The following is a 60948-nucleotide window of genomic DNA, read 5'->3' as shown; positions in this document are numbered from 1 at the left end:
CTAGGAGTTAGGGACATGAAACTCATTCCTTTCCCAGGAGGGAGTGAGAAGAGTACAGACCATTGTGTGCCTTGTTGAACATCTGCTGCACCAGCCAATTTAATACATGCCAAAGCCTGAAAAATAAAGGAAGCTGCTACACCATTAGCCACGAGGCCAGTCCACAGAGGATACCCCTCATGTACATGTTTGTAAAATATGTTCAGGAAACAAAGACAAAAGAGTCTTGTTAGAGAACATGTAGCTGGTAGTCTGAATGTCCTTGGTCCAATAGTTATGCCGTGCATCATAGGGTACACATCTAAAGCTCATTATTTGATTGATTGGTAATCTTCAAAATTGCAGTAAAATATTTTAGTTCAGAAGTTCAAAAGCATCCAGGTGGTGGCACACACACCTTTAATCCGAGCACTCGGGAGGCAGAGGCAGGTGGATCTCTGTGAGTTTGAGGCCAATCTGGTCTACAGAGTGAGTTCTAGGACAGCTAGGGCTATACAGAGAAACCCTGTCTCAAAAAACAAACAGAAAGGAAGGAAGGAAGGAAGGGAGGGAGGGAGGAAGGAAGGAAGAAAGAAAGGAAGGAAGAAAGGAAGAAAGAGAAAAGAAAATGAAAAAGAAAAAGAAGACAAGAAGACACAGGAAAGCAGTTAAAAAAGAGAAAGAAAAAGAAAAATTTGTTAGCAGCCTGGGTGGTGGTGGTGGTGGTGGTGGTGGTGGTGGTGGTGCACACCTTTAATCCAAGCCCTTGGGAGGCAGATGCAGAGAAACCCTATCTTGAAAAAAAAAATAAAAGAAGTTGAAAAGCACCTAATGATGAAAGGTTAACCACTGAAACTTTCTCATCAAAGTTGATGACTGTGTAGCACTCATATAACATTTGTCAATATTTATCATCTACCTTTTGGACACAATGGAGCCGACCACATACACGCCAGAAAGAGCAACTCTTAAGAGAAAAGGGAATGCATCAGCAAATGCCTCAAGCCCTGAAGTTGTTCGTGCCTGAGGACCTGTGGTTTTTGCAGATGGGCATACTGAAAGACAATGATTGACAAAAGTGCTACTGCCCTTAAGAGGATGGCTACACACCACCCTGCGAATCACGTTCCTGCTCAGTTTCCAAATCAAGTTTCCTTGACACAGAATGAAAAGTGAGGCTATACTTTTTTTTTTTTTTTTTTTTTTTTTGGTTTTTCGAGACAGGGTTTTTTCTCTGTGTAGCTTTGCGCCTTTCCTGGAACTCACTTGGTAGCCCAGGTTGGCCTCAAACTCACAGAGATCCGCCTGGCTCTGCCTCCCGAGTGCTGGGATTAAAGGCGTGCGCCACCACCGCCCGGCGAGGCTATACTTTTTAATGAGTACTATTAGTTAGTCACTGAACTTCCCAGGCATCTCAGGAATGCAGGGTAGCTACTGGACATTTCAACTAGAAAATCACTTCTATTAAGTTGAGGTCTTCCACAGGAACAGCCCATCTATGTATCTATATCTCTCCAGATATTTATTTGGAGACAGAGGAGGTGGGGTTAGAGAATTTTTTAAATTTGACTTACGTGACTGTGAAGGCCTGGTGAGTCCCACTTTTATGGGGGTAGTCCAGTAGGTTGGAGACAAACTGACATTCTAATCCAAAGGCAGGCTGCTGGGAGAATTCCTTCTCACTCAAGGGAGGGCAGGCTTTACTCTTCAATAGTCATCAGCTGAGGAGGCCTGCCCACACTGTGGAGCGTAATCTGCTTTAGTAAAAATCCACTGATTTAAACATTCATCTCATGCAAAAACACCTTCACATAAACACCCAGAATGAGGTTTGACCAAATATCTAGGGACCAACGGCTGGCCCAGTTGACTCACAAAATTCATCATCCCTTTCTTTTATGCCAATAATGATTCAATTTAGCATCCAATTCTTGTAGCCAAAGTTGTATGTGTGTATCCATGTAAAATTGCATCAATGTATTCTGATGAAGGTCACTTTAATCATTTCAGCATCGTAGGTTGGAGCACTTGCTAAGCAGGTGTGAGGACCAGAGTTCAGATCCGTGTGATCTCCTGTGTGTCTGTAACCCCAGGGCTTCTGGGGGAAGGAAGAAGGGGGAGCATGGGGGATGGGACAACATGGAACTGGCTAGGACTGGATGGAGACAGAATTGTGAGGCTGTATGGCTGCCAGCCTAGCTCTAGGATCAGTGAGAGCTCCTATTTTAAGAGAATAAGGTAAAGCGTGATAGAGCCTCTTCTAGCCTCCCTGCTCACAGGCACAGATATTGAACATGCACATGTACACTACACTACACACACACACACACACTATTTTTAAAAAATCAATGTTAATGATAAGTGTTTTGTATAATATTTCTCATGAAAATACATACGTACATAAATCCTTCTTTGAAATCCTTTCTTGAAATAGCGTCTTCTGCAGCTCAGACTACCCTAAATTGTGCTATAGCCAAGACCGGCCTTGAATTCTTTATCCTCTTTCTTCAGCCTCCCAAGTGCTATCACAGCCAACTCTAGAAATTTGAAGGATTGTAACACTAAGGTTACAAAAATAAGGTCCTTGAGAATTGGGGGGCATGGCTTAGCGTGTAAAACACTTGCTCCACCAGCATGAAGAGCAGCATTTATCTCCCCAGTACCCAGATAAACATTGGTAGAAGAGTAGTAGCCGGCTAGAATTCCACATCACATTCGGAAGAAACGGGAAATCCCTGGAGCAAGCTAGCTAGCTAGACTATCCAAATAGGAGAGCTCTGTGTTCGAGTGAGAGACCCTACCTCAGTATATAAGGAGGAGTGTGATTGAGACAGATGCCAATATCAACCTCTGACCTCCACATGCACACACGTGCACATATCCCTCTCAACACATGTACATACATACAGGCACACACCAAAAAGCAGTAACAAAAAAGCCAAGGCTCTTGCTTGACATGGTGACTCATTTCTATAATCCTAGCACTTCAGAGTGCAAAAGCAGGAGCTCATGCTAAGTTCAAGTCCAATCTACAGAGGGAGTTAGAAAACAGAGAGAGAGATCTGAGCTAAGAGAGAAGTCTTGTCTCAAAAAGGAAAAGAAAAAAGAAATCAAAGAAAAAGAAAACAAATCAAGAAACTTGCGGGGCAGAAACACATACACTTGGAGTTGTTTATGGTGAACAGATAGTTCATAATTGTGTCCAAACAAAGGCAGAAGTGAGGCAGTGATTTCTTCTTTTTGCAGTGCTTGGCATCAGTCCCAAGCCTGGCACTTGTCGGAGAAGTGCTCTACTACTGAGCACAGCAGAGAAATTTTGGTATCCATTGACTCTATGTGACAACATGATTTCCAGTAGTTTCATTCAAGAAATGTTAATATTCACTTTCCTGATTTCATATTAAATTCTGGAAAACAGAATTTTGAATGAACACACTTAAAATTTCAATTATAAATGTAACATCTGATTTCAGTAAAGCACTTTATATATAAAGCAGATTGCTCACTTTCCAAAAGATCATTACTTCTTTCAGTTTGCATTCTGTGGGTTGTTTTCCACTGTACACTGAGGCAGGAAGGTTGCAAATTCCAGGTCTACAGGGACTACATAGCGAGACTCTGACTCAAAACAAACAAAACCCCATAATCCATTATTAAAATATAAGAAGAAAAACCAGGTGTCTTTAATACCAGCACTCAGGAGGCAGGGGCAGGCAGATGCCTTGAGTTTTGAGGCCAGCCTGGTCTCCATAGTGAGTTCCAGGCCAGCCAGAGCTATAAAGTGAGACGTTGTCTCAAAAAACAAACAACAACAACAAAGAAGAGTAAGGGGCACTGATGGGAAGGCTCAGCAGTTAACAGCAATTGCTGCTTTTTCAGAGGACCCACAAGGACGCTCACAAGCATCTATAACTCCAGTTCCAGGGACTGCAACTCTCTCTTCTGGTCTCTATAGCCACCAGGAGGATTTACAACAGTTCAATCTTAGCCTTGACCTACATATTGATACTCCACCTTAATTTTAAAAGAGAAGAAAAATTTAAAAATTAAAAAAAAATTTAAAAAGCAAGATATGCCTAGTGGAACAAATTTGGGAAGCAATAGGATGAGAAGTTCAAGTCCAACTTCAGCTACACAATGTTTGAGGCTACATGGGACCCTGTCTCAACCCTCCCTCTCTATATAGGAATATTTGGTATGCATGATTTAGGGAAAGAAACCGTAAGTCAGAAACAATCTGGAGAAATCTGAGTTGTTCAATATGAATTATTTAGAAACAAATGTGAGGGCTGGGGCTGGGGCTCCATGATAGAGTGTTTGTTAGCATGCAGGAGGTCCTGGGTTTTATCCCATGCATCTTCAAACAAGGAAAGAAAGAGAGGCAGGAGAAAAAGGAAGGGGAAGAAGGGAGGGAGAGAGGGAGGCAGAAGAAGTGAAGGTCTTGGTAGGGAAGGAATGGAAAAGTGGGTAACTGAGTCCACATGTGTTATGTGCCAAATATATAACTAGAAGGTCCCAGAATTAACTCTCAGGTGGATCCCATTTCTTAAAAGGGTAAGAATTAAAAAAAAATAAAAAAATATTATATAAAAATAAATAAAAATAAAGTAAAAATATAAAAAATATATAAAAATATATAAAAGGGTAAGAATAAAATGTACTAATATGAACTTCAATGTCTATACCAAATGGACATGCACTCAAAAATATTTATATACTCGAACATATATAAAAATGTTCATAGTAGCCCTATTTGTAATAGCCCCCAATTTGGAAACTACCAACACATTTATCAATAGGATCATGAAGAAGTCTTAGAGGCCAAAGGGATGAACTGTGTGAAGAAATGTTTAAGGCAAAATTATGGAACATGTGACATTACCATGACCATACATTGAGCCAAGTACTCTGCTAGGAACTGTTACATATATTGTTTCATTTAATCGTTTGTTTTAAGACAGGGTTTCATACAGCCCAGATTGTCCAGCAACTCCTGAGCCTCCTCCTGCCTCTACCTCCTAAATGTTGACATTACAGACATGTGCAACCATGCTGTTTGTTTTGTTTAATCTTTACCACATCCTGTAACAGAGACTCATTTGACTATGAAGAAGCTGAGGCACACAGCTATGAAAAATATTGCCCAAAGTCACAGTGGTAGTTAGGGATGAATGAAGTACTTCAACATAGATCTTTCTCAGACCAAGTCCCACTGTGTCTTTTCAATCATAGCCTCCTGACTCACCATGATAGATAGGGAAGGCAGGAAAAGTTGGGAAGTATGGAGTACACACACACACACACACACACACACACACACACACACACACACACTCACACACACTAAAATTCTAACAGTGTTTCATTTTTTTAATTTGATTGTTTCTTTTTTTATTCCATTTTCTCTTTTTTTATTAAGAAAGTTTTTATTCATTTTACATACCAACCACAGATCTCCCTTTTACCTCCTCCTGCCCCTCCAGCCTCCACCCCCCATTCCCTCCTACAAGAAGGTGAGGCCTCCCATGGACAGTCAGCAGAACCTGGTCCATTCAGTAGAGGCAGGTCTAAGCCCTTCCCCCTGCATCAAGGCTGTGCAAGGTGTCCCACCATAGGTAGTGGGCTTCAAAAAGCCAGCTCGTGCACCAGGGATGGATCCTGATCTCATTGCCAGGGGGACCCTCAAGCAGATCAAGCTACACAACTGTCTCACTTATGTATAGGACCTAGTCCAGGCTCTACAACTGTTGGCCCAAAGTTCATGAGTTCCCACTAGTTTGGTTTGGGTGTCTCTGTAGATTTCCCCATCATGATCTTTTTTTTTTTTTGGTTTTTCGAGACAGGGTTTCTCTGCGTAGCTTTGCGCCTTTCCTGGAGCTCACTTGGTAGCCCAGGCTGGCCTCGAACTCACAGAGATCCGCCTGGCTCTGCCTCCCGAGTGCTGGGATTAAAGGCGTGCGCCACCACCGCCCGGCTGTAACACGAATCTTAAACGGGCTTATTAATAAAAAAAATGGGAGCCAGGTATTGGGGTAAATGCTAAAAGATCAGAGAGACAGAACAAGCCACAGCTACCTCACCTTGCCAAATTCTCAGCCGATCCTGTTTCCTCAGACTGGAAGCCTCCGAGTCCTCCCCCGAATGGATCTCCGCTGACTGCTGCTAAAAGCCTAAAAGCTTAAAAGCTTCTAGTTTCTGGTTTTCACACCTTTATATACCTTTCTGCTTCCTGCCATCATTTCCTGGAATTAAAGGCATGAGTCACCATGCCTGGCTGTTTCCAGCGTGGCTTTGAACTCACAGAGATCCAGATGTATCTCTGCCTCCCAAGTGATAGGATTAAAGGTGTGTGTGTGCCACCATTTCCTGGCCTCTATCTAGTGGCTGTTCTGTCCTCTGACCCCAGTCTATTTGGTGTTCTATAGGCTTCCTGTGTCTTCATTGTTACTTCTTTCTTTAAGTTGGATAAGTTTTCTTCTATGATTTTATTGAATATTTTTTCTGTGCCTTTGAGTTGGTATTCTTTTTTTTAAAGATTTATGTATTTATTATGTATACAACATTCTGCTACCATGTAACTTTGCACACCAGAAAAGGGCACCAGATCTCATTACAGATGGCTGTGAACCACCATGTGGGTGCTGGGAATTGAACTCAGGACCTCTGGAAGAACAGTCAGTGCTCTTAACCTCTGAGCCATCTCTCCAGCCCAATAATTTTTTTTTTTAGAGCTGAGGACCGAACCCAGGGCCTTGTGCTCTACCACTGAGCTAAATCCCCAACCTGAGTTGGTATTCTTTTTCTTCTATCCCTATTATTCTTAGGCTTGGCCTTTTCATGGTGTCCCAGATTTCCTGGACATTTTGTGTCGTGATTTTTTTGGCTTTAGTGTTTTCTTTGACTGACCAATCTCAGCTAGTGTATCCTGAGCACCTACTATGTGGAAAGTCTTTTTTTTTTTTTTTTTGTGGAAAGTCTTATACCAAGTACTTTATTAAATACTTTTTACACTTTTCATACTAACCTTTCAGAGCAGAAATTATTGTTCTAGTTTTAATTTCATTGCTTCATCATTTAGTTTGGAGATGCACTCTCACCGAGGCTGGCCTAAAGCTCCTGGGCTGATCTTCCTACCTCCACCTGAGAGTAGCTAGGACTATAGACACAGTCAGCATGCACAGCTTATTTACATTTTGACAACCTGAAATGTTCATTTGTGTGTATGTATTGTATATGCATGGGGGAGGGTGCCCTCACCGGTGCATGTGTGTAGGAATGAGGTGAGGCCGGAGATTGATGACTGGCATCTTCCTCTATTGCCCTCCACATTAGTTTTTTCAGAGAGAATCTCTCACTGAATCAAAAGCTCGCCATTTCAGCTAGACTGGCTGGCCAGCAAGCCTGTAGATCTGCCCGCCTCCGTCCCACCAGGGCTGGGCTTATAGGCAGACCCCGTGCCAGGCTTTTACATGGGTGTTGGTGACTAACGTAGACCCTTGTGCTTGCATAACAAACTGCACACCCCCGGAGCCATCCTGTCAGCCATTTAGTTTTAGAAGAAACAGACTTCGGTTCTGAGAAGTGCAATGACTTGCCCACTTTCACAAATCGCCCTTCGCATCTCTCCTTCCGGTGTCCTTACTAACAGGGAGGCCCCTGACTATATGTAGAGCACTGTGATCGGTCCTAGAAAGATGAAAACGGGGCTACCCGGAGTAGCCTTAAGGGACGCAACTGCTGGCTGCCCTTGAAAGTAAATAGAGGCAGATTTTGTTGTCTGATTCCACACCGGAAAGCCAGCTGCCTATAATCCCAGTACTTGGGAGATGGAGACAAGACGAATAGGGACTCCAGGCCATACTCTGCTACATAGTAAGTTTGTGGCCAGCCTGGGCTACTAGGACGGCCTGTCTCAAACACAAACTACTTAATAAACAAACAAAATATAAAACAAATTCCATGTAAGAAACTAGGGAGACAAAAACAAATGTCTGTAACAGCCACAGTTCCCATACATCATCGTCTGTTCTATGTATGCCCACACAAATGGATGTGTAACCCTTTCATTCCCCCAAAGATTCTGATTATGTACTGTTAATAGGCTCCTTTTACTCATTTACTTGTTCATTCCTTCTTTATTGTGGTATAGAAGATTGAATGTAGAGCCTCCCACATGCTGCTGCTGCACTATATTCCGGACTCTGATTTGTTTCAACCAGGAGTTAGTTGTTTTTGTAGTCAGGAGCTAGCTCACTTTGTAACCCAGGCCGGTCTAGAAGACACAGCTGCAATTCTCCTACCCCTGCCTCCACAGTGCTGGAATCACAAGCATGTCACCACACCTGGCTAAAATTCAGTAGGGAAGGAACGACAACACCTTACTTGGTCACCTATGAGCCTCTATCAGCATTTCTTGCCTCTGTGTGTCCGTATTGCAGTCATGTGCAGGTGAGCTCGCCTGTTCAGGAGCTGGAGGAGGTCAGACGTTGAGGGCAAGATATCTTTCTCAATCTCTATTCCACCTTATCGAATTTTATTTTGAAACAATTTCTTACTAAATTGCCCAGGTGGGTCGAATATATGATCCTCCTTTCTTGGTAGCCGGGCATATAACCCTTTGTACCATACCCAGCTTAAAATGCTCATTTCATGTAAAGGTAAAAAGCAGTTTGGGGTCGACTTTACAAGGTTACAAAGCAGTTTTTTTCCTCTTGGATTTGTACCTTGATCTGGCTCTTCTGGGGCTGTAGGTCTCAACTCTTAAAACTAAGGTAAGATTTTTGAAAGAACCGGTCCTAGATGAGGAAAATGGAAGCCAGCCACCATGTAGGTCTTGGGAAGGGGGACACCTGGCTTGAGGAACCACGTAGCGAAGGGAACCTGAGGGGCTGTCCATCAGCTTAAGCGTCCTGAGGGGGAAAAATTGCGGACTGCGGTAGGTCTGATTACTCGGGAGGCCTCTGGGATACTGAAAACGGGCTGGAGGTTGCGGTAGGAGCAGCCCCGGATTTTCCCAGCAGAAAATTCCCACGGCCACCTGGCCTGAAAGAGGAACCAGCCGCGGCTGGTGGAGGCGCGCCAAAGACCACGCAGCGCCGCCGCTGGGGGCGGGGCCTGGGCGGGGCCTGGGCGGGCTGAGGGGGCGGGCCGGGGGCGGGGCTTGGCCGGCGGCGGCGGCTGGGAGCGGTTGCTGGGGCGGCGGCGAAGAGCGTTGGGCTTACCTCACGGCTTTTCCCGTGTCGTAACGCCTCCTCTGCCGGCTTCCTCCTCGAAGCCCTGTCCGCTCGCGAGCCCACCGATTCCGACATGGCGACCTGCGATCCTAGCGTTACGGCGGCCCGCAGTCCCAGCATCATGGCGACCCGCAGTCCCAGCGTCGTGGTGAGCCCCGGGACTCTTGAGCAGAGCCGGACCGCCGGGCCCACGAGGCCGGCTGCCTAATGACGCCGGTCGGGGCCCTGAGGCGCAGAGGCCGGCTCTGGGCGGGCAGGGGGGAGGGCGCGGAAGCCCGGGGCCGGGGCCCGTCACAGGTTCCTGGAATCTGGCCGGCTGACCCTAGGGGGCGGCGGGCGGGATGGAACGGCGGGGTTCGGGGTGAGCTGCCCCTCCAGTGAGCCCCGAGAGGGCTGACTGCGTGTGGGCCAGGGAAGTGGAAATGGCGTTGGGCTTGACATGTGCGGCCAGAGGGCATGAGGTGGGGAGAGGCGGGGGAGCGACTTCCAGAATGATCCGGCACGGGGAGGGCAGGGGAGCTCTCTTGGGAAAGACGCAGCTCTGGAAGTTTGGGGCTTGGCGGCCAGGGAGAGCTTCGGAGCATCTCTGGAAGGAGCTCCCGGCATCCATAGAGGGCAGCATGGGAGGGCACGTTCAGGACTGGGCTTTGCCTCTAATTCTGCGGATGTCATAATTCATATTTGTGGAATGCGCAATTGCTCCATTGGATCTGCGCTGCGGCCCTGCTAGTGAAAAATCACGCCTAGTTTCCACCTGAGGAGACTAGTGAAAAGGCAGCCCGTTTTCCCCAAGGCCCAGAATAATGAGTTTTGGATGTTGATACGTTTGACTCGATAGCCCATGCCCTTGATGCTGCTAGGAATTTAAAAAAAAAAAAAAATACGGCTTTAGTCGTTAGGCAAAAGGACTTTTTCCCCACAGTCAGCCCCTGATATTTTGTCTCTTCTCCCATTGGCTCTATTCTTTGTAACCTGCCAGACTGCTCCCCGACCCTACCCCACTCCACAACCTTGCTTGCTAAAATAACTTAAAGCTCCTGCCTCTGATTAAATGCTTTAGCCTGCTGTATTGTGGTTATTGCCCCTGCTACTCATTAAATGTCATATCATGCTTTATTAATATCATTGTTGTAAATTTAGCAGTTACCTGGTTACTTGTTGATTGTCTCCCCCACTTATACAAACTTTATTTATTTTGATATTTTCAGGAAAGGTCTTACTATGTAGCTCTGGCTGGTCTGGAATTGGCAGTGTGAACCACCAGGCTAGTGTTGAACTTGTGACAGTCCCCCTGACTCTTGCCTCCCAAGTGCTGCACCACCATGCCCTGCTGGTTTTTTTTTTTCTCCCATGTTAGGAATTGAACCCAGAGCTTTGTTCCTGCTAGGTGATCTCTCTACCACTGGGTCAACAGCTTTGACCCTTAAACAAGCCTTATAAGGGCAGGAGTAACCACTAGCTTTTAGCATATAGCACAATGCCTGGTTTGTGGGGAGCTTTCATAAATAGCTTGTTGAGTGAATTAATAACCATTTGAGCCCTAAAAATGCTGTCTCATAATCATATTAGACACTGTGGCTTAAGGCAGAAACACTGTGTTCTTGATGACCTGGGATCCTGCTTGTTTAGAATATGTTCTGTGTGGTCTTCAGTGTCTTCACCTAGGCTCAAGCGTTTTTGTAGACAATTTCTTGCTGTGTAGCCCTTGATGCCTTAAGTAGACCAGGCCTTTAACTTACAGCCATCTTCTTGCTTCCACCTCGGTGTGGGGATTACAGACAAGCTTGTGCCATCATCTGGCTTTAAATTTCTTACAGCTAAGGTCCTGGCTGCTGGTGGTGTGGAAAGGACTACACGATAGTTTATGCAAATAAGCAACCATTTTACAGTCCCTGGGTAGGAATAGTAATAATAGCCATCATTGTGTTTACATAGCTAGTTCTAATTAGTTTTCAAAATAACCCTGTAACAATGGTGTGTATGTTCACATTATCAGACATAAGTCACACAGTTATTAAGGGGAGAGAGCCCCCCCCCAGTTAATTGCTAAGCCATAGTTTTAGATCAACATCAGAAGAAAGGATAAATTTTAGAAGGTAGAACTCTGCCTCAAACCTAGGTCTGTCTCTGGAGCCTGTGCAAGTAAATACTACCATAAGAAACAGTAGATGCTCAACAAATGACTGTTATTTTTATTCAGTTACTGACTTCTACAGATGCTTTTAAGTTTTGAGATATGGTACTTCTTCAATGTAGAGTTAATTAGTTCTTACTGTTAGAAGTGGCTATTCTTAGTTTTGTTTGAACATCAAGAAATTCACTGTATTTTTAGTTTGCAAATTCCTGTTCCTTTTTTTTTTTTTAAGTTTCCTTCCCCTTAATTGTCTGCATGTTAGGAATAACAAACACTTAAATAGTGCTTACTATGTGCTAGTTGCTATTCTAAGCCCCTTAACTGGCTTGATTTTTTTTTAAATTTCTATTTTTTTTCTGTGTATGGCTGTTTGGCCTGCATGTATGTATGTGTACCACATGCTTACCCTGTGCCTGTGAGTCTAGAAGAATTCATCGGATCCTCAAGAACTGGTGTTACAGGTGACTGTGAGCTGTCATAGGGGTGCTGGGAATTGAACCTGGATCTTCTGGAAGAGCAGCAAGCGCTCTTAACCTCTGAGCCATCATCTAGCCCCTGCCTGACTTAATCTTAAAAAAAAAAATCATAGAGGAGTGAGTTAAGTAACTTGGCCTAAATCATTCAGTGCTACTACATTTGAACCTGTTATCTGGCCCCAGATTCTACCCTTAACCAGTAAATTTAAGTTAGGAGCTATAGCAGATGTTTATAAGCTGTTTTCTCTGTCTTAGGCATTGACAAATGTTTTTGCAGACTTTATTTATGTCAGTATCCTAAAGTTACATAATATGTACCGTGTTGTGTAGATGAATACTGACATGACTGTGGTGACACAGGGACACAGTATAACCGTATGCTAGATCACCTTCATGAAATTGGCCCCTAGATGTGCCTGATAGGTAGAAAATATGCTGCTTGTAACTATCCTTTAAGATAAAGCTTCTGGCTCTTTGCAAATTAGTGCGAAACATTAGGTATGTTTCATATAGCATATCCTTGAATATCAAAATGACCCAGATAAAAGTATAATATACTGAGCTTTTACCTTGCTAAATGATTTTTTAATTTACGTTTTTTGAGACAAAAGCTCACTCTGTAGCTTACAGTGACCTGAAATTCACTATGTAGCCCAGGCTGGCCTTAAAGCCCTCCTGCTTTAGCCTTCTACATTCTAGGGTTACAATCATGAACCACCACACTTGTCTTAAAGGTTTTTTTGAGAGAGACTTTCTATGTAATTACAGGCTGGTCTGTCAACTCCCAGTCCTCCTACCTTATCTGCCAGAGTGTGGGTATTAGAGATAGACATATTTCACCATGCCTGGTATGCACCTTATCCTCCGGAGTGTGGGTATTAGAGATAGACATATTTCACCATGCCTGGTATGCACCTTATCCTTCCGAGTGTGGGTGTTAGAGATAGACATATTTCACCATGCCTGGTATGCAAGGGAGAAGGAGAGTGAGTGAGTGAGTGAGTGAGTGAGAGAGAGAGAGAGAGAGAGAGAGAGAATTTTGGTGATCTAACTCAGGGTCTTACATGTGGTAAGCATATGTTTTATGACTGAGATATACGTCTGTCCATCTGCTACTTTTTTCATTTGTTATGATTTATTTATTTCTATTTTATGTGTATAAGTGTTGTGCCTGCATGTATGTATGTATGTATGTATGCACGATTAGCATGCCTGTGAAGGTCAGAAGAGCGCATTTGATCACCTAGAACTGGAGTTACAGCCTCTGTGTGGGTGCTGGGAACCAAATCCAGGTCCTCTGCAAGAGCAACAATTACACTTAAACACTGGGCCATCTCTCCAGCCCACTTACCCACAGAATTGGTTAAAATATGGTGGGTTCCTTTTTTGCCTATCACTACTTTATTTATTTATTTATTTATTTATTTGTTTGTTTGTTTGTTTGTTTGTTTTTTGAGACAGGGTTTCTCTGTGTAGTTTTGCGCCTTTCCTGGAATTCACTTTGTAGACCAGGCTGGCCTCGAACTCAGAGAGATCCACCTGCTTCTGCCTCCCAAGTGCTGGGATTAAAGGCGTGTGCCACCACTGCCTGGACCCTATCACTATTTTATTGTTATTAACAGTGTTTAAAATAACATCCATTTATAAGTAAGACCAAAATTAACTATTTATGATCACCAATGGGAACAGTTCCTCTTAGAGGTTTCTTTCTGTAATTTTTGTACTGTGTTACCTATATATCCATCTTAATTAGTTTGTATCCTTGTTATTATAGCAGGTGGGAAGAGAACTAATCATATCAGAAAAAAGATGCCTTACAGTTTTATTATTGTTGTTTTGGGCGGGGTTCTTTATTGGGGCACTGGTTTATCTTAGTTTGAGACAGATTTTGTTTATATAGGCCAGGCTGATCTCAAACTTGGAATTCTTCAGTCTGTAAGTGTTGGGGTTATAGGCAAGTACTGCCATGCCCAGCTCTTGTGGGTTTTATTTATTTTATTTTTTTATTTTGAACTCTTGGGTGTAAGGGGGAAAAAGCCAGCTAAGTTATTTTATTATTACAATTACTGATTGTCATGAATTGAATTTTCATTTTCTTTATTTTTTTACAGAGTTGATAAATAGACACATTTACAGGTTTTTAAAATTCCATCCATTTTCTTTTTTAAAATTTTCACTTTCAGCCAGGCAGTGGTGGTGCGCACCTTTAATCCCAGCACTCAGGAGGCAGAGGCAGTCGGATCTCTGAGTTCAAGACTAGTCTAGTCTACATAGTGAGTTCCAGGACAGCCAGGGCTATGTAGAAAGACCTTGTCTCAAAACAAAACAAAACAAAAATAGAATGACAGTGAAAAAAATTTTGGTTTTTTTTGTTTGTTTGTTTTTGTTTTTGTTTTTTGCTTTTGTTTTCCAAGACAGGGTTTTTCTGTGTAGCTTTGTCCTTCCAAGTGCTGGGATTAAAGTGTGCCATGTGTCACTACACTTGTCAAATTTCCACTTTTTAAAAATTGAAATAAGGGCTGGAGAGATGGCTCAGCAGTTAAGAGCACTGGCTGCTCATCCAGAGGTCCTCAGTTCAATTCCCAGCAGCCATATGATGGCTCACAACCATCTGTAATGAGATCTGGTGCCCTCTTCTGGCCTGCAGGCATACATGTAGGCAGAACATTGTATACATAATAAATAAATCTTAAAAAATTGAAATAAAGTTGTATCACTTTCCTCTTCGCTTTTCTCCCTCTAGTCCCTCCCATTTGCCCTCCCTAAAATCCCTCCAATGCTCCCACTCTCAAGTTGATGGCCTCTTTTTATTATTGTTACATACATATATGTATGTATCTCTGCGTACACATACATATTCTTGTTCGTGTGTAAATGGTTTCAAGGTTGATTGCTTGGCACTGACCAACCAATAAGGGGGCTCTTTGCTGGGAGCAGCTAATTCTTGTCCCAGCAGTTATTAGTTACCTGTAGTTCTTTTCTGGGGTGGGACCCAGAGACATTTCTCAAACTTGGAATCCTCCCACCTTAGTCTCCTGAATGCTGGGATTATAGGCATGTACTACCATGCCTAGCTCTTATAGTTTGTATTTGATTTTTGAGACAGCATCTCATTATATAGCCCCGGTTGTCCAGGAACTCTCTATGTAGACCAGGTTGGCCTCGGCCTCAATGGAAATTCACCTTCCTCTGCCTTCCAAGTGCTGAGATTAAAGGCATGTAGTACCACACCTGTTATCTTGTAGTTTTTAAAGATAATTTTAATTTTTATTTATTTACGTGTGTGTGTCTGTCTCTATGTATGTATGTATGTGTGTGCGCAAGCATGCACACTTGTGCTTTTGCCACTGTGTATGTGGAAGTCAGAGGACAGCTTGCCATAGTTGATTCTTTATCTCCATCATGTGAATCCTGAGGATCAAACTCAGATCAGGTTTGGCAGAAATTGCTTTTATCCAACATGCTATCTCAGCAGCCCTTAAATACTCTCTTTTAAGAGATGGGATCTGCCTGTGTTGCCCAGGCTAGCCCTACCTTTACTTCCCATGTAGGTAGGACTATAGGCACATCACCCCATACCCAGTGGAATGTTTTTTATTCTTCCATATTTAATTAGTCAATGATCCATGTCATTTTTCTCCCCCATAGTAAAGGAATGATAAAAATGTGTTTGTAAAGTCTTTCTGTAATTTTGTGTTATGTGGATTCACTAACATTGATAGATCACATAAAAGTGTTAATTACTACCAGTAATAGTAATATTGAGACTCAGTTGTTATTTTCCTGTTTGGGACTTTCAAATTACTAGTATTAAAATAATTGCTGCTAATTCAGACACTTTAAATTGCTGTGAAACTACCTTCTGTTTTTTTTTTTTTTGTCCAGAGTGAACATACCTATTATTCTAGTATGTACATTAGTAAAAAAAAATTATGGTGTTAACTTATGTCCTTATAGATATGGTAATTACAGGACCTGTTTGCCTAGAGTGGTTATAATATATTCCTGGACTGAGCCGGAGGTGGTGGCGCATGCCTTTAACCTCAGCACTCAGGAGGCAGAGCCAGGTGGATCTCTGTGAGTTCAAGGCCAGCCTGGGCTACCAAGTGAGTTCTAAGAAAGGCACAAAGCTACACAGAGAAACCCTGTCTCGAATAAATATATATATTCCTGGGCTGAATAGTCTATCTTATAGCTTTAACTCTTGGAAGGGAAATAAACAATATATGTATTTGTAGGACTGATAAAAAATTGGAAGATGAACATAGTACTAGTTTAAGTTGTTTTCACATGTAGGAATATCTATCAATAAATTATTATTGTGGTTTAATCACATCTAGAGGTAATATAAATTATCTCAAGATAGCATATCATCTGCTTTAATGTGTTTGATAACCACAGCACTTGGGAAGCAAAGGCAGGAGGATGGGTTCAGTCATTCGCAGCTGTATAATGAGTTCAAAGCCAGCCTGGGCTGTGCACCTGCCTCCAAAAAGAAAACTATTGCTAATTAAGTCTTGTATAATAATAAGCTAGGTGTAGTGGAACACGTTTATAATCCCAGAGTTTGGAAGGCAAGGGCAGGAAGATTGCCAAGAATTCCAAGCCAGTCTAGGCTACATAGTAATGAGACAGGAAAGAGGGAGGTGAGAATAATAGATAAATAGAAAAATCATTTAATTTTTTAACTAGTAATCAACATGTCCAAACTCTAGAATGGACAGAAATTGCTAGATGTGGCCTCTACATATGTGCACCTGTGTTCACAGAAGCATACACGCACATGAATACAAACACATGAGTGTCTCAAATGATAGGCATCGTAAGAATTTTTGTTTTTGTCTTTTGGGAAGCAATTGTATCAAATGGTCTCAGTAAACTGGATATGATGGCTCATACCTGTAAACTTCATCATTTCGGAAGCTAAGGAAGATTGCCCTAGGATTGTGGATAGCTTGGGCTGTGTCATGAGATTCAGACACCCTGGACTACAGAGCCGAGACCATCTAAAATCATCAAAAACAAAATTTTTACTCTTAAAATAACAAAATATAAATATTATCAAAAGAACAAAATAAAAATTCTCTGACATATAAATCTGTTTTTATTAGAAATCAAAACTTTTGTATTAGAAACCAGTTTGGTGTGTTGACAGAAATAGGAATCCTATTTTGGAGTAATTCCTGCTGATCTGTTTGAATTCTTAGAATACATGACTGGGAATAGGATGTGTTGGTGTACACCTGTAATCTCAGCACTCAAGGAGCAGAGGCAGGAGGATCATAGCAAGTTTGAGGCAGCCTGATCTATATATCTAGTTCCAGGACAGCTGGATATATAGCAAGACCCTGTCGCAAACACATAAAAAGACTGGGATGCTTGTCAGAGTTCACATTGAATTTGTCTTTGAAACAAACAATCCTTGAAGTTCTTAGATTACCTGTAAAACCTGTAACCAGGCACGGAGCCAGTAGTCTGATAAATCCTGGGTGTGATATGGTTTAAATTTATGCCAGAAACAGAGTAAGTGGGTGGAGGGGGTGATTATGGAAGCCTCAAGGAAGTCATTGTGGTATTCTAATCTTGATTCTAAGGTACTTTAAAAATTACCCAACTTCATTTTTGTCAAATTACAGTGCATGCATTCTGATGAGCCTGGTAGAAATGTTTATTGTATTATTGATAAAATTGAGCAGTCTATTATCCTTTCCCAAAACATGAACTAAATTTTGCTTTATAAAACTTACAAAAATATTTTCTTGTAAAATACTCTTTGAATGGTCCTTTTTTTTTCCTTTTTTTGGTTTTTTGAGACAGGGTTTCTCTGTAGTTTTGGTGCCTGTCCTAGAACTCATTCTGTAGACCAGGCTGGCCTTGAACTCACAGAGATCCACCTGGGTTTGACATAAAACCACATAAACTGAGTGATAGCACATGCTTCTTGTAGTCTGAACACTAAGGAGGGAGAAGCAGAAGGTTCAGAAGTTGAAGGTCAGCTGCATAGTGAGTTTGAGGTTAGCCCTGGGATCCATGAGACCACCATCTCACTGTACGACTCATTGTGATTTTGGAGTTTGGGGATACTTTTAAAAACAAGGTCTTGCCTTGTAGACCCTAGCTGACTTGGAACTCACTTAGTAACCCATACTGGCCTCAAACTCCAAAACTTCTACCTCAGCTTCCCAACAACAAATGTGTCTGGCAGATTTACCCTGCTTTTATGATTCTGCTGTACTTTTTTTCTGTGTATAGGTACATGCATATTTATAAAACTGTCATAATATTTTGCCACCAAAGGTACCATATCATTAACATTAAATGTTTTGTATGCTGAATTCTGGGCATACTAATATAACCAATATGATACAACTCAAAACAATTTTGGAGTATCTACTGTAAAATGACCTTATTAGTGGATTGTAACCATCACATACTTGTGGGAATTTGGGTTTTTAAAGGATCTGTTGGTTTCTTGGTGACACCCCTGTTGCACGAATCCTAAATTGTCTTATAATAAAAACCCAGGGCCAGATATCAGGGTGAAAGCTGAAAGATCAGAGAAACAGAGCAAGCCACCTCTTAACTCACCAGCTCCTTAGCCTGCAAGAGCCTGAAAAGACCTGAGTTCCTGTCTCCTCCCACCTTATATTCATTTCTCTGCCCAGCCAAATTATTTCCTGTCTCAATCTTCCCAGTGCTGGGATTAAAGGTGCGTGATCCCAAGTGCTGGAGTTGTGTAGCTCAGCATGACCTTGAACTTACAGAGATCCAGACCTTTGCCTCTGCCTCCCTAGTGCTTGGATTAAAGGGGTGTGCCACCACTGCCTGACCTCTATGGCTAACCCTGTGACTAGCTCTGTCTCTGATCTTCAGGAAAGCTTTTACTTCTTAGATTACAAACAGTATATCACCACACACACACACACACACACACACACACACACACACACACACACACAGACACAGACACACACACACTAAGATAAGTACTCTTAGGAGTTGGATGGTTAACACCAGTTTTCATTTTCTGTATGAGATTTTTATTTAATTTACTAGAATATACTATGTTAAATTTAAAAATATTTTAGGGTATTGGGGAGATGGCTCAGTCTATAAAGTGCATGCCATGTCATCTTCAGGACCTGAGTTTGGAATCCCAGCACCTGGATAAAAAGCAGCACATCCCTGTAATCCCAGCACCAAGGAGGCAGAGACAGGGGAATCCCTGGGACTTCCGGACCAGCTAGACTAGCCAATTTGGTTAAACAAGTTCAATGAGAGACCCGGTCTCAAAACAAATGAATGTTTTAGACCCAGTTTCAATCTCTGGACTCCACACACATATTCACATGCACCTGCATATAAATATGCACCCCCACACACAGTGTTCAAATATATTCCAAAATGTATAGAGTAGAAACTGAATATACTAATCTTTCATGTTTAAAATATTTTTGCCATATTTGTCATACCTCTGTAAATTTTTATCTTTTTCTATTTGTGATCTGAAGAAAATTCTGTGTCATGTTTTGCTTCCCATTCTTGACCCTGAATAAGCAATAAGACACATGGTTTTCTTAGAGAAGTATGATTTATTACAAAAGTATAAAATTAACTCCACTTTATACCCTCTCTTACCTAAATTCTGTGAACTAAGGCTTATTTTCTAAATTTAATTAAATGTGGGTATCGTGTAAGGCTCTGATTTGAAACAGTTATCTTTCTTTTTCAGATTAGTGATGATGAACCAGGCTATGACCTAGATTTATTTTGTATTCCTAATCACTATGTCGAGGATTTGGAAAAGGTGTTTATTCCTCATGGACTGATTATGGACAGGTTAGTAAGATCTCAATTGAAGTTTTCTGGGGGTTTTTAGGTCTGTGTGTATGTATGATATGTGTGTAGTGATGTATATGTATAGTATATGTATTTATATGACAGCCAGAGAAGGATATTGGGTGTCCTATTCTGTTGCTCTCTGTCTTATTCTCTTAAGTCAGTGTCTCTCACTGAACCTGGGGCATGCCGATGTGGTTAGGCTGCCTGGCTAGCAAGACCCAGAGATCTGTCTGTCTCTGTCCCCTAGTGCTGACGTTAAAAGCAGATATAGCCACCCCTGGTTTTTATATGGGTCTTGATGCTTGCACAAGTGTTCTTACCCACCAAGCCACCCCTCCAGCCTAAACTGAAGAGTTTTTTCTTGTATTAATTCTAACTTAGCAACTATTGAGTAGTTGATATTTGAATATAATCTAGGGCAACTTATTAATGAACAAAGGTTTTCTATTTTAAAAAGTATTTGTTGTTATTTTATTTGTATGTACGAGTGCCTTCATGCATGTATGTGTAGCACATGCATTTCAGGAGGCCAGAAAAGTGTAATGGATCCCCTGGAACTGGAGTTACTGACCATTGTGAGTCACTATGTGGGTGCTGGGAACTGAACTTAGGTCCTCTGCAAAAACAGCAAGTTCACTTAGCTGCTGAACTATCTCTCCAGCCCCAATGTTTTTTATTTTTAATGTTCTTTTTACAAAAAGAAAAGCATCAGGAAATTTTACTAATTAATTTCCCAGTTTGAGACATAAATAGGGGATCCATACTGAGTACAATAAACATTGAAGAGAGGTTGGAAGAGCCTCTAGTCTGTCTGTAAATGGGATTATAATTTTGTTCTGTCAGCTTGCTACACACATTTCTTTCCTAGACCCTATCTGTACATGTACACTGTATCACTGTATGTGAAGTGTATACACACACACACACACACACACACACACATGTTACATATTATCATATAGTACTAATTTTTTTGAACTTTTTAATAGTAGTACATCTAGAGCTCTCACATGTTTTTATCTGTTTTTCTTTTCTTTTCTTTTTTTTTTTTTTTTTTTGAGACAGGGTTTCTCTGTGTAGCTTTGGAGCCTGTCCTGGATCTCACTTTGTAGACCAGGCTGGACTTGAACTCACAGAGATCCTCCTGGCTCTGCCTCCTGAGTGCTGGGATTAAAGGCATGTGCTACCACCGCCTGACTTTGTGTGTGTGTGTGTGTGTGTGTGTGTGTGTGTGTGTGTGTATCTTTTAAAAATTACTTTATAATCGTGTATGTGTGTGTATACTATTTTCTCTTTGAGATAGGGACTCACTGTTTAACTCAGTCTGGCTTGGAACTTTCTGTATATCCCAGACTGGCCTCAACTCAGCAGTCCTCCATGGCAGCCTCCCATGTGTGAAGATTACAGGTATGTGCCACCATGCCCAGCCCTACATGTTACATTGTTTTTGAAATATGGTCTGAAATAGCTGTGTAACTGAGGGTGATTCTACTGCTTCAACTCCTGATATGGCATTATGCCCAGTTTGCACAGTTCTGAGAATAGAACCTAGGACTTCCTGTGTGTACTAAGCATGGACTCTACCAGCTAAGCTACATTCCTGGCTCCCCCACATTTATTTTAAAGGTGATATCTAGACAGAAGTTTTCCTTTGTCCTGCCCAGTCCCACAGCTCCTCTGTCCCAAGTAAACACACAGAGGCTTATATTAATTGCAATCTATATGGCCTATGGCTCAGGCTTCTTGCTAACTAACTCTTTCATCTTAAATTAACCCATTTCTTTTTTTTAAAGATTGATTTGTTTATTATGTATACAACATTCTGCCTGCATACATGCCCACATGCCAGAAGAAGGCACTAGATCTCATTATAGATGGCTGTGAGCCACCATGTGGTTGCTGGGAATTGAACTCAGGACCTCTGGAAGAGCAGCCAGTGCTCTTAACCTCTGAACCATCTCTTCAGCCCCCCAACTTAACCCATTTCTATTAATCTATATGTTGCCACGTGGCCATGGCATTACTGGTCTGCTGGCATCTTGTTGCTCCTTGGACAGCAGGCTGGCATCTCTCCTGACTCCACCCTTCTTCATCTGTCTTCAGTTTGATTGTACCACCTAACCTTATTCTGCCTTGCCATTGGCCAAACAGCTTTATTTATCAACCAGTGAGAGCAACACATATTCACAGTATACAGAAAGACATCCCATAGCAGTGATATGCTATTGTATTCATGGATGTACCATAACTGATTTAACTCTACTGTTGGTGAACACTTTAAGATCTTCATTATTTTGCATTTAGCAGAGTATATTAGAGGAATATCTCATAAACACATTTTGGCACTGAACTCAGCTTTAGGCAAGTAGAAATTCTGGGTCAAGGAAAAGATGTTTATTGAATGTTCTCATACTGCCAAATTAACCTCTAAAAAGTTACATCATTTTATACTTCCAGTGGTGAGTTCATTTTTCCTCACAATCTCTTCTAATACTTTATATTAGAGGAATACAATTTAAACAAGATTCGCCATCAAGTAAGCTTTGAAAATTATATCTTGTTTTTATTTGTATTTTTTAATTTTATGATAGATGTTATAGTGTACCTGTTTTTTTTTCTTTTCCTTTCTTTGAGACAGGATCTTATTATGTAGCCCTAAGTGTCCTAGTACTTACTCTACAGTTTAGGATGTCCTTCAACTCATAGCAATCCTCCTGCCTCAGCCTCCAGAGTGCTGGAATTATAGGCATGTACATCATGCCTAGCATGTACTTGGTTTTTAAAAGTATCATGTTTTGGGTTTGGGGAGGGATTTAGCTCAGTGGTAGAGCGCCTGCCTAGCAAGCACAGGCCCTGGGTTCGGTCCTCAGTTCCAGGGGGAAAAAAAAGTATCAAGTTTTAATTTTGGTTGAGCTGTGTGTGTTGGTGTATTTCAATAGTCTCAGCATAGGGAGGTAGAGACAAGGACTATGAGTTACAATCCATTCTGGGCTACATAAAGAGATCCTATGTCACCTTCTCCCCAAAATAATCTTACCTTTGGCATGTGGGGAAAAAATTAAAAAAAAAACCCTTTACCCTTTTTGGGTAAAAAGGATGTGTCTTATGGAGGTTTAATGCTTAAGAGGTGTTTATTATAAAATATACATATTTGGAATCTTTTTCAATTCCTGATTTTATTTTTGTAGGACTGAAAGACTTGCTCGAGATGTCATGAAAGAGATGGGAGGCCATCACATTGTGGCTCTCTGTGTGCTGAAGGGGGGCTATAAATTCTTTGCTGACCTGCTGGATTATATTAAAGCACTGAATAGAAATAGTGATAGATCCATTCCTATGACTGTAGATTTTATCAGACTGAAGAGCTACTGCGTAAGTATAATTAATTTATAATTTTAAAAAATATGGCAGTTATAGATTTGTCTGTGTTTCTTTGAAGTTCTACAAGCTATACTATATAATTGTCTCACTTATAGTAGAATTACTATTATTTATTTGTCTATCTATCTATCTATCTGTATCTGTCTATCAACTAATTTATTTTTCTATGCTGGGGATGGAATCCAGGGTCTGAGTAAGTATGCTACAACTGAGCCTCATCCCAGTTGTTTTTTAGAATTTTAGTTTGAGACTCTTTCTCACTAACTTGCTCAGACTGTCTTTGAACTCATGACATAGGCTGGTCTAGAAATTTCAGTCATCTTGCCTCAGCTTCTCAAGTAGCTGGGATTACAGGCAGGTGCTACCACTTCTGGCTATGATTGTTGTTGTTATTATTAATTCATTGGTACTTTCTATCACAACACAGAATACTAACCAGTGTATTTCATGACCAACATTGAAGTGAAGATTGTCTGTTATATAGTCACCCCAGAAGGATATGTGCTTATTTTGCACGGTTTTTCTTTTCTCTTCTTTTGACCTGGATTTTGATTTGTTTTATGATACTGCTCAGGCTAGTCTCAGACTATGTAGCTCAAACAGTCCTTCTGTCTTAGCCTCTCAAGTTCTGGGAGTGTAAGTGTGCATCGCCATACCTGGCTGTGTTTTGATATTTTGTTTTTGATTTTGTTTTTGCTTTGTTTTTTTCCAGACAGGGTTTCTCTGTGTAGTTTTGGTGCATGTCCTGGATCTCGCTCTGTAGACCAGGCTGGCCTCAAACTCACAGAGATCCGCCTGGTTCTGCTCCCCCCCACCACCCCCAGTGCTGGGATTAAAGGTGTGAGCCAACCACCGCCAAGCTTCAAAAAAACTCTTGAGAATTTCTAATGAGTAGAGCTGGAGAGATGGCTCAGCAGTCACAAGCACTTGTGGAGAGGCCTGGGGTTTAGTTACTAGCACCAGAAAGATGTCTCACAACTATGTAGATCCAGTTGTAGAGGATCTGATGTCCTAGCCTCAGATAAAGAGAAATAAGTAAGTCTTAAGAGAACTTTGGGACTGGTGAGATGGCTCAGTAGTCAAAAGCACTGGCTGCTCTTCCAGAGGACCTGGGTTCAATTCCTAGCACCTACATGGTGGCTCACAGTGGTCTGTAACGCCAGTCCCAGGGATCTGATGCCCTCTTCTGGCCTCGGAGGGCACCAGGAATTCACTTGTTGCACAAGCAGACATGGTGTTGAAATACACACACACATATATTTAAAAAAAAGAATTGTTGTTGAGACTTGGTGTTTTCCTGACTCTATGTGCTGGTGGCAAATGATTTCTCTGGAGCTAAATTGCTTTGAGTGGAATCCCAAGTTATCTGAAGCAAAGTCTGATTATTAAGGTTAACAGTTATTTCTCAGAAAACAGAAACCACTTTTGACCTGGGGCCACTTTACCTTTGTCAGAGTCTGGAATGATTTAGAATATTGACACTATGATGAAAAAAATAAATGTGACCTTTACATGTAAATTCCATCATTCACAATTTTGATTGCATAGTTTATTTTTCCTCTTTTTCTCTTTTTTTGAGACTCTATGTAGCTTTTGCTGTCCTGTCACTATGTAGATCAGGGTGGCCTTGAACTGAGAGATCCACCTGCCTCTACCTCCTGAGTGCTGGGATTAAAGATGTGCACCACCACTGTCTGGCTAAAATAGGTATTTCTTTTTAAAATAAACTACAGAAAATTATAGAGAAACTAAGTCATCTCATATTCTACTTTTTGTTTGTTTGTTTGTTTGTTTTTTGAGACAGGGTTTCTCTGTGTGGCTTTGCACCTTTCCTGGATCTCGCTCTGTAGACCAGGCTGGCCTCGAACACCATATTCTCCTTTTTAAAAAGGCTTATTTTTATTTTATGTTTATGAGTGTTTTGCTTGCATGTATGTATGTGCACTATGTGAGTGCTTCATGTCGGCAGAGGCCAGCAGAAGACATCAGATCCCCTGGAACTAGAGTTTCAGTGTTTGTGAGTCACCGTGGGTACTGGGAACTAAATCTGGGTCCTCTGCAAGAACAGTACATAACACTTAACTGTTGAACCGTCTCCCCAGTTCCTGTCATCACTTTTTATTTTTTTGAGACAGGGTTTCTCTGTTTAACAGCCCTGTCTGTCCTGGAACTCACTATAGACCAGGCTGGCCTCGAACTCACAGAGATCCGCCTGCCTTTGCCTCCCGAGTGCTGGGATTAAAGGCGTGCACCACCGCCTGGCTTTGTCATCACTTTTTATTTTGAGTATTTTAAAGAGTTTTCTCTCTGTATACGTGTACACACGTGCTACTATAATTTACATAATCAGTGTTATCCCAGATGTTATTTAAGTACCTAGGTGGGAAAGAACCGGGGGATTCCAAATATCTGTTTCATTAAATGAAAGAGTCCACTAATTAAAACCACTATTTTTTTGTGCTTCTAAGAAAGAAAATGCCTTCAGTTATAGTTGTATGGTGCCATGAATTATGTTTTCAGAGGTAGTAAAATATGAATGTGTATCTTAAAACAGTGTTATATATTTGGTAACATTTTCTGTTCCAGTGCTCTCTAACCTGCAGGAAAATGAAACATTTGATAAGTACACAAATGTGTTTCTTCTAGTTTGAGTTTTGCTTCAATTTTATAAAATTCTACTAAAATAATTGAAGAAAAGATACCGAGATTTTGGGAGAAATGGTTGTTAGTAAACAAGTAATGTTTTAAGTTTTATTTTTAAATTTGTAATTATTTTGAGTGTTGGATGAATCCAAGATCTCAAATATGCCAAGCAAATATGCTCTAAAGCTGGAGCTCTTGTTGCTACTTAAAAAAGAGATTTTCAAAAATCTTAGGGGTGGAAAATGAGGAATAAAACTTCTTTCCTGTCATCTGCATTAAGAGGCAGACAAAGTAGAAACAAATGTTAAGACTGGGTTTTTAGACCCCTGAGATTCTCTGGGAATTAAAACACATATTTTTATGTACGTGAGTGTTTTGCCTACATACATGTCTGTGCACCACACATGTGCCTGACGTCTACAGAGGCTAGAAGAGAGTGTCTGACTCCCTAGAATTGGAGTTTATGGACAGTTGAGAGCCGCCATGTGGTGCTGGGAATTGAACCTGGGTCTCCTGGAAGCCAATGCTCCTAGCCACCTCTTCAGCCCCCTCTGGGGATTTTTGGTTACTGAAAGTGACACCTAAATGAAGGATGCCGTGGGCACTTCTGCTTAATGAAGCGATGAAAGGGGAAAGAAGAGAGAGAGAGAGAGAGAGAGAGAGAGAGAGAGCGAGCGAGAGAGAGAGCGAGAGCAAGTTTGCTCTAATAGTTAAAGATGAGGAGGCCTCTATAGAGGCACCGAGTTAAGGGGTACAGTGAGTTCCAGACAGAGAGGGAGGGTGCTATAGTTTTCTGGCCACTCGGGTTAGGGAATTGATACATGGATAGCATTTGTAGACAATGTAGGCATTCACATATAACAGCTATTAAATGAACCTTTTTTATTAGCCCCATTTAAAAGGAGGCTGTTGTCCTTGAAAAAAAGTTTCAAGGACACATAAGCTGAAACATTGAGGTCAGTTGGACGGTGAAAATTGGAACAGTCTTGGGTGTCATTGTTTTTGTTTGTTTGTTTGGTTTTTTGTTTTTTTCAAAACAGGGTTTCTCTGTGTAGTTTTGATGCCTGTCCTGGATCTCACTCTGTAGACCCAGGCTGGTCTCGAACTCACAGAGATAAACCTGGCTCTGCCTCCCGAGTGCTGGGATTAAAGGCGTGTGTCACCACTGTCCGGCTAGAACAGTCTTAGAGTGCCAGTGTTCTGTGTACTTTGGAGTTCTGTTGCCTTGGACCACATAGCCATAGATAGCCTTTGGACCACAGCTCCATTCTTAGGTATTTATTCCTTTTGGCCTTTCCTTGAAAAAGGAATTATTTGGTGTTAGACTGTAATACCACCTTTCTACAGAAGATGTCAGTATTTACCAAGGTTTGTTATTACTTTGTAGAACTCCTAGCATAATTCCCTCTAAACTGGTTTCAGATTTCATACAGTTCTTTTTCTTTTAGTCATTAATCAGTTTTGTGTGTTTGAAATTCTGGGTTTTAGGCTAGACTAATACGAGAAATAATATGCAAAATTACATTAAAAAGCCAAACATTTAGTTTACAGCATGTACTAGTAGTATGGTTTTATTTATTTTGTTCCCCTCTCTCCCACTTCCCCTTGCACATGCTAAGCGAACATTCTACCAACTGAGCTATCACTTATTTTGGTTTTTTTTTGAGTCATGGTTTCTCTGTGTAATCTTGGCTTTCTTGGATCTCGCTCTGTAGACCAGGTTGGCCTCAAACTCACAGAGATCCACCTACCTCTGCCTCCCCAGTGCTGAGATTAAGTTGTGTGCCACCACCACCTGGCTATCTTTTTTTAATGATATTTTGAGATAAGGTCTGTTAGGTAGCCCAGAGAGATCTCAAACTCTCAATCCTGCCTCAGCCTCCATAGAGGTATGTATTACAGGTATGTATTACCAATACCTGCCCCAACATACTTTTTAATACAGAACAAAAAATACCTGCCTCAACATACTTTTAAATACAGAACGAAAATACTTTTATAGGTAGCATATTGGTCTACTACTTGGTGTTATTAATTAGTATTGATCTATATAAGTATATATTAGATTTTGTGATTCTTTTTAATAGTTCCATAGTATTGTTGTATACATTAAATTCATTAATTTAGTTAATTCCCTGTTAAAAGACATGTTGATTCTTTTTGATGAATAATGGATACAGTGAGCATCCTTTAATGTTCTTTTGCATGTTTGTGAATGTTTTTGTGACATTGATTCTTAGAAATGGGATTGTTAAATCAAAATGGCATGCATGTTTACAATTTTAATAGGCATTACTATATTCTTTTCAAAAGAGGTTATATTGGTTTCTGTATTCTAACCAACAACTTGAGTATTTGTTTCCCCTCAATGTATTACCAGGCTTAAGTTCTATAAATGTGGATGGGTGAACACTAGAATCACATTTTTCCAGTAGCTCCTTTTTTTGGTTTGAGACAGGGTTTCTCTGTGTAACAACAGCTCTGGCTGTCCTAGAACTTGCTCTGTACATCAGGCTGGCCTCCTGTCCTCGAACTCATAGAGATCAGCCTGCTTCTGCCCCACTGAGTGTAGGGATTAAAGGTGTGCTCCACCGCTGCTGGGCTCTAATAGTTCTTTTTTTAAAAAAGGATGTATTTATCTCACTTTATGTGTATGTGTGAATGCCAGTATGTACGTATGCATGTGCACCATGTACATGCCTGATGCTTTTAATGCAAGAAGTGGGGATCAGATCACCTGAAACTAGAGTTACAGGCAATCATGAGCTGCCATGTGGGTGCTGGGAACTGAACCCAGGTCCAGTGCAAGATCAGCAGGAGTTCTTAACTGATGAGCTCTCTCTCCAGTCCCATCTGATGGGTTCTTATTTTGAAGTGTAATAAGCATTAGAAATATTGGTTGTAGATCTTTTCAATTGGGGTTCATGACTAGTTTTTTGCCCTTTCTAAGAATGCAAGGAAAAAATATCTTCCTACATTTTCTTCCAATCCACTTATAGTTTTATTTTTTACATTTAGATTTTAATCCATCTGGAATTTATTTTTGTGCATGGTGTGAGGTAGGGACCATGCTTTATTTTTTCTCAAATGGATAAGTAATTGACCAAACACCATTTGTTGAATAATTCATCTTTTAATTACTGACTCAAAATACCATCTTTGTCCTGTACTAAATTGTCATATGTTTTTGGGTCTGTTTCTGGATTTTACTTGGTTCCTTTAACTTCTGTCAATCACTGTGCTGATTGACATAAGGTAATTGCCGTAGCTTTATGATACTTGTTACTGTCCCAATAGAGCAAGTCCAGGCTCTTTTATTCATCTGTTTTCAATTCAGTTTTCTGTCTTGATTCCAGCACATCCAAATTATTGTTATTTCCACCAGCTATCCTGAGTGTTAAGTACTCTCCTTTGAAACCCCTGTAGGGATTTCGGTTAATTTCCATGAGAGCTGAAAGTGAGAACCTAAGATGTATGTGCTAACAGACTAGTAATCAGACCTGGTTTCTCAGCTCTGAAGATGACTTGGATATGGGCTGGACTTTTAGGGGGCATATCCTCGGGGTTGGATGTGACATAGACCAGCTCCTTCAACTTGTATGACTCACAGGAATGTTACAGGGCCAGAAGCAGACACCTGCCATGCTAATAAATTGTCCTTTGTGGTTGAGAAATGCCTGATTGACGATGAATAGCTATAATATGCCCACTCAGAAATGGATGTACTCTATTTTTAGGACTCTTCGGAACATCAAAAACCAGTAATGACCAATTAGGATTTTTAATTTTTACTAATCTTTATGTGAAATTTACCTAGTCATTCATTTCTAGAAACCTAATTCTTATAATTCATATAATTTACAATACCATAATGCTGTGGCCATTAGATAGCTAATGTCTTAAATGTTGTGGCTTACATCTGATAATTTGAGAAGTTTGTGTGTACACAAAAATATGCATATAAATGATGTAGTTTTTTTTTTAACTAGAATGATCAGTCAACAGGGGACATAAAAGTAATTGGTGGAGATGATCTCTCAACTTTAACTGGAAAGGTATGTATCTTGAAGCGGAAGGAAAGAATCTTTTTTATACCAAGAATCAGTTAGTAACTGTGCTTTCTTTCTTTTTTTTTTCCTGGAGCTGAGGACTGAACCCAGGGCCTTGCGCTTGCTAGGCAAGCACTCTACCACTGAGCTAAATCCCCAACCCTCAGTAACTGTGCTTTCAATCACTCACTCAGAGTACTTTATTAGTATAAATAAGCAAGTGTTGTTTAACTCTTGGGAAGTACCTTATGTAGTTTATATCATCCCCTGGACTGTATAGCCAAATGAATCTAATATAACAACAGAATCTAACATTAACCCTAAAAATCCATATTGCTAATTACTGCTTTCTGTAATACCTTTTTGAAAATCTAATTTGGGATCCTTCAGAAAATACAAATGGAGAGAAAGGCAGTCTTAAAAACGATTCACATATAGTTTCATTTTAAGATTTTTCTCTCTCTCTCTGTGTGTGTGTGTGTGTGTGTGTGTGTGCCTATGCCAGTATGCAAGCCTGTGTGTGCACACAGAAGCCAGAAGAAGGTGTTAGATTCGTCAGAGCCATAGTTACAGGCGTTTGTAGGACACCCTGCTTGTTACATGGGTGCTGGGATCTTAGCTCCAGTCATTATGATTGTGCATCAAGCGTTCTTAACATTCTTAACCACTGAGCTATTCTGTTAGCTCCCCTTACATCTTTAAAAGAATAGAAAATCAGTATTGTATGGTGGCTAAAAATGTGAGTTGTGGGATCTGATAGCATTGATCAAAAACTTGGCTCGATATCTCCCAACTCTGTGACATTGGGGAGGATATTTTAACCCCGTGTGTCTCAGAGGTAGATGCTAAATGGTAGTGGTAGCTACCTCAGAGTTAATAGGATTAAGTGATACAATTGTAGAGCTATTATAGCAGTTTCTCATAAATAAATACTGCGAATAAATTCAAATATACTACTATGAGAAATCTGTAGGATTTCCTTGCTTTATTCTGTTCCTTTTTTGTTGTTGTTGTTTTTGTTTGTTTGTTTTTTTGGTTTTTCGAGACAGGGTTTCTCTGTGTAGTCTTGGTGCCTGTCCTGGATCTTGCTCTGTTAGACCAGGCTGGCCTCGAACTCACAGAGATCCGCCTGGCTCTGCCTCCCGAGTGCTGGGATTAAAGGCGTGCGCCACCACCACCTGGCTATTGTGTTACTTTTTAACATTGGTTTATTTCCGTGTGTGTGTGTGTGTGTGTGTGTGTGTGTGTGTGTGTGTGTGTGTTTGTGTGTGTATGAGAGAGAGAGAGAGAGAGTTGGGGGGTACATGAGTGTGTGGAGGTCAGAGGACAACTTACAGGAGTCGGTTCTCTCCTTCTAGCCTGTAGGTTCAGGGGGTTATGTTCACGTTATCGGACTTGGCACCGAGTGCCTTTACCCCCAAGCCATTTCACCAGCACTTGTTTTGTTTTTTGAGACCAGAGTTTCACTTTGTAGCCCATACCATCCTGGTATCTCATTTGTAAGCCAGGCTGGCCTTGAACTCGTGGTGGTCTTCCTGCTTCAGCCTCACGAGTGCTGAGATTGCAAACGTGAGCCACTATATTGGACTGAACATGTTTTCTTTTTTTTTAAGGAATTTTTAAAAAAAATTTTTTTTTTTAAGTTTTATGTACATTGGTGTTTTGCCAGTTCCCCTGGAACTGGAATTACAGACAGTCGTGAGCTGCCATATGGGTGCTGGGAATTGAACCTGGGTCCTTTGGAAGAGCAGTCAGTGCTCTTAACTACTGAGCCATCTCTGCAGCCCCTGAACATGTTTTCTAAGCTGCTAGTGTTTGTTTACTTTCAGACGTTGTGCTACATATAAATGTATTACTCTAATAAATTTCACAGTAATCTGGTGAGGGAAGTTATATTCCCATTCCACAGATCAAAAAATTAAGCAATATAGTTATAGTTTGAAAACTACCTGGGATTATGAGACAAAAACTGTCTCACAATCTCAAAGTCACACAACCAGGAAGTAGAAGAGCTTGAATGCAGACACCAAAGCTTGCTCTTTCTCTAGCTCTTAGCGATCACTGTTTACTTAACTGAAAATCTGTAGGGAAGTTTAACATAAAACCCTTGTGAAATTCTATAGTCCTGTATTGGGGTCATGGCAGACTAATGTTACCATCAGCAGTGTTTGGGAGCTTCAGAGGAGAAGTGGTAGTCTGTTGGCTCTTTCTCTCTGCTGTCCATTTGGTGTACAACTGCCAGACCTCCTTCCCTTTCATCGCGCTTTGTCCATATTTAGAAGCCATTCGAAACCTGCACTTCTATAATCAGTTTTCAGTGCTGCAAGGGGCCTAGCCATCAAGGCCTTCTGTGATTTAGTTTGACCTTGTCTTTTTCACCTAATGGCTCTGTCCCACTGCACAGCTCTGTGATCTTAAACAGAGCTCTGCTTCTAAAATAACTTTTTATGATAGTCACAGTAGATTATGTTTATGAAAAAGTCAAGGAGTAAAAATTAAGCAGTTAAATCTTGGTGATGAGATTATGGGTTTATTTAAAACATTTTTATTTTTTCTTTTGTGGAAATGTATCTTATGTGTGTACAAGTATAGACATAAACAAATATTTTCCCATTACTACTTGAGAATATAGGCTTTGGATCCAAATCTACCTTTAATCAAATCATTCCTCTTGCATTTGTCTTTTGACTACTTGAGGTAAGTCGTTTGACTCCTGAGCCTCATTGTTTTCATTGAGTAGACATGTAGGAACTTGACATAAAAGAAACTCTCAGTGGTAGCAATTCTCAGCCTCTGTATTGGAGCAATAGTCTAATACTGTTCTGTATTCCTTGGACAAATTTTAATCTTTCTGGACTTTGTTGATTTGAATAAGCTGTCTTATGCTAAAATCTACATTTAGGGTCCGACAGGAAGACACTTGCCACTTAGCCTGATGACCCAAGTTCAGTACCTCTGACCTCCATATTTGATCTGTATTACAACCCTTCTAATGAAACAAAATAAATGTAAAGAATTAACATATATACTTATTACTTAACCAAGGTTATTTAGTGTTAGACACAAGATTAGAATTCAGTCTCTGTCCCAGAAGCCCATGCTGTTTACCAGTCTATAATTCTATAATACTGCAGTAGCTATTACTGCTGCTGTGAGCCACTTATTGATGGGACTGTTATCTTTCAAATGTTCAAGGTAAGGGACAGAAAATGTTGAGAAAACTGCATAGTGGATAGGGAAACAGTTACTGACTCATGAGCTAACTATATATTCAATTTTGCTAAAGATATACATAGTAGTATCTTATGTTTATTATTTCATGTAATACTCATAGTTGCCCTGTAAGGAAGATGTTGAAGGATGTTAAAATTTAGTCATATAACTGTTAGGTGACAGAACCACAATTTGAATAAATAAATGTCTTATTCCAGTGTCAGTGTTTTTTACACTGTGCTAGGATTTATTTGAATAGATACATTGCTTTTTTAATCAGTATATTAATGTATTTTCAGTTTACTTAGAATTTCTGTAGACCTCATAATAAAATCATAGTTATGTTATTCATTTGTTCTGTACTCTGTGCCTTTAGATTGCCCCAAATTTTTATATCTGTTTTATTTTCTATGCATATCCTAAGTGTTACATTAAAATGACCTTTTTCTTGTCTATAGAAGGAGTTGCAGCTGTGAGATGCTTTCCAGAAGTTCTGAGCTAACCTTGCATGATTCTATTCTTAGACCCATGCAAGACTGTGAGATACTGCCTTCTATGATAAATTGCTTTGAGACATGGACACATTAGAAGTTTTTCTTGGTTACAATTTACTTTTAATGCATAAGCTGCCATTCTCCAAACTTTGATTTCCATGCCCAGTCACTAAACAGTTTTTCAAGGATTTACCCACAGCATATGTATTTGTAAATTATGTATGAATCTTGGTAGTAATTTATGTTGTAAAGTGCATAAAACTGTAGGATAAACAAAATGAAGTATGTCTTTAGTTACTTTTCTATTGCTTTGAAGACACACCATAACCAAAGCAATTTATAAAAGAAAGCATTTAATTGGGAGCTTGGTTGCAGTTTCAGAGGGTGAGTTCATGACCATCCTGGAACCAACCGGGTGGCAGGCTGGCAGCATGACACTGGAGCGGTAGCTGAGAGCTTCTGTTTTATCTGCAAATTGGATGCAGAGAGTTGTAGAGACTGGGCTGGTGTGGACTTTGGAAACCTCAGGGCCCACTCCCAGTGACACACCTCTTCCAACAAGGTCACAGTGACTGATTCTTCCCAAAGCAATCCCACCAACTAGGGACCAAGCATTCAAATGTGAGAGTTTATGGTGTGGGGGGGGGAGCATTCTCATTCAAACCACCACAAGGTGAAAAAGTTGAATTTTCATGAGACTTAGTGGATGCTATATACTCTACCTTGTAACCACTAGCTTAGAATAATATAGAAGACATTACAATTCTGATGTTAATGGTTGTTTGGCAGAGTGCATTGAGAATTATAGATAAATAGTAGAGAATGGACATGTGAAATGCTGCCTTGTTCCTCTAACTAGTGTAACCATAGAAAGTGGAGGGAGTGAGGACCCAGGCATGGTAAATCACAACTGTAATCTTAACATTCAGTAGACTGAGACAGGAATGTTGCTGCCAGTTTGAGGTCAGGTTTGGCTACATGATGAGTTCTGGGCCAGTCTGGGCTACAAAGTAAAGGAAAAAAGAGTGTGTTGGCATGGGTTTAGGGGTTTATTGTAAGAAGAAGAATTGGTATTTTTCCTTAGTGTAGGCCCCCAGATATGTGCACAACCATACTAGTTTTTGAGTGATGGGAAAATAAAATTTTAATTGCATTCTCTCTTATGTTAAATACATGATTTTTGGAGGCATTTGTACAGGTTATAGTTCTTAGAATTTTAAAGTCAAGATACATAAAAGGCCAGCTGGTTCAGGTTTCTCAAACTGAGATTCAAAGACATTTCACAAGTTGTCTAAGATCTTGCATTAAGGATTAAAAGCTTTTTATAAAAAAATGAACATATGGGTCATATATTCTTTATGAAAGATTTAATATTAAGGACTTCTGAGTTCTAATAAAACACTTGTTTCAAGTAGGATTCAGTATAATCAAATACTTATAAGCAAGAGTTTGGGTAATTTCTTAGAGTTTGTTGTATGATTTCACTGATAATTGGAAAATATCTTACTTCATGTAATAATTTTCATTTCTCTTTTTTCTTCTAGAATGTCTTGATTGTTGAAGTAAGTTCTGCATTTACTTTTAATATACTATTTAAAGTTTTCTAACTTAGCGTGTATTGTAATAAAGGTAAAGCAGAGAGAGAAATCTGTTTTAATGAGGGGCTTGTGTTTCCTAAAGATTAAGAGAAGCCATGTACAGTAGGGCATGCCTGGAATCCCAGATACTCAGGAGGCTCTTGAATTCTATTTATATTAGTCTGGGTTACATAATGGGTTTGAAACCAGAGAGTCCTTGTTTTTAAAACAAAACGAAATAACAACAGCAGCAACAGCAAAACACAAACAAAAAAGGATAAGTGATGTATTTTGCTGTTCATGAAAAAATTTACATACTTTCTCTTTTGGTTTTGATTTTTTTTCCTTTAAAACCAGCTATAAGTATAGAGATATATGTATGTATGTTATTTAATGTCCTAAATTTTATTTTATGGAACATCATAAGATTCTTATTTCATCTTAAATGAGTATCAAATATTCTTATAAAAGAAGAAAAATATTTATAGTTCATGTGTTTTTTTCTATTTGCTATTATGTCCTTGAGTACTTTGTATGTAATACCAGTAAAGTTTATCCAATGCTCCCTTTGCCAGCTACTTCTGTAAATGATGTAGAAACAAGCACAGGGAGGGTAAACAGATTCCCAAGGTTACCAGGCAGTGAGTGGAGTAAAGACTCAAACCATCTCTGTCTGTAGCCCATTGCTTTTCAATGTGATCCCTAAAAACCAAAATCATCAGCCAAGAACCTACTGACTCAGAATCTTTATGATGAAAACTAGCAAGCTTTTCTTGAGCAAACCTTGAGCTGATTCTGATGCATGCTAAGCTCTAAGAACCATTGCTTTACTCAGAAGTCACTTTCCCATTAAAGTCTTCTTTGGCTATTCTACATAAAATCTTACATTTTGGCCGGGCGGTGGTGGCGCTCGCCTTTAATCCCAGCACTCGGGAGGCAGAGCCAGGCAGATCTCTGTGAGTTCAGCCAGCCTGGTTTCCAAAGCAAGTTCCAGGAAAGGTGCAAAGCTACACAGAGAAACCCTGTCTCAAAAAACAAAACAAAACAAAAACCTTACATTTCCATGTCAACTTCCTATCCCTTTCAATATTTTTCACTTATCACTGTCTAATGGCCTACATACATACCTCTTTAGTTTTTTGTGGTCTCCCTATTTCATGTCTGCCTTACTGAACTCTGTACACCTGTTTGTGATCATCCTCCTACCTTGACACTATTCCTCAATTCTTCAGTAAATGGCTTTTTTTTGTTTTTTGTTTTTTGGTTTTTCAAGACAGAGTTTCTCTGTGTAGCTTTGCACCCTTCCTGGAACTCGCTTTGGAGACCAGGCTGGCCTCGAACTCTCAGAAATCCGCCTGCCTCTGCCTCCTGAGTGCTGGGATTAAAGGCGTGCGCCACCACTGCCCAGCTAGTAAACATTTTAATAGGTTTTCCAGTGTGGCTTCAGAATACATGCCAGCCTCCTTCTCCATTTTCATCTTCTCTATACTTTGCACATTTTCAAGAACATCATTTTTCTGCTCCTAGTTGCTTATTCATTTTTGTAATCTCTTTGTTTCCTTTCTGCTTTTTGTAATATTTATTGTTTGTGCATGTGTTTTGTATGTCTGAGTGTATATGAGTGTATATGCAAGTGTGCATGCCTGTGCACAAGTACAGAGGCCAGAAGAAGATGTGTACCCTCCTTTATTGAACTGTCTATTCATTTGAGACAGGCTCTCTCTGAACCCGGAGCTCACATTTTCTTACATAGGCTGGAAGCCAGCAAACCCCAGCAGTCCTCCTGCCTCTTGCCTTCTTAGACCTGGGCCGCAGGTGGGAGCAAGATGCCTGGTTTTTATGTGAGTACTGAGATCCAAGCTCCAGTCCTTGTGGTTACATAGCCAATAGACTTAACCACTGAGCCACCTCTCCAGCCCTTATTTTGTTTTTTAACAAAGGAAATTTTACTTCTTTGTTTTTATGTGTGGTGCTAGGGATCAAACCCAGAGCATGCTAAACAAATGTTCTGCCACTAGGCTTCACCCTCAGTTTTTTGTTTTGCTTTTTGTTTATTTGTTTGGAGAATGAGGTAGCTAAATAGTCCAGGCTAGACTCTTAACTCCATCCACCTGCCTGCACCTCCCAACCCAAGTGCTGAGATTACAGGCATCTATCATCTACCTCCCTCCCTCCCTCCCTCCCTCCCTCCCTCCCTCCCTCCCTCCCTCCCTCCCTCCCTCCCTCCCTCCCTCCCTCCCTCCCTCCCTCCCTCCCTCCCTCCCTCCCACAGGATCTTGTTGTGTAGCTCAAGATGGCTTTTTTTGCTTTTATGAGACCAGGTATTAGTGTTAGCCCCATCTGGCCTGGGTCTCATAGTTTGGATCAGGATGACCTGCCTCTCCCTTTTGAATGCTACCATTTTGGTTTTGTGTCACCCCCATACCCGGCCTCCAAGCTGGCTTTGAACCCACTGTGTAACCTATGCTGACCTTGAACTCATGATCCTTTCCCCTCAGCTTCTTACAAGATGGAATTACAGGTGTGCACCACCATTGTTCAGTTAGTATTTCTTTTAAAAATTTTTCTTTCTTTCTTTTTTTTTTTTTAGTTCTTTGTATTTTGATTATGTTCACCTCCTCTCCCTACTCCTCCCAGATCTGTCCGCCCCTCCCTATCTACCCAGCTTTGGGTCGTCTTCTTTTTTTAAAATCCAACAATACAGTTAGTTCTGCCCATTATTCTTGGATGTGTGGCTTTCACTAGAGAGTGATCAACCCACCAGGAGCCACATTCTTAAAGAAAACTGACTCGTCTTGAAGCAGCTATCAGTTTCACTGGAGCAGGACCTGATGCCCACCTCCCCTCCCCATGCTGGAATTTTGTCTAGCCTGACCCTGCATATGTTTTGTGCATGCTTTCTCAACTGATGTCAATTCATAAATGTAACTGCAATACTGTGCCAGAAAACATTGTTTCCTTGAAGTTATCCTCCACTTTTGACTTTTTCTTTAATTCAAAGTTTGTTTCCAGGTGGTAATGACGCACACCTTTAATCCCACCACTTGGGAGGTAGAGGCAGGCAGATATCTGTAAGGTTGAGGCCAGCCTGGTCTACAGAGCAAATTCCAGGACAGAAACCTACACAGAGAACCCCTGTCTCAAAAAAAGTTTGTGTATGTTTGCATGGGTAAACATGCCACAGTATGCACATGGAAGTCAGAAGACAACTTTGTATAATTGGTTCTTTTCTTCTACCTTTTACATGGAATCTGAGGATTGAATTTAGGTTACTGGCTTATGTGGCAAATGGCTTTACCCACCAAGCCATCTTGGTGGCCCTTATTTATTTTTTTTTAAGTAACATTATAAAAACATCATTTTCCTACAGAAAAATCCAGTCTCCTTAGCCTTCATTTCTTATTTCTTCCTTTTCCTTCTCCACTTTCTAAGATTTGCCAATTGAGGACATACATATAAATAGAATTACATAGTAATTGTAGTTTGTGTCTGGCTTCTTTCATTGATTTTGTTTGTTTGTTTGTTTTGGTTTTTCGAGACAGGGTTTCTCTGTAGCTTTGCACTTTTCCTGGAACTCACTCTGTAGCCCAGGTGGGCCTATGATCCGCCTGCCTCTGCCTCCTGAGTGCTGGGATTAAAGGCGTGCGCCATCACTGCCCGGCTTCACTGATTTATTTATTTTTTTTAAGATAGTGTCTCACTATGTAGCTCTAGCTGTCTTGGAACTAGTTATGTAGACCATGCTGGCTTTGAACCATGGCAGGTGTATGTACACCCCCCACACACAAATAAATAAAAGTTCATTCAGGATGATAGCACCGTATAATTCCTTGTGTGATTGTCCAAATGAGGGACAGTTTTCTCCCTGACTAATGGCTGGGAGTGGCTCTCTTCTACAAAGATCATCCCTCATGTCCTACTACACAGCCCTCTCATAGCATGGCAGCTCACTTCTTCAAAATCAGCAGGAAAATTCTCTTTCTAGTCTGCTAAAATGATTGTGTATAAGGTGTTCATGGATTGTGATCATCTCTAAGAGGTAGAAGTTCTTCCAGTGTGGACTCTAGGGGGCAGTAATATTGGCGCCCATCCTGCCTGCCACATGCTAGAATCTTCATTTTTCACAAGTCTCTAGCCTGATATTTCTTGTGGTCCACGCTGCTTTATGGATTTTTATTTGTTTTCTGATACTGTTTTTGGTAGTACTGGAGATATGGGGCCCAGTGGATCTTACACAGGTGCTTTATCCTTGATAAAGTTGTATACAGTAAAATATAGTAATTTGGATGTCTTCAAACCTAATAAAAAGCATTGTTGCTCACATGATCAGAATTTAGGATGAAAGAGTCCCTATCTTGAAATTACAAAGAAAAATCTAATATACGTTTACAGAATTAAACCTGGTGGTTTATGCCTGCCATCCTAACTGTCGGGAGTCTAAAGCAGTAGGATCTTTTATATATATATATATAAATAGTTTAATGTATTTTATATATATATATATATATATATATATAATATATAGTTTAATGTATTTTAATAGCAGACTTACAGGAACAGCACAGAAGACAGACAACATTAAAAACATGTACTTGCATGTATGATAACTCAGTTAGAAAAGTATAGTGAATGGATGGAATCTACTGTATGATAAAAATGCTACAAACACCATTTAGTTGCCGTCAATAAGAAATTTACTTATTTTAAAAAAATCCAAATGCTGGCATTGTCCAGAAAATTTTAACAGGTTTATTTATAATTGTTATAAAGTTGAACTGTTGAAATGTGTTCACTGAAACATTTTGCTTGCATTAATGCTTTACATCTTGCATTTATATTAAAAATTCACACACAAATGAAAATGGAAAAACTGCCAATACCTGATTTCTGTCCCCTATTTTTCCACTCGCAATCATATACTTAGGTACCTTTTGACCCCTTGGAAAAAATATCTAACATTCAGAACTACTGATAACAGGAAGAAGAGGAAAAAATTTTTTGAGAATGAAATGTTTCCCCTCATAGTTTTCCCTCTTAAGCACGTTCTCCGCGTATGCGGCGTGCTAGCTGGGTATCTTTTGGCATAATTGTTTCATGTTTGGCATGGATAGCACACAGGTTGGTACCTTCAAAAAGGCCAACCAGATAGATAGGCCTCACTTGCCTCCTGCAAAGCACCAATAGCTGCACTCTGGAAGTGCAGATCTGTTTTGAAGTCCTGAGCAATTTCTTGCACCAGACGCTGGAAGGGGAGCTTGTGAATCAGAAGTTCAGTGGACTTGTGATAACGTCTGATTTCACGGAGTGCCACAGTACCAGGCCTGTAATGATGAGGTTTCTTCACCCCTCCAGTAGAGGGCGCACTCTTGCGAGCGGCTTTAGTAGCCAGTTGTTTCCTGGGTGCTTTACCACCGGTGGATTTGCGGGCAGTCTGCTTTGTACGAGCCATGGTATGGGCACCTCCTTACTTACCCCCCTTCTCCTTTGGCTGGAGCTCTGCAAGCGAGAGGCAGCGCTGGCGTTAGGGAGCGGCGTTAGGGTGGTGACGGCTGTGAACACCTAAAGCAATAGGATCTTGAGCTTAAGGCTACCAGCCTGAGCTCTATAGCTAGACCCTGAGTGAAAACAAGCAGAAGAATTGCATGTCTGTCCAGTGATTACACGTACCCATTTCAGTTCATTGGTTTTTACTTCGCCACACCTGTGCAGTCTAGTTCTGGGGACTGACATTCCCACTGCTTGCTGAGAGCCAGATGGGTTACAAGTTACAGACTATCTCTGTGTGTGAATTATGGTGAGATTTCTTTTTTTGTATGTGCTGAAAAAATAATGACATTGTGCCATGCAATACCAGAACATTGAGGTTCTGGTATTCTGTGTTTATATAGCAACTCTGATTTTAAAACGATGCTGGTTTTATTTAACACTTACCATTAAACATCTCTTTTCTTTTTAAAAGGATATAATTGACACTGGCAAAACAATGCAAACTTTGCTTTCCTTGGTCAGGCGGTACAACCCCAAAATGGTTAAGGTCGCAAGGTATGTATGACATTTTAAAGTAAAATGTTTTCTTCATTTGGAGCATTAAGTAATTGCTTCTTTGTAAGGAGAAATGCTTTCAGCTCTCATTTTATCATGAAAAAGTAATGTATTCTTAATTTAGACAGTATCCTTTGTAATTTTATTATGTGTTAATAAAGCCCTTCATTATAGTCAGCTCCTTGTCTACTACAGTATATACAGAGCTTTGGATTCACAACTACCTCAGACACTAAGCTCCCTAGATGTTCAAGTCCTTCATAAAAAAATGTCAGAAGGGCTGGCAAGATGGCTCACCTGCTGCCAAGCCTGACAACCTGAGTTCAAACCCTGGACCCACATGGTGGAAGGAGAAAACTGACTCCTAAACATTTCCCCCTGGCATCCATATGTGTACCACAACACATGCCCCCAACCCACACACAAATACAATAAATGTAATTGAATTTTTTTAATGTTGAGTGTTTACAGAGAACCTAGGCATAGCCTTCCATATACTTTAATACCTATTATAATGTTAGTGCCATATAAATACTTAACTGACTCATTTAGGGAAATATGTATATTTTTAGTATAGTTTCTTAGAATATTTTTTTTTTTTTGTGTGTGTGTGTATGTGTGCGTGTTAACTTGCAATGTGCAGGTGAGCACACACATGCACATATGCAGAGGCCAGAGCAAGATTGGGTATCTTCCTCTATTGCCTGAGACAGGGTCTCTAACTGAACTATAAGTTCAAAGTTTTAGTCATGCAGGCTGTTTGGTGGGTGAGCTTTTGAATCCATCTCTAATGTCACAGTGCTAGGGTCACAAACACATACAGGCATGGCCACCTTTTTATGTGAACACTGCAGAGGCAAACTCAGGTACCTGTGCTTATAGAGCAACTTGGTATACAAGTTTTTAGATATGAAACCCACACACATATGTAGAGTCAAATAACAATTGGTTTTGCAGCATGCTGTTTATATCAGACTTGTCCTGCGTAGCATGAGAGGATCTAGAGTTCCCTTGGGAAATGGAAACCAGTGATACCAAAGGTGATACCCACAAGGGTGGGGCCCTGAACATTTGGATCGCCTGGAGTTGAGTGGTGGATAAGGCATCCTGTTTTGTGTCATCATTGAAATTTTATAAATGCCTACTTCTTTTTTCTGAAGCAGTCCCACATCTTCCTTGCTTTATCTGGGTGTTTGGCTTTTGTTTTCATAGTTCTTCCTGGTTTTATTTTTAGTTATAGTTTGATTCTCTAATGGTTGTTAACTCCACCTTACAGATGAGAATGTTGAAGCATAGGGAATTGCCCACAGAGCTAAGAAGCTCACAGGGAACATGGCTCAGTTGATGCTTCTATTATTTTAACTTGGGGTTTGTCAGTAAAAGTAACATTGTTTTTGTTTTGCTGCTGTTGAATTTTGTTTCGTTTTTACTTTTACAATTTCATTTTTATTTTAAAATCTTTGACTAATCTGTGGTTTTTGTGTAGAGGAAAGTTCAGGTCTTTTTCTTTTTTATCCCTGAACGATTAACTGGTTCTAAATTTTTTTCATTACCCTTATTTATTGTGGCAGGGATGTGGGCATGTGCCACATGTACTTGTGTGGGTCAGAGGACAGCCCAGGGGAGCCGCTTCTCTCCACCTTGTTGGTCCCAGGTGGCAGTGGAGTCCAGGTTGGCAGAGTTGGCACTAAACCGCCTCCGCTGACCAGCACTGGCTTTTTATAAACGCTTTTTAAAGGATCAAAGTACCTGTGTCAAGTCTTTGAATCGCTATAATTTTCATGAAGCCTGTTGGAGCAGTTCATCCTCGTGGGTTTTTCTGATAGATGGTATAAATGTTCCTCAGTGAGTTTTTGTATTGCTGGAGGTGAGATGTGGGTAATTTTTTGATAATGTAATTGTCCTACACAAGTGTGTTTTGGTTTTTCCCAAAATAAAAATTAAAACGCTATTATTTGATATAAATATAAGATAGTATGGCCACTTTAGAAAACAGTTTCTTTAAAAACTGCACATATAACTACCAGAAGGCCTTACAAGTTGTACTGAGTACTTATCCCTGAGAAGTGAAAATGCATGTTGATATAAAAATCTGTATAAATTGATAGCTAGGTATGGCGGTTCACTCCTGTACCACCTGTGATCTCAGCATTTGGAAAGTAGAGGCAGGAGGATCACATTGAATTTGAGACAAGCAGCCTAAGCTTTCATACCTGTCTCATACCTCCCTACTCAAATCTGTACAAGAATCTTCACAACACCATCTGTGATAGCCCAGAATTCAAAGCAACAGAATTTGAACAAAACTGGAGTACAGCTATACCATCAAGTCAGCAAGAAACAGGAGCAACTATGACACACAACAGTTCAGATGAGTCTTACTGGGACTGGACCGGTTGTGACACTTTCAGCAGTACATAAGACAGGTCTTTTGCTCTGTTTAAACTGCTTACCTGCTCCCTGTTTTGAAAATTCCCTAATTTTTTTCAAGGCTATTATAATAAGACCCATCCACATACCCCAAAAAGAAAGGCAAAGTAATAAACTGCATGATTCTACTTTTATAACCTACTTTAAAATGGTAAAGCCATACAGATGAGAACAGATTAGGATTGCCAGGGGTTAAGGGAATACAGGAGAGAGCCTTGCATGCTCAAAGTATCTCGATTGTGGTAGTGATTAGATAATTCCACTGGTGATTGAAAATTGCCTGAACTGCACAGAAAGATGAGCTTATATAAAATTGGTGAAATCTGTACATGGCCACTTAGTTCATCGGTGCCCATGTCCTGGTTTGCTAATCTGATAAAAAGGGACACTAGAGACCTCCCTTGTGTATTATTTTTTTTCTTTTGCAACTTTCTGTGAAAATAAAAAAAATTGAAAGCCATTAACTTTTTGGTGGTAGTAGGGATTCAACTCAGGTTTGTATATATACATGACAAGCATTCAGATAATTAACTAACTATATAGTTTTATATAATTATGTGTAATCAAATTACATTTGAAAATTCATGATTTCTATAACTATAACAGCAGTATAATTTTAAAAAATAAAACTGCTCAAAACTATTATGTTTTTAGCAAGAGTCAAGCAGTTGAAAATATAATAACTAAAAAAATGGAGTGGGTAGCTCAGTGGTATTATACATCTTAACATGATCAAGTCTCTGGGTACAATCTCCACTGCAAAAAAATAAAAAGTTCTTTTAACATACTTATTTTGAGCCTAAAGTTCCCATTTGTGAGCCAGTTATTAAAAGTCTTGATGAAAGAACGTTTGTTACCTACCTCCTTTACAAGTTCAGGGGTTGTATTTCAAGGATTCTGGATCTAGATCCCTTATCTATTCATCTGTGCTTATTGGCACCCCCACCCATTCATTCCCCTCAGTAGCTGTGCTTTATCAGACATACGGGTAGGTGGGATTGTGCTCTCAGAAGCATCTTACCAGGTTCCACGTGGAGATCAATCAGGGGCCTTGTCTTCTTGTGAATTCTGATTTAGTTTCTGTCTTCCCATGAGTATGCAAAGCTGACTGTATTCTAAATGCAGATAATACTTAAGAACACTGATGTTTTCTTTCGTAATGCTTTGTTGTCTTTCCATATGTCATGTGTAATATTTTGTAATTAACAGCTTGCTGGTGAAAAGGACCTCTCGAAGTGTTGGATATAGGCCAGACTGTAAGTAGATCCTCTTTGGTCAGTCATTTATCCATCATATAGCTAAAAAAGTTGACTATGAAATGGCTTAGAGTTATTTTAGAGAACATTTGTAAAGAAGGTACATTTGCAACTATTAGATTTGAAGATACTATTTTCTCTATCTAAATAATAAATTGTGATTGTTTACAGTTGTTGGATTTGAAATTCCAGACAAGTTTGTTGTTGGATATGCCCTTGACTATAATGAGTACTTCAGGGATTTGAATGTAAGTAATGCTTCTTTTTTTTTTTCTTCTTCTCAATCTCATTTTTCAAAAACCCACATAAAAATTTAGGAAAGGGAAGAATTGTTTTCTCCTTCCAGCACCTCGTAATTTGACCAGACTGATGGTTCCCATTAGTCACATAAAGCTGTAGTCAAGTACAGACGTCCTTAAGACTGGAACTTGGCCAGGCTAGTGTGACACTTCTTGCTGACTGAAATAGTTGAACAGCTTTAAGATACAAAAATTGTCTCATTGTTATTTCACATGATAAATATGATCGTAAGTAAGAAACAATTCCATTTAAATCTTATAATTAACTCTACTTCACATACCTGCCTCCCACTCTGGAGGCAGGAGTCCTTTAGGTGAGTTTATGAACATTGTCCAGGAGTAGTTAAGAAGACTACATGGGCAGCATTATCTGCATGGTTTTTATTTCATCTTTTTAAAATCGCTTATCCTGACCCCCACCTCAGATTCATTCATTCATTCATTCATTTATTTTTTTTTTAAATTTATTTTGAGACAGGGTTTCTCTGTGTAGCCTGGCTTTCCTGGAACTAACTGTAGACCAGGCTGGCCTTGAACTCACAGAGAATCCATCTGGCTCTGCCTCTCGAGTGTTGGGATTAAAGGCATGTGACACCACTACCTAGCTACACTGGCCCCTATTTTCATATGCCTTCGATGCCCAGATTTATATGTTTTTCAAAGTTACATAGTAAGACAAAGAAAAAAGCACACTAATGGAAAATATTTCTGCTTTGTTTTCAAAATGTGTTTTCTTCAAGTTACTGGTCCGAAGTACCTTGTTTGGTAGGAACCCAGACAATGTAGTAGTATTCTCTAATGCTGTTCTTGTCTCTCCAGAACACATTTTTCTAATGTGAATTTCCTTTATTTTATAGCACGTTTGTGTCATTAGTGAAACTGGAAAAGCCAAATACAAAGCCTAAGAGGAGAGTTCAAGTTGAATCTGCAAAGATGAGGAGTCCCATTGATGTTGCCAGTACAATTAGCAAGGCTTCTAGTTCTGCGGCCATCTGCTTAGCACAGCTTTTTGCATGAAACTTCTACGAATTTTAAGTTTTTTATATTTAGAAATGTCAGTTGCTGCATTCTTGATCTTTTTATTTGCACTATGAGCCTATAGGCCAACTATTGGTTCCCTTTGGTAGATTGTCGCTTACCTTGTGAGCAAAATAAATCTCTTAAATTACCACTATTAAATAATACTAAGATTGTATCTGTAAGAAGCATTTAAAGAGAAGATATATTAGTTTTTTAATTGGTATTTTAATTTTTATATATCCAGGAAAGAAAGATGTGGTTGAATATTGTTAATTAGACCACATGTGTTTAGATCAGTCTGAAGCACTCAGCTTCATGTCAGTACCCATCTAAGAAGTTTTGCTCAGTGGAATAAACATGTTTCAGCAGTGTCGACTGTATTTTCCCACTTGGATTGTTTCAGTGAATCGTTGTCAACAGTTCCTTTTAAATACAAATAAATAAATTCTAAAAATGTACTAATTCTTGAATGTGAAAGTCCTTAAACTAAGGACTATCTCTTATAGAACTCTAGATGCCTATCATTTCCCTAAAAATTACCTTGGTACAATTTTCCATTGGTTACCTTTTCCTTAGGTTTTAGTAGCTAGTTTAATTGTTATTTAATTGCAAGTAATGGTTATCTGGTAGAATGGTGTGGTAGCACTAGGAAAGCTCCTACCTACTTGAGACTGTAAATTACAGACAGTACTATTTACTACACTTCCTTCTGTTAAAAGAACACGGCTCGCGGACTTCTGAGAGGTTGTTCAGACTGCAGTTTGACCTACAAATTTGTGTTCAGACATGTCCTGTTACCTTCTTTGTGTAGATAAAGCTTTATTAACCAAAGAACAATAACAATAAAACATTGTTTTGTGTTTTGGGAGCAAGAGAAATATTTTAACCCAAGAGTCCTATTTGCCTTTCTGTTGTGGTGAGGTACGAAGTAGGAAGCTTTAAATAATACCAAGTAAGAACTTGCTGCAGTCAAGCTGGTGAACTAGATGAGCAGGTAAAGGGTGGCCCGGGACCGCCTGCATGGTGAAAGGAGTGGACTCCTGCAGGTTGTCCTCCCACCCTCACGAGCAGCGTGGGCGCACACGTGGACGTGTACTAAGATGACAAAACAAAGTAATTAAATAAAAAAGATTGCCACAGTCCTACAACTTCCTAGTTTACAAAACATTTCACTTCTGTTTTCTCCTTTGTTCTCCGCAGCCTGATGTTGCCATATGTGAATACAGTGTCAGGAATAACTTCTGAGCCCTTTCCTCCCCGAAAATTTCATCTATTGAGGTCCACCTGGCTACTCTAGTTAACACTTACCTGTAGCTCCCAATGCTGAGCCTTCTTACTCTTTTTTTGGGGGGTCGGGGGGGGGGGTTTGAGATAGGGTTTCTTTGTGTAGCCCTGGCTGGCCTCGAACTCACAGAGATCCACCTGCCTCTGCCCCTCAAGTGCTGGGATTAAAGGTGTGCACCACCACCACCACCACCACCACCACCACCACCACCACCACCACCACCACCACCACCCGCACCTTCTTTCTCTCCCTTTTTTTAAGTTGCCCTATTGCTCCTGTTGGCTTGAGCCGTGTGAGATGACCCTTTTTGTTTTGGGGGGTTGTTTTTGTTTGTTTGTTTGTTGTTGTTGTTTTTTCGAGACAGGGTTTCTCTGTGTAGTTTTGGTTCCTGTCCTAGATCTCACTCTGTAGACCACGCTGGCCTCGAACTCACAGAGATCTGCCTGGCTCTGCCTCCCAAGTGCTGGGATTAAAGGCGTGCGCTACCACTGCCAGGCAAGATGACCCTTTTTGTAGCTAAAACAATACACCCCTACTTGGCTATTGGCAGTTTGAAGGGATTAAATGAATAGCATGCCACATAACTTACATTTGTGTTCATATTTTGCTATTTGTCCAACACCCTGCTAGAATGTAGGTTCCATAGGAGGCAAACCACTTTCTTTGAGACAAGGTCTTTCCATTATATAGCTCTAGCTGTCCTGGAACTCATTATGTAGACCAGGCTGGCCTCGAACTCCCAGAGATCCACCTGTCTCTGCTTCCCTAGAGCTCAGATTAAGGGACTGTGCCACCATACCCAGCTGGCAAAATCACTTTGCTCTGTCTTTTTGTCTGTCTGTGTACTGAGGCAGTGCTCTCTTAACCTAGACTGGCTTCCAACTCACAACACTTCTGCCTCTGCCTTCCAAGAATGTGAGTTAATGGCAGCTGAGCTGCCATCTGTCTCGTTCACTGGTGTGCATTAGGTGGCTTGACCAGTGTCTAGAGAGTAGGAAGAGCTCGCATGGTTGTTGAGTGAGCAGGTAGCTAAGAGCTCTGGCCCTGCTCTGGGCTAGGACTGTCTTAGTCCTTAACAGTGACTTGGCATCCAATTAGTTACCTTTGGAACCTGGTAGTGGGGGTGGTGCTGTATTTTTCTCTCCTTTTACATTTTTTGGAGGGGTGCACTCATGCCATAGAAGGTATGTGGAGGTCAGAGGACTACTTTGGGGAATAGGTTATCTTCCTTCCATTGTGTGGGTGTCAGGACTCGAACTCAGATCATCAGGCTTGGCAGCAAGTACCTGCTGAGCATTTTTGCTGGCCTAGTGCTGTCTTCTTCATGGACTTAAGGATTAATTAGCTACAGTGAAGGTAAGACAGGACAGTAATCTGACACACAGCAAATGCTCCAGCAGCATTAGTTGTTGCTAGAAAACGAATGAATGCTTCAAGAAGTTATTGTTAAACCATGGCAGCCCTGATTTAACTCAGACCTGCCTGAACTTGCTGCAGTTCATCATGAAGTAGTTTCAGCTTTTAGTACCTTTTAGTTCGTGGCCTAACCCACCAGAACCGTAGCAAAAGCTGGGAAAGAAATGCCTCTGCATTTACTTAACCTAATTTTGAGAGTATGTAATTCTAATAATTTTGTTGAGTCGGAGGTCTCGTGGCCGAGGCTGGCTTTGAACTGAACTCTGGTGCTGAGGATGACCTTGCACTTCTGATCCTCTTTCCTCCACCTCCCAAGTTCTGGAATTACATCCTGTTTATGTAGTGCTAGGGGTTAAACGCAGGGCTTTGTGCATGTTAGTCTACTTTCTGACAACATCGTCACCCCCCCCCCAAGTTATGTAATTTCTTAAAAACCAACTTTCTACAGATCAAATATAGTCAGTTTGTAAGACAGGAAAGGGGAGTTACTGAGAGGAACAGCAGTCATTTTCAGGGTAACAGTTTAAGATAGGTAAAGTAAAAATGGAAAGAAAGCTGTACTTTCCTGTGGCTAGTATAGGAGCAAACGGTCATAACTGTCCTATCTCAGTTCTCTGGGGCTTCACTTGTATTGCAGTCCTGAAAAATTATGCTGATAAAGAAAACAAAATTGTATTGAAGTTGTTCAGGGAAATGGCAAAGCATATATCCATTTTAGGAATTATAGTTGAAGTTTTTTGAGGGGTGAGCAGAAGCCTGGGCCTTAGCACCCCCAACAAGCTAGGCTGAGCCACCCATCCCCAATATGCACTAAAAAGACAAGTCTTTGTGAAAGGCAGAAGACTTAACGTCCCACCGCTAAATATTTAATATTTAAGACTTATTTAATGGCACAACATTGAAAAGGATAAGTCAAGGGGTCCAGTGGCTCCACGCTAGTCCTTCCAGAGTACCAGCCTGAGGGTTAGGATGCAGCAGATGAAGCTGGGGAAAGAATGTGCGAGGCATAATTAAGTCGTCTTGACGGTCGATAGTTGTCTCAGTGTGGGTTTTGCGAGATGAGCTCAGGCCCTTCGCCTGCAAAGTCCCTCTGCTGCAGGGTATGCCCTCGTGGATAATTACTCCCACCTGTCCCACAACCTTCAGCTGTCCCATGATTCCCAGGTAACTCGAGGAAAGGTGAAGGCTGACTTACCTCTGTCCTTTCAGCTGAAGTATCTGAGAGACAAAGTGGATTGCTTTTGGTTAACTTGGTTGGGTCTAAGTGAGGAGTCTGTGTTTTAGCAAACATCTAAGCGCTTCTTTCAGGAATATTGCTGCCCAAGAAAGTGTTGGTTTGTTGTTAAAAAAAAAAGTGTTTGCAGTCATGCCTTACAGATGCTTAGAATCATATCTATAAATATTGGCAGGTCCCTATTTTAATTCTCTTTGTGGATTTATAGATGCTAACTGAGCTATCATTGGGCTTGTAAGGTTAATCAATCAGTTGGTGTCCTTCCCTGAATTTGAGATTCTAGAAGCAGTCTTCTCTGTTGGAGAAGTTCCCACGTGTTAGAGAACACTAGCTAGATTCATTCTAGTTGGAGAGAGACAGTAAACACGACCTTTCATTTGGATTATTTTGTTTTATTTTTGCAACAGGTCTCTTGTAGGTCAGACTCATATTACAGGTGTGTACCTACTACCACATCAGGCTTAAAAATTAGATTGGGAGAGCTGGGTGGTAGTGGCACACACCTTTAATCCCAGCACTCAGGAGGCAGGGGATCTCTGTGAGTTCCAGGCCAGCCTGGTCTACAGGTCGAGTTCCAGGACCGCCAGGACTGTTACACAGAGAAACCCTGTCTTGAAAAACAATAGCCACAACAAGAAGTCTTAGACTGGGCCTCATACATGCTAGCCAAGTTCTCTCCCACTGAGCTCTGTGCAGCCTCAAGACAACCTGTGCAATGAAGGAAGTAAGTCGGGTATGCTGGCCATGAGAAGCAGGCCCTCTCTCTTAGACGGGGTGATTAGGAAAGATGATGGTTGAGCTGAAATGCAGTAAGTCTACCACAGGGAAAATCTAGGGGTAAGGAAGCAGAAGAAAAGGAGATGGTGGCAAGCCATCGGAGCTGCTCGGGGAAGAGTGGTAGGAACTAAGACCGGAAAAGAAGGCCAGAGCTGGACCATGAATGACTTTGAAGGTTATGGCAAGAACGAACTATGAAGTTTCTGCATTCCACAATGGGAAGGCCCTTGAGGGTTTTAATGCCAGAAATGAGATTTCATTTGCATTTTTAAGGGCACAAGAACCTCTTAAGAGCCTTCTGGAAAGCAGGCTCCTGGGCTGCGATGGTAGCTAACTACTGTTTACTCTAGTCAGATCCGTCTAAGTGCTTTGTACACACTATTTTTATTCACATCACAGTTCACAGAAGGAAGGCCATCTCAGATGTTCTGTGGCCAAAATGAAGCAAATCTGTCATGGAAAACTGGCCATAATTTCCTGTAGTAGCCTATATCCTGATCTGCTTCCACCTTGGCCCACCTTCCCTCATACCCCTCTCTCTTTTTGTAAAGCCCAGCACAAGAACTAGCACATTCTAAAATAAATAAATCTTTTTAAAAAATTTAAGGGGCTAGAACGATGGCTCAGCAGTTAAGAGTGCTTGTTGCCCTTGTAGAGGACCTGGGTTCGGTTCCCATCACCAAAATGATTCACAACCATCCATTATTCCAGTTTCAGGGGATCCGCGCTGTCTTCTGGCCTCTGTGGGTATCAGTTATGCATGTGATATGCAGGCAAAACACTCAAAGATGCCTGGCGGAGAAAGCTAGCACACTCTTGTAATGAATCCCAGCACTGGAAAGGGAGACAGGAGGACCAGAAGTTCAAAGTCATCTCCAGCTACATAGAGAGTTCCAGACAAGGCTGACTTCCGTAAGATGCCGTCTCAAGAAACCAAGCAAACAAACAAAATCCTTTGGTTGGAGCTAGGAGTGATGGTGAGAACTCTTCATTTCAGCTAGGAAGGTCACTTGACCCCTAAAGTTTGAAGCCAGCCTGAGCAATATGGCAAGACCCCATCTTAAGGATAAGAATGAAAAGGCAAAAAAAAAAAAAAAAAAAAAAGCTTTAGTCATGGTGAGTTTCTCTTCTGCTGGAATCCTTTGTGGAACCCTGTTTTACAGAAAAAGCCAAGACCCTTCAGTAGTGGAGAATATTCCCCCTCAGGACAACCTGGTCACTTCTAAGCAGGCTCTGGCGTCTCTCAGCTGGCCTCCAACTTAGTTTAAGCACTGGGACTGCCATCAATTTGCCTCGCAACTGATCACCCTCTCCTCTCGTCATCCCAGTCTTCTCCCCGCACTTGAAGTGATCTCTCTGGCTTAGTCCACATCTGGAGTGTGTGTGGACCATGTGGTTCCTGGAGAAGTCAGAGGGCAGCCTGTGGACATTGGCACTCTCCGACCATGTGGGTCCGGGAATGGAACCCAGGGTGTCAGGCTTGGTGACAAGCATCTTTGCCCACTGAGCCATCCCACCAGTTCTATTTTTGTTTATTTTTACTATTGTTTCGTTTTTATTTAATTTGTTCATTTCACTTTTGGGAGGAAGATGATCTTTTCAAAATATAAATCAGATCACATCACTTCCTTAGCACCTCAGAAAACAAACTGCTCTGTGGCCTACTAAGCCGTGTAGAACTCGGCTCTGCTCACTTCTCTAATTTATGCCCATCTTACCCCTAATTTCTCCTTCCCTTCTACCATGCCGCCATTTACCGCTCCTCAAACCTGTCCCCTCCTTGCCTCGGGATCCCTGTAACTCCTGCCCCTCTCTCTGACACTCTTCCCTGCCACTCAGCAAAACTGGCTGCTTCACAGGTCCGCTTGGTGAACCCTGCCCCCGCCTCTACCTCAGGATCACTTTTCATGAATTACTTTGGTTATTTCCCTCAGCCTTGTCAGAGGCAAGTGGTCCCGATACAGCAACACCTACAGAGGCTAGCTGGGACTCTGTCCCTCTGGCCTAGATTCGGCTGAGAAAGAAACAAGCCCAAGTGTATCTAGATAGTTTTTTACTCAGAAAGACCACGGAAGCCAGCTTGGTGTTAGCTCCCACACCCCGGGACCCACACTGGGTTGCTCTGTTCTGGGAGGTCAGGTCCAGACTCCAGCCTAATGATTTTATGGCCTGCAGCTGTACCCTTCTTGGGGCGGCAAGGTCAAAAGTCCCATGCCTTTCCAGAACCTGGGAGGCAGTCTCCACAAGATGGGGAGGTGGGTGACAAACAGCCTTGGCCCAGCTCCCAAGACTGTTCAGGGAAGGATCTGCGGGCATTCCTTCAAGACAGGGCAGGCTGCAGTTGACCTTGTCAATAAGTCTGTGTGGAAAATTCATGACACCACCTCCTGTATACTTTCAATCATCTTAGACTACCAGCAATCTACAGCACACAATATGAAAGCTCTATGAATAGTTGTTATACTGTATTGTTGAGGAAATAAGACAGAAAATACAGTTCAATGGGGGTGTAATTTTGTTTTTCAAAATTTATAATTTGAGTCTGGTTGAATCCAAATACGCGGAACCTGCATGTACAGAGAGAAAACATTTTGAGGGGGTTGAGGGGTAAGAAGCCTTAATTGTTGGTTATTAAGAATAGCTAACTTTTTTTTTTTTTTTTTACCATTATTATGTGTCTGTTAGGCAATAGAAATGCTCTAAGCGCTTTTGAAATCTTCTGATAAGGAAGTTGGGCTTGCTTTTTTGTATCGTCCCAACTTTACAGATAAAGAAATGCGGGTCCAGAGAGGGTTGCGTGATGTTCCCAGGTTACACAGCTGGTAAGTATCAGATAAGGAACTTAAACAGAGGCAATTTTATTCCAGAATCTTCCTGAGTAATTCACTGCCACATAAGTCAGCTTTTCTGTAGAAATGACTGCGCTAACAATGAAGAAAATGCATTAAGCTGATTGCAGGTAATAATCAGAAATGACTTGGACACCTCGCATGACTTTTGGAGGTCCCTGCTGAACTTAAAGCATGCCTCTTGACTTCCTGTGCCGCTAGCCAGCATTTTCGATGGCTTGCAGACCTCCTCGCCAATGTGCTCTTCACGTTTTTCTTCTGGCCTATTTTACGATCTTGTGGGCAGCTTCAGACAAAATAACTTTCTAGCATGAAGGATTATGAGTGCTCTTTGCCATTTGTAAATGTGAATTTTATAGACACTCCCAGCCACTTGAAAGAGTAATGCTTTTTAAATGTTTTTTGATGATTATTTGTAACCTCAAGTGTTACTGATAAACCGTCAAATTAAATTTCAAGTTTTTGCTTTATACCATATGAGTGCACTTTGTAACAGGCTTCCTCATTCTGATTCATGACCAGTGACTTTCAAACTTGGTAGCTTTTCAGCAGAACTTGCATTTCTGACATTATTTTCTCCCTATTCAAAGGTTCAGTTGTAGCACATATGGCTTCCTCTACCTAGAAAGTTTACTTTGTATCCATACATGGTGTGTGTAATGTGTGCAGGTACATGCATGTGTGTGCATGTGGAGGCCAGAGGTTGTCATTGGATGTTTTCTTCAATCTTTCTTCACTCTATTTACTGGAGTGGAACATTTCTTACTGAATCCTTCTTCCCTCTCTTTCTTTCATTTGCTGGTGATGGAGCCCAGGTCCTTATGCATACTAAATTAGTTTTACCACTGGACCACATCTCTAGTTACCTGTTTTTTTGTTCTCTCACATTTTCTGGGTCTTTCTAAAACTCGGCACTTATAAAGTCACCTTTCTGCAAGCATTCAGATATCTGTTGAAAGCTCATGTTGAAAACTACTCAGGTAGTTTTTGGTTGATACTTGGGAATAAATAAATATTCTCTTCAGTTGGTACCTGCCTCCATTTCCTTTGCTAAGCACTTTTCTAAAGCCACAGAAGCAAAAAGAGCTACCAAATTCAGTAGATAATTCTAGGCCTTCCTGCATCTTGAACTTGGTTGGCACTAATTGTCTTGGGGCTTGAAAGGAGTATACTCTCCCTGTCCTTGAGAGATTTGAGGTCAAGTATCGACAGTGACACATGCCTTTAATCCCAGCACTCTAGAGGCAGAGGCAGGTATCTCTGATTTTGAGGCTAGCTTGGTCTATAGAGTGAGTTCCAGCTTAGCCAGGGCTACAAAGTAAGACCCAGTCTCAAAGAAAAAGGATACTATTCAAAGGAAGACACAGCTAGTGTGGGGGGAATTTAAGCCCTCAGGAAGAAGCCATATTAAGAAGGAGACTTGGAGCCAGGTGATGGTGGTGCACACCTTTAATCCCAGCACTCGGGAGGCAGAGCCAGGTGGATCTGTGAGTTCAAGGCCAGCCTGGTCTACAGAGTGAGTTCCAGGACAGCTAGGGCTGTTATACAGAGAAATTCTGTCTTGAAAAGCCAACAGAACAACAACAAAATCACAGGATGGTATGAGAAAATGTTGACTTCCCTAAGTTGGTTGTGTCAATATAGAAGAGAACAAAAAGGAATAAAAAGGAAGCTCTGGATGATGGCGGGGTCAGGTCATCGTCACAACCTCTGGCCCAGTCAGGCGGCCCAGCTCAAACCTGCTTTCATAACAGGAGCTAACTGGCTCCCTAAGTGGGAAGTCCAGACATGATCGGTCCACTGTTCCACGGTGATGTCAAGTACCTACATAATTTCCATCCGTTGTCACTGCTGCTCAGAGGCTGCTCCTGGGCTGACAGTGTGGCTCAGTAGCAGAGCATGTGCCAGCTCCGGTCCTAAGGAAGAGCCCTGGGACCAGAAGGGAGGGAAGTGGGAATGAGGGGAAGGGAAAGAGAAAAAGAACACCAACAGTTGTCGTTCCTTGTTGGTCACATGGAGGCTGCTAGTAGAAATCTGAGTAAAAGTTTCCTCAAAACAGACTTCTGTGTCATTGTCTTCAAAGGAGTTGACACTCTCCTCAGCTCTCACTGGCCAGAATGGAAGCCCATGCCTATATTTTAAAACATATACCATAGTTTTGAGTTATTTGTTTATTTGAGACAAAGTCTTACTATGTAGTCCTGGAACTGGTAGCTTGGAACTGGCCGTGTAGGCCAGGCTGGCCTCCAACGCCTAGAGATCCACCATTCTCTGCCTCCTGAGTTCTGGGATTAAAGGTGTATGCCACCATGCACAGTCTTAAAATTAATTTTTCTATTGTTGGACAGCTTCATACATGTGTTTAATGAATTTTCACACTTTCCACCCCCTAGTGCTCTATTTGTAACCCCTTCCTTCTCCTGAAGCCTTCCTGTTGGTCTGATGAGACGGCTCATTGGTAGACCTGAGTTCTGTCCCTGAGACTGACATGGTGGAAGGAAATAATTGATTCCCAAAAGTGGTCCTCTGACCTCCACACAGGTACTGTGGCATGCACACACACACACACACACACACACACACACACACACACACACACACACACACACACCCCAAACACTGAGTGGATGAATGAATGCAATAAAAAGGCCTCTTCTTGGTCTGAACAACCCCCCCTTCTAATCCTCATATCTGTTTTTGAAGCAGTCACAGGCAATTGTGTGCCCAGGAAAGCTCACATCTGCAGCAAGCTTGGAGTCCACTTCCCTCAGAATGCCTTGGACTTTTTCAGGACTTGATAAGGATGGCAGAGTGGAGAATTCTGCGTGAGAAACAACTAGGAACAACTGATGTGGCCTCTAGTGTCAGAAAAGTAGAGTTTTGTGCTTGTTGAGGTAAAAATATAGGGATCATGGAAAACGTTTTAGGTGGGGTTTCTGGCTTTCTGTTTTTGAGGGGCTGGTGTGGGATCGTCTCAAACTCTTGACATAGCTGAGTGTGGCCTTGGACTCCAGACCCTCTTACTTTCGCCTCAGAAGTGCTGAGGAAGTAAACTGCTTCCTTCAATTCAGTTCTCAGAACCCGCGGGAAGAAGGCGAGCTTTGTGGAGCTCAGTGGTGAGCGCTTGACTAGCGTGCACCAGGCCCTGGTTCCATCACCAGGCCCCACACAATGCAAGTTGTCCTCTGACCTCCATGCGCTCACTGTTAAATGTGCGCTACCCCTCCCCAATCAACATGTAAAAATATTGGTGTTTTCTATATACTAGTTTCATACTTGAAGAGGTAACAATTGAACTTGCGTTAGGAAAAACAGAGCGCTGGTGAGTCAGAGTCCTTCCTGTCACCTGCCTTTCCAGAGTGGCTTCTGCCCTCCAGTCAGCTGCACCTGGCCACATCCATCTGCTGCTGGAAAACAGCTATTATCATTTTGTTTTCCTGCCAGATAACATTTTCCCCAGTTTTAAATATTTCACATCTTTCAGCTGGGCATGTTGAGTTTGAGTCCACCTTGGGCCACATAGAGACTCCAAGAAACAAAACAAAAAAACAAGTTATGCATCTTTATATAGGGAGTCTGGATAAATAAAAGAACTTTTAAAATTAGGAAAAATCCAGACTAAAGATAAACTACAACCATCGAGTCTTTCTGTGCTCCGTGTAGCATCTGCGTACAGAGTGTATCTTTTCCTCACCTGCTGCCTCCTCACACACCCTTCCTGCTCCTGACGGCCCCTCTCCCTCCACGTTTCCACCTTCCTCTCTGGTTCTTGTTCTTCCCAGGTACGGAGAGAGGGAGGGAAGAAGTCCATTAGTCTGATATAGAAGGATCACAGTTTGGGGATAGAATGTTTTGGGGTGGGGGAAGGTTTAGTAGTTTACTGAAACAGAAAAATCAAGTTTTCTAAATAAAATACAGCCATCAGAAATCGTACTGAGAGCCTCACGGTGTTGACACACACCTTTAATCCCAGAAGCGGGTGGATCTCTGAGTTTGAGGCCAGCCTGGTCTACCGAACTAGTTCCTTTGGTGGTATTGTGTTCCCCAAGATATTGTGTACCCTAATAAATTTATCTGGGGTCAGAGACAGAACAGCCACTAGATACAAAAGCTAGAAAATGGTGGCACTCACACCTTTAATCCTAGCACTCCAGAGGTAGAAACCTCTGGATCTCAGTGAGTTCAAGGCCACATTGGAAACAGCCAAGCATGGTGACACATGCCTTTAATCCCAGAAAGCGACCCTTTAATCCCAGGGAGTGGTGGTAGAAAGCAGAAAGATATATAAGGCGTGAGGACCAGAAACTAGAAGCATTTGGCTGGTTAAGCATTTGGCTGGTTAAGCTTTTAGCTAGTTAAGCTTCAGGCTTTTGAGCAGCACAGTTCAGCTGAGAGCCATTTGGGATGAGGACTCAGAAGCTTCCAGTCTGAGGAAACAGGATCAGCTGAGGAACTGGTGAGGTGAGGTGGCTGTGGCCTGTTCTGTCTCTCTGACCTTCCAGTTCACCCCAATACCTGGCCCGGGTGTGATTTTATTAATAAGACTCTCTAAGATTCCTGCTACAAGTTCCAGTATAGCCAGGACTACACAGAGAAACCCTGTCGTGAAAAACCAGAAAAAAAAAAGAAATCATATTTATGGGACTAGAAAGATGGCTCAGTTTGCCACCAAACCTGCCTACCCGGGACCCACGGAGTGGAAGAAAGGAGAGGATTGACTCCAGCAATTTGTTCTCTGACCTTCACATGTGACATAGAGACACACACAAAAGAAATAAACAAATAAATAAAACAATGCTTATGAAGGCTATGTAGTAATAACTTTATAACCCTTTTCTAATCCGTTGACTGCCTAATCTTCCAAAGACTTCATGTTTACCAACCTGAACCCTGACAACAGGCCTGTGGAGGCTGTAACGTCAGGAGAACTGAGCTTCCCCTAACAGTGTGGCCCGAGCCAAGCAACGAGCTTTCAGGTCTCAATGCATCCCATTTGTGAGAACAAGGCTCCCGCTAGCAGTTATCTCTACAGGGGCTCAACGTTCCATCGGCACAGGACCTGGGATAAGTGCACACTAAATGTCTAGTAGCACCAGAAAGCTGTGGGTGTCCTCAAAGTTTCAAAATGACAAAGATCAACTCATGTCAGCACCAAAAGAAAATTCTGGTGAACAATGTTTATCGTTCTGGATTAGGTAAGACTTTGTAAAATAAATAAATAAATAAAATATATATATATATATATATATATATATATATATATATTTCATGTACATTCATGTTTTACCTGCATGTATGTCTGTGTGAAAGTGTAGTTACAGGCAGTTATGAGCTGCTGTGTGGTGCTGGGAATTGAACCCGGGACCTCTGTAAGAGCAGCCCATGGTCTTAACCACAGAATCATTTCTCCAGCCCTTAGGTAAGACTTGTTGTTATTTTGAGATAGGGTCTCATATCTTACAGGCTGGCCTCAAAATTGCTATGTAGTGGAAGATGATCCGGAATTTCTAGTCCTCTTGACTACCTCCCAAGTGCTGCGATTATAGATGTGTGCTACTGTGCCCACTTTACGCAGTGCTGGGGATCAAACCCAGGACTCGATGCATGCTAAGCCAGCACTATCCCAAGTTAGCTACATCCCTGACCATAGCGGATGCCTATCTAAGCATGGTATCTATGGCAGCACCAAAGGCCGAACGCTGGAAGAGTTGGCCATACAGTAAAAACCACTTCTAAATGATAGAAAACATGAAATCAGGCCCGGAGAGATGACTCAGCAGTTAAGAGCACTGGCTGCTCTTGCAGAGGACATGGGTTCGGTTCCAAGCACCCACGGAGTGGCTCACAACTGTCTGTAACTCCAGTTTTAGAGAATCTGATAGCCGTTCTTGGCTTCCATGGGCACCTAGCACACACGTGGTACACATGTAGGCACAACACTCATAAAATAAATAAGTCTTAAAAGTTTGATCAGTCAAAAGGGAGATTTCTACAAGTGTAAATAAAACTAAAAAAGAAAAAAACTCATTGGAGGATGAGAATAAGCAGAGAAAAAGCGAACTATTTTATAGACAAGATTTTTATACAAAAATTGAAAGTATGCATTCAAAGAAATTTTCCTAGAAAAAATGGGCAAAGAACATAAATAGTAAAGCAAGTCACTTTGATGTGGCCAACTTATCCACAGGGTCAGAGCTCTCTTGACCCAGCTACTACCTACAGCCACTGTGGGACGGTTGCCCTGCTGAAACACGTGGCTCTTGGCTCTTTCTCTTTTCCTAACCTCTCTCTAGCCCATGTGATCTGGGCTTCCTAGCCCACAGGACTCTTTTCCCGTTGTTCAATGGTCTTTTGTAAATATCCTACTTTTAATGGGGAACAAGGAGAGAAAATCCTGCTAAACAGTCTTTTCTGATGGTTAGTCAACTTCATGCAACCTAGACTCATCCACTAAGAGAGTGTCAATGAGTGATTGGCCTGTGAGCATGTCTGTGGGAAATTGTCTTGACTGCCTTGATTCATACTGGAAGTCTCAGTCTGAAAGTATCAGACACCATTACCTTGTTTGTCGTCTTATATGTGTAAAAGTAGAGAAAGCTACCAGGCTGGGAAGATGACTGAGAGGCTAAGAGTACTTGCTGCCCTTCTGGAGGACCCAAGTTCAGTTCCCAGCACCCACATCAGGCGGTTCACAACCACCTGTAACTCCAGCTTCAGGGAACCAATGTCTCTGGCCTCTGCAGGCACCTCCACTCATGTCCTCATATCCACCCGAAGACACCCACACCTACACATAATTAGAAGTAATAAAAACCTTTAAAATGAGAAGAGAGTGATGGTGGTGGACGCTTTTAATCCTAGCAGTCAGGAAGCTGAGGCAGGCGGGTCTCTGTGAGCTGGAGCTCTGCCTAGTCTACATGCGGAGTTCCAGGCCAGCCAGAGAACACAGTAAGACCCTGTCTAAGAAACAAAAGCGAACCCACACAAGAACAAGAAGGAGAGTAGAGAAAGTTGTCTGAGCACTAAACATCTGTGTATCCATCTCTCTCTCTTGGCTGCGGATGTGATGTGAAAATGTTTCTCAAGCTCTTGATGCTGTGATGGACTGTAGGTAAAATAATTCCCTTCTCCACTAAGTTGCTTTTTGACAGGGTGTTTTACCATAGCAATGAAACGAAACTACACATTTTACCATGAAATGAAATGAAGAGGGAACTACAATCACCTCTTAAAATGTTTAAGGATGACCTACTGGGTTTGACCGAAATTCCATTGTGTTGCTATGTGAAATTCTCACATAGTACGAAAGAACAACAGAA

The 60948-nt window shown here is 41.2% G+C and overlaps 1 protein-coding gene across 1 annotated transcript; it reads left to right on the top strand.

Moving 5' to 3' along the window:
- The first annotated feature begins 9138 nt into the window (after positions 1–9138).
- On the top strand, positions 9139–46526 carry Hprt1 (hypoxanthine phosphoribosyltransferase 1). Its single transcript, XM_006982289.3, has 9 exons — positions 9139–9360; positions 19555–19661; positions 22853–23036; positions 29678–29743; positions 34989–35006; positions 40981–41063; positions 44703–44749; positions 44921–44997; positions 45906–46526. Exons 1-9 carry the CDS (start codon positions 9286–9288, stop codon positions 45951–45953), a joined length of 705 nt encoding a protein of 234 aa, XP_006982351.1. The 5' UTR covers positions 9139–9285; the 3' UTR covers positions 45954–46526.
- The last annotated feature ends 14422 nt before the right edge of the window (positions 46527–60948 follow it).

This window comes from Peromyscus maniculatus, chromosome X (assembly GCF_049852395.1).
Source record: "Peromyscus maniculatus bairdii isolate BWxNUB_F1_BW_parent chromosome X, HU_Pman_BW_mat_3.1, whole genome shotgun sequence".
Lineage (NCBI taxonomy): Eukaryota > Metazoa > Chordata > Mammalia > Rodentia > Cricetidae > Peromyscus > Peromyscus maniculatus.
The sequence above is the reverse complement of the archived record's forward strand: the minus strand, read 5'-3'. Positions and strand labels throughout refer to the sequence as shown.

Excerpts from the sequence above, each read along its gene's own strand:
- Hprt1 (XM_006982289.3), top strand. The coding sequence starts at position 9,286 with ATGGCGACCTGCGATCCTAGCGTTACGGCGGCCCGCAGTCCCAGCATC. Across the intron at positions 19,662-22,852 it reads CATGGACTGATTATGGACAG|GACTGAAAGACTTGCTCGAG; the intron begins GTTAGTAAGATC and ends TTATTTTTGTAG. Across the intron at positions 44,750-44,920 it reads TGTTGGATATAGGCCAGACT|TTGTTGGATTTGAAATTCCA; the intron begins GTAAGTAGATCC and ends GATTGTTTACAG.